General features: G+C 40.6%; 2 protein-coding genes across 3 annotated transcripts; one reads left to right on the top strand and one right to left on the bottom strand.

Moving 5' to 3' along the window:
* The first annotated feature begins 32178 nt into the window (after positions 1-32178).
* LOC147614245 (pentatricopeptide repeat-containing protein At3g53360, mitochondrial-like) lies at positions 32179-36753 on the top strand. Of its 2 annotated transcripts, none has more exons than XM_086780788.1 (2): positions 32179-34208; positions 34349-36175. In XM_086780788.1, the coding sequence occupies exons 1-2, from the start codon at positions 32355-32357 to the stop codon at positions 34475-34477; spliced, it is 1983 nt and encodes a 660-aa protein (XP_086636914.1). In that variant the 5' UTR covers positions 32179-32354; the 3' UTR covers positions 34478-36175. The 2 variants fall into 2 exon arrangements, with proteins under 2 accessions (XP_086636914.1, XP_086636913.1); XM_086780787.1 differs by adding an exon at positions 36299-36753 and having other exon boundaries at positions 32182-36151.
* A 1177-nt stretch (positions 36754-37930) lies between these two features.
* Positions 37931-67212, bottom strand: LOC147614244 (uncharacterized). Its single transcript, XM_086780495.1, has 6 exons — positions 67004-67212; positions 38736-38825; positions 38569-38653; positions 38355-38453; positions 37983-38273; positions 37931-37951 (listed from the first exon to the last, which is right to left on the bottom strand). The coding sequence occupies exons 1-6, from the start codon at positions 67210-67212 to the stop codon at positions 37931-37933; spliced, it is 795 nt and encodes a 264-aa protein (XP_086636621.1).
* Between the last annotated feature and the right edge of the window lie 4877 nt (positions 67213-72089).

Below are 72089 nucleotides of genomic sequence, written 5' to 3'. Positions count from 1 at the left end.
ACCCATGCAAAAAAAAAAAAAAGGTCAAGATGCAAAAAAAAAAAAGGTCAAGATCCAGGACGTTCAAGTCAAGATCCAGGACGTTCAAAAATGGAGTGTGACGACACGTGTCAAACCATAAACCATGCGGCACACAAAAGAGTAAAATAAATTAATGAAAAATGAAAAACATTTGGGTGTTCACACATAATGCTCAATTCTTGTCATCTTTGTGTGTCCCCTTTAATATTTCAAAAGCTCTCTTTAGGAAAAGCCATGTGCAAGAGGCTTGATAGTCGACTCAGATTGAACCTATTAATTGAGGCCCATGGTGATTGAAACACGTAGATTATGAGTACTATCGCATTTCAAAGGAAATGCTTGTATTAGCATATGATTAAGAGTCTTTCAATAGTTAAAAGGAGCTATTTCTACCTTGGTGCATTTAGTGGTGGTTGTCTTATATCGAGATTAAGAACCTTGAGTAAGCTTGAAGTCGAGTTGAGATTGTTAAGCTAGGATTTAATTCCTTGGATATCCATGTTAAAGCTTAAGAAAAATTTTAAACACTCAATCTGGAGGCAACAATTGTGGACGAACTCTTGGAGCCATTTATGGGATAATAAATAGCGAAGCATTTGCTAAATAATATCGACCTTAATAGCTCCATCCATGGGCACATATGATCCAAACCGGGATCCCGACACATACTTCGTAATCAAGCTCTTGCACATAAGAGACGATCTTATATGAGAGATTGTATAGCATCACTATGAGGCATTAAAAGTTAGGTTTGTGTGACTCATGGGCCAATACACACGTTCCCGTGCTACACAAAGAACTTACCTTGTATCGATTAAAAAAGGTTGCACATCACTACTTTGGAATCATTCTAGTTCAAATGACCAAAATCTTGAAAGTAGATATAATGTTTTTAACTTTAGAGACTATCTATAAGGGAGGGAATCTAAGGGAGGAAGTGAAGAACATATATTTTTTAAGGAAAAAGGGGAAAAGTGAAGAACCAAGGGTCATCTTTTTACGTGGGAAATTTTAGTGATTTATTATCCTAATTGGCTAACCGTTAAATTCATTAAGGTAATGGTGATTTCTAAGATCAAGAGTGTATAAGGGGTTGTCCAAAATCATTTATAAGTGGATGTGGGATTTACCGTTCACCTAGAGGTGCCTTTTGATTGGTAGAGAGTGTTGAGGTATATGGGTTAGGTGTTGATTTATCTATGATTTAAGTGTTGATGTCCACGAGTTAGGTGTTGATTTGTCCATGATTGAATTGTTAATGTCCATGAGTTATGTGTTGATTTGTCCACGAGTTAGGTGTTGATTTGTCCATGATTGAATTGTTAATGTCCATGAGTTATGTGTTGATTTGTCTAGAAGGAGACACTATTGTAAGGAGGGCTATCAAGATGGTGACAACCTCTTATAGGCTAATGATTGCCATCACCATTACTCTCTTTCTTTGCAAGATTAAACACATAGACTAAGCATGGACCATAGCATAAAATATTGTGTAGCTTGATGGCTCTCTTCTCAAACAAGTGTATTTTAATATATTCAAGAATAGCTTGCATGAGCCATGAACATACACTCCACTTTGGGACTTAACCATTCCCTTTCTTATAAAAATAGGAAAGCCATTCCCTTTTCCTTAAAAATAGGAAAGTTGCATGCTTCATGCATGCATTTAATTATTGACCTCATATATACTAGGCTAAGGTATTACAATGAATCAAATAAATTGACTACACTAAGAGAGTCCAAATAAATTAAAATAAAAGGGTGTCCAAGTAAATAGTCTAAATAATTGATGGCCACCCACAATGACAAAATAGGCACGGCCATCACACCAAAATTGGAGGAGAGTTAGCCCTGCCAACTGATCTACTTATAAAAACAATTATATGTATTATATGCACATAGTGTTCACCATAAAAAAATCTAAATAATCATTTAAAATATCCATAACATGTCCCGAGGTTGAGGAGGAGCTGCCCTCAGCTTGTGTTGCCACAAGTGGTGAATCAACACGAAGTAGAAGTGCGTTGCCTCAAGCGACGGTTGTCATATACTGATGATGTAAGCAATCAGGTTGCCTCAAGCAGCGAATCAACACAAAGTAGAAGTGTGCTGCCACCATCAGCGGGCGACGGTGATTGGCACATACTAATGATATAAGCAATCGTGTTGCCTCAAGTGACCATCTACACAAACTATTCAGGTGGTGTCTTAAGCGACGAATCTACACCATAGTGAGGATTGTGTGCTACCTCAAGGAGCAAATCTACACACCATATATCACCTCATGTAGTAAACAACTATGAATAAAATCAATGCAAATGATTATGATACGCAACAACAGTCAAGGTAGGGTATGTAGCTAGTGATAACTTAGGCATCCATTGCGATTCTTGTACTTGAATAAATATCGATGGTAAACATGTCCTCACCGAGTGGTGGTATGGTCATGGTCAATGATTGTTTTTGGAATTAAAATTTCGGAGTCTTCCTCAAGAAGGGGAGGGTCATCTATAATAGGTGAAATAGGGGTGTACCCTTAAAGGGACGTAATTATGTATGTGCCAATGGGAGGGTAGGCCTAATCTAAAGGCATTATCATTGATCTTTTGTACTATCTTGAAAGGCCCATAAAAGCGTGGAGCAATGTTGACTTTGGGGTGTTTTTCAACATTGTTTAGTTTGCTTTTTTCAACTCTTAATATGATAAAATCATTCTACTTTAATTGCATTGGTTGGTGTTTATTGTTGGCTTGCTTTGTGTATCTTTCTTGAGCTTGTTGAATAGTAGTAGTTACTTCATTGAGTATTTGTGCGTGGTTTCAAGCTAAGGCATCATCTGCTGGGACTTCACTACCAATTCTAGAGGCATGGGTAGGCAACTTCTTACCATAGGCAATCTCAAATGGAGCTTTGCCTGTGGCCGTATGAGGAGTGTTGTTGTAAGCAAATTGTAAAATATGCAAATTCTCATTTTAATTTGAAGGTCTAAATCTTAAAACATCCATGCTAGTGCTATTGGTAGCCTCTGTTTGGCTTGGTTTCAAGGTGAAGTATAGAACTAAAGTCCATTTTACAGCCAAGATTTTAAAATAATGCTACCCAAAAGTGATTACAAAAGCGAGAGTCTCTATTAGAAATGATAACTTTTGGAAAGCCATGGTGAGTGAAAAAAGTTTTTATAAATAATTTGGCAGACAAAGGAGCATTCAAGGTTTTCTTACATGTAACAAAGTATGCTTGTTTGCTAAATCTATCCATAATTTTCCAAATCATGTCATTATGTGATGAAGTAGTGGGAAAGCCTATGATGAAGTCCATTAAGATATCCTCCCAAACACAGACCATTTGGAATTGGCAAGGGCATCATTAAACCTTGTGCTTTACGATGCTGACACTTGATGCATTGACATACAATGCAAGTGGAAACAAAGTATGTGAAATCCTTTTGAAGTGTGAGCCAAAAGAAGTGCTTTTGACAAGTAGCTAGCATGGGTGCAATTCCACAATGTCCCATGTATGTAGATGCATGCATTTCTTACAAAGCTATTTGCCTAAATGGTGTAGTTATGAGTCAGTAGTGGAAGATACTTGCACTGATGCACATGAAATCTTGGAGCGAACTATTGATATGCTTTCAAAGGAAGCAGCTTAGGATTGAAGCATACTGACTGTATGTTTTCAGGAAGGGAACTGGAGGAAGATGGTGCTGTGAAGCAGGCATCTGAATGTATTTTAGAAGTGGCAAAGGATTCTAGGGATGTTGTGAATGTTGAATGCAAACGAGTTGATGTGTTTTGCTGATACTTTTCTAGATGATATTGATGCAACTTGTTTTGAAGTATGATGGGGGTATCATTAGGGAAAATTTGGACTCAAAACGGGGCCTTGTAAGAGATCCCTTGGGATGGTGATGTGGACAAAGCAAGCCAATAAATCCACATATAATATTGGAGGGTACGTGCGTCATTTTTGAGTTCTTTATTCCATTAATTGACATGTAGGGTGTTTTTTAATTCAAAACAATGCATCTTGAGTATAGTTTTTTATTCCCACTATGGTGCCTTATTTTATTGAAAAAAGACACCACTCTCTTTCTTCATTACACTTTTGAATGTAACGAAGCCAACTTTGCTAAACAAACTTGAACCGAACTTCGTCCCTGCAACCCATCATCTTGCATTGTCTCCCTCATTGTCTTCCCGATTGCACAACCACAACCACTCCAAATCCGAATTTTTTTGAGCGGGAGGTTTTTGATTTTCTCTTCTTCTCAAGGCGGCAAGTTTTGAAAAAGGATGGAAAAGTATTTGTTCTTCATGCGCCATACCTGCTTGTGCATGAATAAAAATCCCATTTCTTACCTTTTTCAAGTGAGGGTTGTGCTTACAAGTACTCTGTACATTTTGGTTCATCCAGGATACCAACAAGTTTGTTTGATGGACAAGGAGGTATTATTTAGTGATGTTGTCTTTTGGTTTTAATGAAGCAATCTTCTTCACGGGAGATAAGCGTAATATCTTTGGTTTTTTTTGGTTAAAGTGTGAGTTCATGATGCTTTTTGGTGTTGTTAAAGCACAGAACAATGCAATGGAACCTGTGCAGCAAAAGAGGAAAAAGGTGGACATCCACTTCCAAGTAGAACCCGATTATGCTCCCTGCTGTAAGAGAAATTGGTCTAGGCCAGCATGCGAAGCCCGCATTACTGAGCTTCGAAATGAAGGAAAGAAAAATATGGACCTATGGTTGGATGGTAGTATTTACCCACCAGATCCAACCTCCTCTCAATCTCCATCATTCTTTGGGTTGACAAGTTTCTTCAAGTTTGTGTGTGAGGGTGAAAATGGATTGCTTGGGTATTGCAAAAGACTGTTTGGCCAATGTCAAAGTATCTTTGAAAGACATTTGAGTGATAGAGATGCCAAGATAAAAATGCTTGAAGGTGCGAATTTTTACTTGGCATCGATCACAACAGCTTTGCAAGCTTCAAACGAGGACAAAGCAAAAGTTTGTGCTGGGTTACAAAAAGAGTTTGATCATTTGCAGCAGACTATTTGTAAGATGCAGGACACTATTAAGGAGAAGAATGAAATTTTGGCAGTTCGAGAAATCAACAATTTCACATTGGAGAGTGAGAATGCACACCTTCGAAAACAACTTGAAAAGTTCAACAGAAAATTGCAATATTTGAAAGACACGCCATTGGGTGCTCGATTACGCAAGAGACAGATCAAACCATTGGAAGAACTCAATGTTGGAGGTGGCCAATGGAAGCGTCGTGTAAAAGCTTGCAGGTATTGGGATCTATAATTTCTTTGAGCTTAAATTTCTTTGAGCACTCACTTTCATTTTCATCTTTAGTTCCTTTTTTGGAGATGGGGGATTGGGTGTGGGGGTGGTATAGTTAGATGAATGGTGGACTGAAATAGCTATCGTTGTTCCTTCAGGATGGTCACAGATGTTGTGGGTCCAAAAGAGCAAGGTTCTGATATATTTGGCAAAGTTCTGACAAAAGACACCGTGGAGTCAGCAATACAGCATCCTAAGTTTGCAAGACTTCGATCAGACATAGCAAAGCAATCCTTGCAGGAGGTGAGTGAAGCATTCACGCCTGCAGATGCACAAGGTATATGTGACATGGCTGGTATAAGCACAAAGTCTTACAGGATGTTGTTTAATAAAGTTAAAGAGGGTTTCAATTGTAAGCTTGGAAAAAAAACAGTAATTCCCATTCCAAAACCATTTCACGTAAACAAAGCTCGAAATATTCTCAACTTGGGAATGGTCGAACTTGTTGGAGAGCCTTGTCACGTGTCTAGCACATTGACAGTGACTAAAAAGAGCGGGGAACAGAAAATTATAGAGCTTACAGAGTTCAACAATTTCATCATAGATGTTCGAAAATTACAAATGGCTATGGTGAAATTTTATGACATCAGTGTACATGAGTGCAATGGAAGGCTGAAATTTGTTTTGAAACTTGATGAGAGTGAGGTGATCAAAGGACAGAAGCTGGAAAGGGTTAGCATTACTTTAATGAATAGAGCTTTGGATGCAAGTATCAGTAATGCTGATGAGAAGCACTTTAGTGTACAATCCGAAAATGAGATTTGGTGGCTGGCTGCATTTGAGGTGACGTGCTATCCATTTTTAAAAAAAGAATATTATGTTGCTATCCTCTTGTTATGATGTTGTAGGACAATCTAACAGTTGTTGTTAACAGGTTCCAACAGAGACCCATGAAATTCTGAAGTGGTACTTCAACCAGACTGAGCTTCCTTCCACTATCCAGCAGCAGTCGAATGGCGAAAAGCTTTATGTAGAAGGATATGGTGAATATGAGGTTGAATGGCACCTGGCTGCAGATCTTAAAATCTTGAAATGCATGTTTGGTATTTCCCAAGGAGCAATGGCCAAGTATCCTTGCCTGTATTGTATGACCGAACGAGGTGTCTCCAAAGGAGGAAAAGAGAGAGAATGGAAATGCCTAAATGCAATTAGTAATAGGCGTGAACCCCCAAATCGTGATGCTCCAGGAGTGGATCCTAATTGGGATCCAATTCTTCCTATCCCTTTGATCAGAGTTCATATTTGTGTTTTGCATGCGCTGGTTAGAATAATTGAGATTCGGCAGCCCTGCGAGAAATCAAAAAGTTTATGAAGCACCCGACAGCTGCTATTCCCAGATTGCCTTTCCAGAGGCTTGCCAGGAGAATTTGCGAGCAGAATGGAATTTTGTTTAGGTGGAAGGCATCGGCCTTGTTTTGCTTGCAAGAGGCCACAGAAGATTGGATGATCGAATTTTTTTTGGATAGTTACGTTCTTGCTGCCCACGCACACGGGGTGACAGTAATGAACAAAGATTTTTTCAGCCTAGTAGCCCTTCATTTCAGATACGATAAGTTACTTAGACCAGTTACGTTTACTGATGAACGAATGTTACAAATTTTGGATGTCCGTCCTGTACAAAAAGTGAGAATTGAAGAGGTGACCGAGGGAGGTCCAGATCATGAGCATCAGACTCGGGCAAATTTAACGAATGTTACAAATTTTGGATGTCCGTCCTGTACAAAAAGTGAGAATTGAAGAGGTGACCGAGGGAGGTCCAGATCATGAGCATCAGACTCGGGCAAATTTAATGACAACCGCTCAAAGGGAACATCAAGCTGCAATGCTTGCATTGCAAACAAAAAGGAAAAATGTTCGCGCACTCCACGCCATGAATCGGGAGGCGCTGCAATTTTTGTTGCCGGAGTTCTATGTACCCTTTAATATTAGAGGGCATAGATGTTATTTCCCGATTCATGCTAAAGAAATCAACATTTTGTTTGATCCCAAAACTGAAGTCAACGACAAAGTGCTCAGATGTGTTTTAAGGTATACTCTTTTCTCTGTCCTCCCACAATTTTTCATTCTTGGCTCTTAAAGTTGATGCCTCACTCTTGATATGTTTCCTTGTGAAGTTTTGTTATTTCGCTATTGCCCGAGGATGTACAGCCAACGAGTGTTCCAGATTGATTCACTGGTCTCAACACTGTTGCTAGTAGAGTCAGTTCCGTACCTCGATGTGCTGAACTGGTTTTGGGAGGTCCAGCTGGACGATGCCCGAGTATTTTTTTGGCATATCATGAAAAGTGAGTTTGTCTCTCTCTCTCTCTCTCTCTCTCTCTCTCTCTCTCTCTCTCTCTCTCTCTCTCTCTCTCTCTCTCTCTCTCGCATGATGTTTATAGGAATCACCGTACACGAGTTATATAGTGCTTCCTTTGGATTGAAACTAATAGAAATCTATTGTGCAGTTCCCATTGGAGTCTTCTACTAGTCGACGTGCAAGAAAATGTCATTTACCTTGCAAATTCGACATCTGGTGTCCATGGAAATGTTTTGCTATAAGTAAAAATCATTAAGATACATATTATTGTTTGAGTTAGAAGTCCGGATTGATCAGGATAATGATTGGTCTCTGTTTACAGTGGAGTCAGGAAACTAATGGCAGCTTACGAGAGCCTCAGCATGGACATCGACACCCTGGATCGATCGACCATCCGAAGGGTTAGTGTCCCCAAACAAGAAGATGGCTATAGCTGTGGGTGGAGGGTTGCACTTAATGCAATGTTGCTGCTACGAAGCATTTTTCAGCTCCCTTCAGAGGATGTAAGCATTTTCAGCTCCCATACGCATGCGTGCTCTTGTTTATCTTCTTATATATTGTCATGTTGATCTTATTTATGCCTTGATGAATTGTGATGGCAGTTTCCATCAATGTCTCGCTACATGGACCTAGACGTCCAAACGTTTAGGGAGGAAACGATTGCGAAATTGATCGAGGTCGCTGAAGTTATGCCTCCAGACGGGCCAGTGGACTTCATCCCGCCCAATCCACGAGGGGGGATAGGCCCCCCTGAGCCTCTTACATGGGCTCCATACTTGGGAGAAGAGCCATGGCTCCATCCTGAAGCCGATACCTATGGGTTCCAGTAATAAATAGTTTTTTCCTTCTTCCAACAAATGTACGTTTGTAAATATGCAGCTATACATGTATTGGAGAGAGAACATCAATTGTAAATACACTTTTCATTTGAAAATCAGAGGATCAAATTTGCTACTGTGTTCCTTCACTGCTTGCTTTCTTACTTTAAGCCTTTTTTGTGTACATAAAAATTCAATTGGGGAATTCTTGCCTTCATTACATTGTTTTAAACAATAAAGCATTACAAAAGCAATGTTCTGAATAGATAAGTTTATTGCATATGGAAAATACATTGTCACCGTATACATGGTCACATCATATATCTTCTAGTGCCTCCAATTCATGTGGGGCTGCAACATCTTTACAAATGATCTGATGCTCTCTTCTTTTACCGACCATCGAGCTTGAAGCAAAATTGATCTGGAGGATTCTGAATAGCTACTTCTAATTCCTTCCTAACATATTCGAGAGTCCAATTCTCTTCCACTTCTAATGTCAAAGATGGGTGACCCTGTCGAATCATAACTATATCTATCAAGCAAGAGTGGCTGCCATCTCTTGTATCTTGGTCCATGCTTTCCCAGTTGTTGTTGATCCATCGCCACCTTCTATAAGTAAATGACATGCACAGATGTTGCCTGGCAATATAGTATCTGATTCCAAAATATCATTAGGATAATTTTTCGAGTATAATCAAATAAGCGTTGTAACTGTTTCACAAAAATACATTATAATGTTTTAACACTCACCGAAATGCACTGTCGGAGGTGTTCAATCGACATTCGATCAAATCATCTCCCTTTGATGATTTCACTCTCCAACCTTTGTCAAACAAATGATCAAGCCAGGCTTCATCTACATCTTTGCACACAACACTTGTTCTAGTTTTTCTCAATTGTTTACAATCAGAAAATAAATGAACAAAGCATGCAATTGGAACAAACAAACTTAAGTGCACATTTCTTGCACCAATGCTAGGCTTCATAGCACATTTAATATCATTAAACATTTTGGTCCTGTATGACTCTATCACTTCTGTGTCAAGCAATGGTCACTCAGGACTATCAAGTGTGGGCAACGGAATACGTTCCAACTTTCCATGTCGACTCGATTGAGTGGGCAAGGTATAAAATGAGTCATAGAAATATGTTCTACTTCTTGCGAGATCACTTGGTGCACGACCTTCATATTGAAGTTCCCCCACCTCACCATGTACGACATTCAAGAATCCCGTCAAGCATTGTGCAGGCTCCCACTCCTAAAGATTGGATGGGTACAAATCTGTGCAAGGTAGAAAAATGTATATCAATCACCTTATTTGCAACATTGAAATACAAAACACAAGCACTTACAATGTGGTCTGTGTCTTCCAATGGTCCCACGTTGATCTCTTTTTACATGCTGGATCAACACTTCTTTGACAGTTTTCCCTCCTAGTGCCATCTTAAAGTCAAGGATCCTTCCTTTCTAATGTTTGGCCAAGTCTTCAGATGCCTTTCCCTTCACTCGGTAGTGGCCTTGTTTTCCTAGCTGCATAGTGACCCAAGAGTACTTCCTGTATACTTGGGGAATCCATTCTTCGTTCTCGTCTTTTATGTTATACAACACAACAGATGAGATACTGCTCCTTGCTCGTTTCAGTCCACTTTCGGGTGCCATGATAGATTAACAGACGTATGAGAAAGAAGAAGTAGCAGAAAGTGGATGACTGGGCTAACTGCTTTTGTGGATCAAGGAGGGAAGATGAAATGAGGGACGGTGTGTTCTTTTGGGCGCCAAAGATGTTTCGAGATTCAAAAGTGGAACCAAGTTGAGGGAATAACCAGGAGAATGTGTATGTATCTATTCCAAGCATTCAAGCTTCATTAGTTCTAGGGGTGGTGGAAAGAATTTTTTAGTGCTCCACGTCTAACACAGGAATGTGGAAAACATTCTTTTATTGTGTTAGTTTCTGACAAAAAAACGGTTTTAAATATTTTAAGACAAGGTGATGGTTTTTTTTAATATTTCATGAAGATAAGAGTTTCTCCACGTTTTGGGTGGGTTTGTACAGAGGTCCCACCACCGGCGAATCTCGTTCGTAGATTACATGTCACTCAATCTATGTGTCTATTATTATATTATTGTTGAAACAGCCCTCTTTTGAGTCTAGAATTTTCCTAATGTGTTGCAAATGTTGTTGAGCCTGTAGAAGTGGCCTATGTGAATGATTAGCAAAGTGGCTATGATGATTTGGGATGAGGGTAATTGCATACAGGATGCTAATTGTTGGAAGCAAACCCAACGAGTGGATGCAATAAAGAGTGAGCAGAATGATGGAATATGTGCTGGCATTGTTTTGTCGAGAAAAGGGAGCTGGAGGAAATCTTGTGACTTCATGTCGGGATTTTATCATTTGGTTCATGTGAATGCTTTTGGTGATGGTCTGATTGGGCAGCGTTGTAATGACAAGGATGTGTTTGGAGGAGAGATGAATGTTGTTCTTGTAGATACATATGGTTTTGGGAGGTGGGATGAATGCCAGATGATAAACCTAGAAGAGGTTTTGAGTCATGTGATGGTACCAGGATGTCCATGAGAGATGGAGGCACAACATTGATGCTATTTACAGAGTGCCTATAGGTTTTGGTTCCCGACGACGGATTGATCAATGCACCTACATGCTTTTGGAGGATGGTTTTTTGCCCTTTTAACCCAGGAGGAAAATGAAATGTTGGATCATGATTATGCTGTAAACAGAACTGTTTTGAGTGGTTTGTAGAGGAGAGGAGTTTGGAGCTCAAAGGATGTAATGAGGTGAATCCCAAGCCCACTCCAAATCTGATTAGAAGTGGACTATATGTGAGGTGAATCCCAAGCCCACTCCAAATCTGATGTATAGACTGATGCAATGTATATATGATGGCATTTGTTGAATCCAAGGTGCTAAGAGACGTGTGGCAGCCAAGGGTAAATGCGTAGGTGTGCAAATGGAAATAGAAATAGCATGGAAGACCTAAGGAGACGGGCAACACACCATCTTGGAAAGAAATGAGGCGGCGGCGAGGTTCAAGTAGAATTTTTTTTTGTTTTTTGTGGCACGACTCTCCGAGCAGAAGTGGTTCATGTTACCATAGGAGAGAGAAGAACCTAGACTACAGTTGAGTGGTCTCCTACAGTTCTCGATAGTAGTCGCGCAGGCTAGAGCTCCTGCTGTTATTATTGCAAAGGAGGGACAGCGCAGTGTGAGAGGAGCTGATTGAATTAGAGTAGAGGAAGGGTTGAAGACCAGAGAGTCGCCTAGGTGGTGTGACCCCTTGGATCTCCGTGCGGCTTCTATGTTAGAGACTTGGTTTAGTCTAGTCATCTTCAACTGTAGCAGCTGAAGTGGAAGCTGGAAAGTGTTATTTTTGAGGTCTACCTGAGGGAGATCCTTGAGTTTTTTTTGATGTTTTATCCTTATGGTTGTGCCCATGTCTCAGGGTTGTTAAGACATTGATGAGTTTTTGTCTATCTAAAGAAATTTGAGAGTTTTTTTGGTGTCAACTATGAATGGATGCAAGATCTTTGTTTTGATGTTTTAGATGTGGTGTATGGGTGGCTTTCATTGAGTTTATGGAGACTGAGCACGTGTGTTTGAGTCTGAGGACTAGTGAACTGTTGTTGGGTCAGTAATGACTCAGTCTGTGTCTCAGAAGAGAGAATACAGTCTCAGCCAACCTGTTATACTTTAGGTGTTAGTTAGCATGAATTTGTTAGCACTATAAATTGATATAAAGTTTTATATTTTAGATTCCATGTGCATCAGTGCAAGTATCTTCCACTACTGACTCTAGGGTGGAAGCATGTTAACCTGTTATACTTTAGGTGTTAGTTAGCATGAATTTTGTTAGCAAAAAAATGTTAGCACTATAAATTGATAAAAAAAGGTCTTTTATTTCCATTTAATAATTTGATATACCCATATGGCCATACGTAGAAGGTGGAAGAACTCCCTTTCATGATTTTGTACAGTTAGCTCGTGTGGGGCCCTTGGGACTTTCTAAGAGTAGGCAAACATGGGGTGCGGGACCCATGGGAAGAGGAAGCAGGAAGCAAGACCTGTATAGCAAACAGCCCTCAGTCGGCAACAATAGCGCAAAACACAAAATCTCAAGAAGTCGGTGTTTCGCCCCCTCCAGCAAAGAAATCTACCATGGCTACATCACGTAAGTCTCTCTCCCTCTCTCATTCTGTGCATGTTGCACAATGCAAGTTGCATGCATTGCATACACTCTTGTTGCTTATGCCATTTTCTAGACCAGAACATGAGCAGGTTTGTGTGTTTGCATCACCGGCTTGGCTTGCTGCACATCCTCTTTACTCTCCACCCTTGCCATTTCCTTGAAATCAGCCAGCCCACCCTATTGTGCCACCTGATGATAGAGCCAAGATGGAAAGTAGAGCTTCTTTGTCTATGATAATGAAGTCTCTTAGTTCCTCCCATCTCTGAATATTTCCAATAGTAACTATAATAGGGTGTGTGTGTGTATGTAAAAAAAAATAACTTTGTATGTTGCACCATGGATGTTGCATGCTTTGCATACAGGCTTGTTGTTGCATGTGCCATTTTCCCCCTTGTAATAGGTTGTCATATGTTTGTTGCAGGCTCTGTGAGAAGATGGAAGGCTCCATGTATTGATTACCCTAAATAGAAGAAGTTCTGTGTGACGAAGCAAGAGTTTCATGATGACGAATATGGTCTGATTATGGAGGGCATCGATCCCCGTACACTCAGGGATGAACAAATCTTTGAACATCAATGGTTGTCCATCTTCAAGAAGGCCAGAGACTACACCAAGCATCGAGTCAAATGTAATGAGATTCGAGAAGAGGCATTCCAGGAAATGATGGTGTTCCACCATAAGGTATATCAGCGACCCCCCACTAATCAAGAGATCACCCTATCTTGCACTAGGCTATATGGTTCATAAATGTCCACTAGGCAAGGGTGAGGGAAGGTCAACAATTACTGTAGCATGGGCCAGCTTTGCTGAGGACCATGTTAAGGACCTGGAAGACAAAGGTTTCTTGTAGCGCCAAATTGGAAAATGGAGGGCAATGAATCCGGGTTGGGAAACCTTTGCTAAACTAGAGCTTCAAGAGCAAAAGCCCTTTGCTAGAGGTACTATGCCTTCAAATGAAGGTGATGACATATCTCAAGATTCAAGACCATCCAGTGTCACGAGAGGTGCAAAATTGGAATGCCCTATTGACTCTGAGAATGTGAGTAAGGACTTGGGATTGGTTAGTTCACGCAATGATATGGTCATGCATGCAAAATCTGACCTACAAGATATTTCTGCTTGCTTGGAGGAGGCAACAAGGGTTGAGAAGAAGAGCAGCGAGGTCATGTTGGATGGATGCAAACTCTATTATCTGCCCAAGATCAATTTTTAGCCCTACCTAAATATACGAATGAGGTTGATGAAGCACACAAAGTTGGAAGCTACCATAGCTTCCTCGAAAGCTACACTTGAGCTTCTAGGTGTTTTGGTTGAAAAAGCCACTAGTCGGTCCTGACTTGCTAGACAAGATCATTGCATTGGAGGTATGCGTGCGGGCATTGTGTTTCACCTAAAGTATTATATTTTGATTTTTCTTATCTCTCTTTAGACCTAATTGGTGTGTTGCTAATCTTACTACAAAACTGAACAATATGGGTAAAGTCTAGGCGGACTTAGTCACGATGCTACACAGAGCATCTCCACACGGTTAGACACATTGACAGCCGCCTCGGCTAGTACTCCGACTCCTCATGATAGACGAGCTCCTGTGGCACGGGTGAGTGTAGCCTCGCGTGCAGGAGTACAGGCCGATGTGCCTGTGGGGCCGTCCGTAGAGACAGCTTCGTCGTTATTGAAAGACTTAAAGCCGCCTAGTTTTGGTGGCGAGGAGAAGGAGAGAAACAAGGACTCGGTCAACATGTTTCTAGTGAAGTGGTCAGACTTGCACGCACTGCAACAGCACCCTAGCAGCCCCCCATAGAGGCTAGCCTCTCATTAACCGGCAAAGCGTACAAGTGGTGGATGAGTTTGACAACTCGTCCTGCCACTTGGACGAAGTTTGAAACAATGTTTCGAAAAGAGTTTTTGCTTGTTAATGAGGTGGAGAGAAACTGGGAGTTATGGGACAAGTGCTTGATGGAGAACAAATCCCTGACTCAGTACATCTCAGACTATAGGGAGATAGTACTCAAGCTAAAGGGGATCGATGCATTCCAGACATTACGAGGCTTTAAAAGAGGCCTCAAAGATGATTACCTTGAGTATGTAGAGCCCTTACAGCCTAAAGACTTAGCAGAGGCAAATAAGTATGCGCAGATATTTGATGACATCAAACGCCGTAGTGCACGTGGTGGTTCGAGCAGGGCCGAGGGTAGTGAGAAGAGGAGGTCAGGCCTTAAAAGAAAAGGGTTCCGCAGTGATAAGCAGGGGGATAGGATGGACCAGGTAGGACAGAATGGTCATTGGTCTAAAAAACCACGACCATCCAGGAAGAAAAGAGACAGCGAAGTCCAAAAAAAGAGGAGTATATTAAAGTGCGAAAGGAAAATCGTTGCTTTAATTACAACGATGTAGGGCACACGAAGGCTGAGTGTCCAAAGTTTAAAGCCAGCATGTGCGGCAACGAGCCCAAAAAGAGATGGTAAATCCTCTAGGCAGCTGCATACAGTGCAGAGACTCCCTCTCAGTTTCGCAGAGTTCAGAGAGGTGACAGTGTGTCATCGTGATGAGCATCACGCTTGTTCGGTGACACCAGTGATGTGGCAGCCTACTGTAGGTCCGCATGACATGGTGTGCATGTATGGTACCATAGGTGGCCGTAGAGTCACAGTTTTTATCAATGATGGAGCTAGCCACAACTTCTTGAACTACTCGTTAGTCAAGAAGTTGGGGTTGATTGAGATTGAGAGCGATCATGAGTATACTATTGGCCTAGCCAACGGGTATGACAAAACGGTATGGAATACCGTAGTATTAGGGGTCCCATTATCTATGCAGGACTACGAGGCTCCGCTTGACTTTCAGGTCATGCACTTAGCCAGAGCAGACGTATATCTAGGCAGGGAGTGGCTGTATGGCTTGGGCCCTAACCTAGCTTGGAGTTACCTACATAATATGCTACGTTTTGAGCATGGAGGTAGAGTCATTACCCTGCAGGGCGACGGTACTGTTCCCGCCACACCACTTACTTCCTCCATGGAGCTGTGCACACCGGTCCGCAGAGGCCAGATAGCAGAGGTATATGCTTGTTACCCTCTTTTAAATTCTGTTTTTGTAGATGAAACTGTAGATGATGTTTGCGTAGACAAACAAGGAAAACAAAATAGCCTTGGACGAGACCCATTGTTTGAAAAACCTGTTTGGCATGCATGCGATTCAAACAAGAAAAAATCCAAGGCGAAAGAGACATTAAAGAAAAAGTACGTAGATACTTTAATGAATTTATTAGAGGAATTTCAGGATGTTTTTCCTGATGATTTGCCAAATGGCTTACCACCATCTAGAGTAGACCATGGCATGGAAGTTATGCCAGGATCAAAACCTATAAGCAAACCTGCTTATAGATTAAGCCACTCCGAGGCACAGGAGGTGGAAAAACAATTGACGGAATATTTGAACAAAGGCTTGATTCGACCTTGTTGAAGTCCATAGGCATCGCCTATTCTTCTGTAAAGAAGAAAGACGGATCTATGCGGATGTGCATAGACTATAGGGCTCTTAATCAGATAACGATTAAGAACAAGTATCCGATGCCACGCATGGATGAGTTGTTTGATCAACTCTATGGATCGAGATACTTTACAAAAGTAGACTTGAGATCAAGGAATCATCAGGTTAAAATTAAAGTAGAAGATGTTGCGAAGATAGCATTTAGGACCCGTTTCGAGCATTTTGAGTTTTTTGTTATGCCATTTGGACTAACCAATGCTCTAGCGACGTTTATGATGCTGATGGACAACATTTTACATCCATATCTGGGAAAATTCATAGTAGTTTTCCTAGATGATATTCTTGTGTACAGTAAGACAAAAAGAACACATAGAGCATTTGCGTCTAGTGTTCGAGTTGTTGCGAGAGCACAAACTATTTGCAAAGAAGAGCAAATGTGAATTTTTTGAAACAAAAATCCACTACCTTGGCCATATTATATCCGCGGATGGTACGCGGATGGAGCTAAAAAAAGTAGAGGCTATTCTTAAATGGCCAGCACCGAAGAATCTCGAGGAACTGCAGATTTTTCTTGGCATGTCGGGGTTCTATCGACAGTATGTGAAGGACTACGCGAAGATCGCAGTCTCGTTGACTGACCAGTTTACGATCAAAAACTAAAAACATTAGTTGCGAGAAAGCCCAACAGAAGAGCTTTGATAAGCTCAAGGTGACCGTATAGCAGCTGCACCTGTTTTGACTATTGTCGATCCAAATGAGCCGTTTGTCTTGGAAGCAAACGCTAGTAATGAGGCCATTGGGGCCGTACTTATGCAAAGGGGACGCCCAATTGCATTTGAGAGTAAAAAGTTAGATCGTGCACAGCGTAACTACTCGGCTTACGAGCGAGAGTTACTAGCGATAGTTCATGCACTGAAAAAGTGGAGACTATTTATATGGTGCTTCTTTTGAGGTCCGGACGGACCATGAAAGTCTGAAATGGCTTTCAAGTCAAAGTGAACTGAAGGGTAGAAAAGCTCAGTGGGCGGAGATTCTACAGGAGTTTGACCTTCAGATACTGGTGGCAGATGCACTTAGTCTCATGCCACAGATTGATGAACTTAGTTTCACAGTCTTCAAGAATGATTTCTTGGAGTCACAACGTGGTTTATGTGAGCACGATCCATCTTTTACACAGGTCTGGCGGCGTGCTGTACGCGTACGCACTTCTTCACAGACGTGACCACCTCCCTCGTTGGCACGGATTGCTAGTCCGGAGACTGGCTGAAGATGCAACGGGAAGGGAAGCGAGAGTTAGAGAATGCATGTTCTTCAAAAATTTTGGTAGACTTGATCGAGCCACCAAAGATACCACATGAACCTGAGAAGATTCTAGAGTATCGTGATAGACAAACCCGACATAAAGTGTACCAGGAGGTACTTGTTAAAGGGACAAACAGGGATGAGGAGGCAGCTACTTGGGAATGCCGTAGTGCAATTTCCAAGAGATTTTCCTAGTTTGTTTTCGAGGACGAAAACTCTTCTTAAGGGGGGGGTAATGTCACGTAGGCTGTAACGCCTGTGACCAATGGCAGACCGGATGGATAGACGGGGCTTTAGCATCAACGCCTCGGTTGGAGCGCCAAGGACGTGGCCATCTGGGGTTCAGTGGGAGAGGACGCCCATGCGAAGCCATGGGTGGCCAGGCTATATAGTGTGGATGGCAAGCCACACACTATATAGCCTAGGGTTCAGTGGGAGAGGACGCCCATGCGGAGCCATGGGTGGCCAGGCTAGTGTGGATGGCAAGCCACACACTATATAGCCTAGGGTTCAGTGGGAGAGGACGCCCATGCGGAGCCATGGGTGGCCAGGCTAGTGTGGATGGCAAGCCACACACTATATAGCCTAGGGGGGATGAGGGGCAATCCTCATTCTTCCTCTGTGGGCTGGGGTGGTGAGCCAGAGGCCATCCCCTCCTGTGGTAGCACCCGTATAGTGGTGATACGGTAATCTAACATAGAGGGTGCTAACCATACGGTGCTCGGGCTCTGGGTCGCCGACGATACCCATGCGTGCGTCGAGGAAGATATTGGAACAAGGCAGTAAGAGTTGTTTTCTGAATTCGGGCATGGATCTGGTTGATTGACCTTGCTAGTCCCCCTCAATAGATGAGTCCATGGCTCTTTTATATAGATCCGTTGGTTGATCTTGCTGATCTTCAACGGAGATTCTATTTTGATATGTGAATATTTTGCCGGTTACTATGAGCTAGGAACTATCGAAAAGGCCCCCTGAGTGGACAAGTGGTGAGTGTTCTGGTTGCCAATGATGCCATAGGTACACCAATGAAGGAATGATTGGAATTAAGGATTCAACTAGAGATTTTGAGGATTATGATTAGTGAATCTATGATTTTATTAAATGATTGTTTTAAAGACAACTGATTCTGTGAAAAAGGTAATCTCGTATTGGGTGTGTAAGTGGTGTGACTAATTTTTGAAGTTTGCATGAATACCCGGCTAGGGAGCTTGGGAACTCTTTTCCCTGGTACCCGGGACAAAACCTAACTAAATTCTTAATTGGATCCCATCATTATAGTGGTTGGGCAGTTGGCTGGGCAGTTGGCTAACCCACGGGACTGGATGGTGTTAGGCTGGACTTATGGATCCCTAAATTGAGACTCAATTCTATTATGGTACGATAGATAAAGTAAATCCCAGACAAAAATTATTCTATAGAAAAGAATCAGTGGTTGTGCCTCTCAATGAGGAAAAAAGCATTGGTCTCTATGATCCAAGTGCAATCTTTTCCCTGATCTAACTATGGGACTTACGGGCTCGATCAGATCAGTTCAGTTAGTTAAGGCTTTTGACTGTGTTAGAGAAAAATTATCCTAGAGGAATCACCCGTGCTTTCCGAGCAAGGGAAGTTTTTCCAGGTTCGATTTTGGAAGAATTGATGGATTAGTCTCTTGTCCAGATATCTGTGGGCAAGGCCTCGAGTGAGGGACCCTGCCTTACGCAAGAAGTGCTACTTCCACTGCTAGCACCCCTGATTTCATTGCGCGGTGGAGACAGGGACCTTACAGCTGGTATCAAAGTGAATTGGCTAATGTGGATCAACCGAGAAGCCAAAAATGTCAAAAATTTATGAAGTAGCAGTAAAAGGTTGTAATTGTGTGATAAAATTCATACAAATTGTTATTCAGACTGAAATTCATAAATTGGTAATTAGGTCTCAGTGGATCACCACAGCCGAGTTGGTAGCACTGATGGATAGAGCTGTATGGAGAGGCCCTTGGTTCCTATGATTATAGTTCCAAGGACCATGACTACCCGTATATACTAAGGGTATGTTTCAACTAGATCCAAAAAGTAAGCTAAACTGACCCAAAAATGGTCAAAAATTGACCAAACTGATCTGAAAAATTCTAGAATCAGTTTGCCTAGTTAGAGGCTCATTTTTTCCTATAAATAGAAGCCTCTCCCTTTGTAAAAGGTTAATAGTGTTTATTCACTGTTACTCTACTCCTACCTAGAGCCAATTACATTGAATTTACTTGATAATTCAATTATTTTTGACTAAATCCTCTCCAAAGAAATTGGTGGCCACTCTTGATCCAAACAAGAGTAGAACCCTCAATCCCTCAAGCCAAAGGAAAGCTTACAAAACTTCATGTAAGCTAAAATTTCTACTTTTTAATTTCAAATCTATGGTTTTCTGATTTCCTTATTTTTTTTGTAGTTGATTAAAGTGAATCCTGATGTTATGCCTTGATGAAAAGGCTACCCCCTTCTCTTCCTTAAGAATTCAGCCTTTCTCTATCCTAAAATGAGTAACAAATAAATTGATTAAACTTTTCTTATTGTTTACTCTCTAGAAAGTGAAAATTGAGTAGATTAGAGTACTTTACTTCAAATTGGGGTTAATTTTAAATTGAAAATAGAATGTTAAAAATTAAGAAATGCTCAGTCATACAAAGGAGGTTATGGTAAAATTTTCTTAAATTTTGTGGAAAATAAAGTTTATTTTTATGTTATTCTAAAAGAGTAATTCCCACCTTTTGTGCATTCTGAAAGAAATATTTTTATTTACTCCATGTACATATTCACCTATGAATATGCATGGATATAATTGATATTGATTATTAAAATTAATTTCTATGCATAGAAAGATGCATATTGAAAATCTTCTTATTATATAAAAGTGTTGTTTTCATTGAATTTAAATTCTATGCATAGAAAGATGCATATCGGAAATCTTTTTATTAAAAGTGTTATTTTCATTGAATTTCAATTCTATGCATAGAAAGATGCATATCGGAAATCTTTTTATTATAAAAGTGTTGTTTTCGTTGAATTTAAATTCTATGCATAGAAAGATGCATAATGGAAAAAATTTTATTATAAAAGTATTATTTTCATTAAAATTGATTTTATGCATAGAAAGATGCATAAAGGATTTATTTTTATTTCAAAAGTGTTATTCTCATTAAAATTGATTTTATACATAGAAAGATGCATAAAGGATTTATTTTTCTTTCAAAAGTGTTATTCTCATTAAAATTGATTTTATGCATAGAAAGATGCATAAAGGATTTATTTTTCTTTCAAAAGTTTTAATTTCATTAAAGTTGATTTTATGCATAGAAAGATGCAGAGGATGTATTTTTATTTCAAAAGTGTTATTTTCATTAAAATTGATTTTATGCCTAGAAAGATGCATAAAGGATTTAATTTTATTTTAAAAGTGTTATTTTCCTTAAAATTGAATTTATGCATAAATAGATGCATAAAAGGATTTTTATAAAAGTGTTATTTCCACTGAAGTTGATTTTTATGCATAAATAGATAAGAATAGAGGTGATGAGATGTGAGGTGAATAGATGTGATGAGATGCGATGTGAATCAGATAGATGTGAATGGATGGTTGGATGTGAATAGAGGTGATGAGATGTGAGGTGAATAGATGTGATAAGATGTGATGTGAATCAGATAGATGTGAATGGATGGATGGATGGATGGATGTGATGTGAATGGATGGATGGATGTGATGTGAATAGAGGTGATGAGATGTGATGTGAATAGAGGTGATGAGATGTGAGGTGAATAGATGTGATGTGAATCAGATAGATGTAAATGGATGGATGGATGTGATGTGAATAGAGGTGCTGAGATGTGAGGTGAATAGATGTGATGAGATGTGATGTGAATCAGATAGATGTGAATGCATGGATGGATGTGATGTGAGAATAGAGGTGATGAGATGTGATGAGATGTGATGTGAGAATAGAGGTGATGAGATGTGATGTGAATCAGATAGATGTGAATGGATGGATGGATGTGATGTGAATAGAGGTGATGAGGTGTGAGGTGAATAATGTGATGAGATGTGATGTGAATCAGATAGATGTGACTGGATGGATGGATGTGATGTGAACAGAGGTGAATCAGATAGATATGAATGGATGGATGTGATGTGAATAGAGGTGATGAGATGTGAGGTGAATAGATGTGATGTGAATCAGATAGATGTGAATAGATGGACGGATGTGATGTGAATAGAATTGATGAGATGTGAGGTGAATAGAAGTGATGAGATGTAATGTGAATCAGATAGATGTGAATGGATGGATGGATGTAATGTGAATAGAGGTGATGAGATGTGAGGTGAATAGATGTGATGAGATGTGATGTGATTTAGATAGATGTGAATGAATGATATGAAAGGATGATATGTAATGTGAATAGAGGTGATGAGATGTGAGGTGAATAGATGTGATGAGATGTGATGTGATTTAGATAGATGTGAATGAATGGATGAGATGTGATGTCATGTGAATCAGGATGTAAATGAATGATATGAAAGGATGATATGTGATGAAAATGAATGTAAATGTATAAGTGTATAAGGATAATATGAAAGGATGATATGTGATGAAAATGGATGTAAATGTATAAGTGTATAAGGATAATATGAAAGGATGATATGTGATGAAAATGGATTTAAATGTATAAGTGAAGAATGGATGTGAATGTATATGTAAAAGAATTGATGTGAATGAGTATGTGAAAGAATGGATATGAATGTATATGTAAAAGAATTGATGTGAATGAGTATGTGAAAGAATGGATATAGATGTGTATGTGAAAGAATGTGATGTGATGGAAAGAGATGTGATGTGTCATAAATATATATGGATGTAAATGTGATAGATATGAATGAATGTGAATGTGATGGATATGAATGAATGTGAATATGATGGATATGAATTAATGGGATGTGAATCGGGATAGATGTGAATGAATGAGATGTGAGGTAAAATGAATGAGATGTGATGTGAGTGAATGTGATGTGGTCTGAATGGATGAGATGTGAGTGAATGTGATGTGGTCTGAATGGATGAGATGTGAGTGAATGTGATGAGATGTGAGTGAATGTGATGTGAATGAATGTGATGTGATGAGATGTGGATATGGGTAGATGCAAGTAGATGAGATCTGATACGGATAAATGAGAAAAGATGTGATGAAATAGAAAATGATGTGATGAGAATGGGAATACACATGAAATAAATGAGAATTAATGTGAAACAATGTGGAAAGACGAGAGTTCGTTATAGAAACTGTATGAGTGAAGCGCTAGGTAACCTATGAAGGATCCTAGAGGGTGCTGACCATACGGTGCTCGGGCCACGCGTGCGTCAAGGAAGATATTAGAAAAAGGAGTAAGAGTTGTTTTCTGAATTCAGGCATGGATCTGGTTGATTGACCTTGCTCGTCCTCAACGGATGAGTCCATGGCTCTTTTATATGGATTCGTTGGTTGACCTTGCTGATCTTCAATAGAGATTTCATTTTGATATGGAATCAACGAATGGTTGATTCCATATCAACGAATGGTTGACCTTGCTGATCTTCAATAGAGATTTCATTTTGATATGGAATCAACGAATGGTTGACCTTGTTGGTCCTCAACGGATGAGTCCATGGCTCTTTTATATGGATCTGTTGGTTGACCTTGCTGATCTTCAATGGAGATTCCATTTTGATATGTGAATATATTGCCGGTTACTATGAGCTAGGAACTATCGAAAAGGCTCTCTTGAGTGAACAGGTGGTGAGCATTCTGGTTGCCAATGATGCCATAGGTACACCGATGAAGGAATGATTAGAATTAAGGATTCAACCAGAGATTTTGAGGATTATGATCAGTGACTCTATGATTTCATTAAATGATTGTTTTAAAGACAGTTGATTCTATGAAAAAGGCAATTTCATATTGGGTGTGTAAGTGGTGTGACTAATTTTAAGTTTGCATGAATACCCGGCTGGGGGGCCTGGGAAATCTTTTCCCTGGTACCCGAGACAAAACCTAACCAAATTCTTAATTGGATCCCATCACTACAGTGGTTGGGTGGTTGGATAACCCACGGGACTGGATGGGGTTAGGCTGGACTGATGGATCCCTAAATTGAGACTCAATTCTGTTATGGTACGATATATGAAGTAAATCTCGGATAAAAATTGTTCTATGGAAAAGAATCAACGGCTGTGCCTCTCAATGAGGAAAAAAGCGTTGATCTCTATGATCCAAGTACAATCTTTTCCCTGATCTGACTATGGGACTTACGGGTTCGGTCAGATTAGTTCAGTTAGTTAAGGCTTTTGACTGCGTTAGAGAAAAATTGTCCTGGAGGAATCGCACGTGCTTTCCGGGCAAGGGAAGTTTTTCCGGGTTCGGTTTTGGAAGAACCAATGGATTGGTCTCTTGTTCGGATATCCGTGGGGGCGAGGTCTTGAGTGAGGGACCCTGCGTCGCGGAAGAAGTGCTCTTTCTGCTGCTAGTAGCACCCCCTGAATTCGTTTTCGCGGTGGGGAGAGGGACCTTACAGTATAAATAAGAAATTTGAGAGGAAAGAGTACTTCATTCCTCGTGCATGTTCCTCTTATGCTTGTGTTAATGAGTGTGAGAGTAGAGAGGGGGAGTGAGTGTCCTTGTATGGAGAGAGGAAGCCTCTTGGTGACAACTTGAGGAAGGAGGCAAAGGAGTGGAGCTAGATACCACTAGTGTAGCTTGTATTCTTACAGATACGAGTTTGGAGCTGGCAAGTTCCTCATGACATGTTCAGGTAAGCATTATCCATTGCAGTAGGAAAGGGATAGTGTAGCCTATAATAGTTTGTGTCCAACTAAATGCATCTATGGATCATATGGTTGTCGACTTCTCAAAGTAGCTCTCCACACCTAGTGGTGGGTGGCTACTTAATATTCCAATAGCTTGGCAACTTTGGTGACCTTCCTCTTATTGGTGAGAGTAAGGAGAACCCTGTGAGAAGAGATCTATGAATCCCCATAATGAGAGTGGAGGATGTTGAGGGTTTGAAGGCAAGGAGAAGGTTAGGTGCAGAGGAAATAGTGGGAAATGAGAGCGGGTCCCACTATTTTTCAATTATTTCAGTTGGAAATGTACAATTGTAGTGGGTACATATGTTCTCAAACCATTCTTGGGAATGTGCATACGTAGAATGATGTATGTGTGATCAGAGCTCCGAACATGCATACTGAGGCGTGAATGTGCATACGTAGATGGAAACATATGTGCACAAAAGTGAACTTGTGTACACAAAAGTGAATGTGTGTGGACAGAAGTGAACATGCATACGCATATGGAAACGTATGTGCATATGCGTGCATAGATGGAAACGTGCGTATGCATCTTGAACAAGTTTTTTTAATATGGAATGCATGAGGTGATGGTATTCTGATCAGTAGCAATCAAGGTGATGGGCCATACCATGGGCCAAGTTTTCACTCACCATGGCTCCCCATCTTAAGACATACTGAGAAGGCTAATGATTAGAGAACCAAATGTGGGAGCTTGGGTTTCATCTAGCTTTTAACTTTTTGTTTCTTTTGCTTCTTTGCTCCTTCTCACTCCTTTCTTCAACTCTTTTTTCTGCTTTCTTTGTTGACATTTTTCCATGAGATTTGCTGATTTGGGCCCCTCTTCATCTAGCAAGGGTGAGGTACATGTTTTTGGCCCACTTGGCAAGGCTTGAGAGAGAGGCCGGTGGTGGTAAGAAATTTTGTGATGCAAGGCTCTCTACTGCATGAGAGGCAGCTGAGTGTGAGGTGGAAGGAGTATGTTTGGAGATGGTCCTAGCGCTCCATGAATTGGTCAAAATTTTCCTTGCCTTTGCAAGGTTTGTGTTGAGGGTTTCCGTGTTGCAAGGAACCTTGGGTTTCCATTACCATGGATGGTGTGACCTTAGGGATCCAAATGCTTCTATTACCTTTGTAATAGGCACCCACCATCTTTAGGGGAGCACATTTCTATGGAGGTCATCTTGGTCTCAACGGGGCTTCATCGACTATGTTGCTTTGATAGCCATAGAGTTGTTTCTACCTCACATAGTAGCCTTGAGCCTCCAACAACTCTCATGTGATGAACCATGTTTTTGATTTGGGGTTGAGGCTCAGTGTTTGAGTACATGGTTCAATCAATGGCATGCCTTTGTCTAGTAGCAGATGCTGGACCTTCTGCTTGGGTAGTACCTAAATTTTGAATTACCCATCATAGTACCCTTGTGCTTGGAGCATTAATTTTGGTACCCACCACATGTCGCCCTTATACTAGAAACATTGGGATTGCTGGAGACTAATGGGTGGCCATGATTCTATAAGGTTAGAACTGTTAATAGTACTGGTGTGTGTTGGGTTAGTTTTTGGATGGAGAGGCCACTTGTGTCTGGGGGTTCTTGATGTTGAAGGTAATGCTTAGGCAAGGATTTTATTGGAGCTTGGTCAATCACCCTTGTAGTTAAGTGTAGAATTTGCCTCTTTTTATGCAGCTTGACTAGGGTGTATCTTTGGATGTTCGATGGGTGTGAGCACTTCTTTTGATGGGAGAATGTTTCTCTGGTGTTAAAGTCTGATAAGGAATGGGATCTTCTTTTTTCATTAGGATAGCTACTTGGCCGGTGGTTAGTTGCAAGGTAACAATTTATGATTCCCACTCTATTTAGCATCGATTGTGACCCATCCTTGCTCGTCCGAGGACCACTTCGTTTTTATGGGAGAATGGTTCTCTGGTGTTCAAATTTGATAAGGAATGTGCTCCTCATCTATCATTAGGAAAGGTACTTAGCTGGTGGTTAGTTGCAAGGTACCAATTTAAGAGTCCCAGTCTATTTGGCATTGATTGTGCCCCATCCATCCTCATATGAGGAGCACTTCTTGATGCATGGTGCTTGTAGGCATGACATAGAACTTTCCTTCCAAGGGGTTATTCCCTATGTAAAATATAGCAATGAAATGATCCTATGCATGAGGTTTTGAATGTGTCTACTCCTTCAACTCACACATTTGTGGGTGTCAACAATGGTTGTTATAGCGCACACTAAGTTGCATGTGACATTACGTTATGGCTCGCATCCATGTTGACAAGTGCTAGATTGTGTTCTAGGGTAGTCTTTGTGGTAATGCCCAGCTAGATTCTAGCATGCTTCTCCCAATCCTCTTCTAGGTCAACGACTTGGGCCATGTTAATCAAATGTGGCGGTTGCACAATTTTTCTTGGTGGGCCTTAGCTTCTCATTTTAGTGCATCTTCTTTTATTTTCTCTTTAAGGCATTCTCAGTCAAGGGGCCATAGTAGCATCTTAGTTTGGTAACATTAAAGAATCCTTATATTTTGACACCACTAAGTGTTTCAATGCATGCTAATCCTTGCAGGGTGAGTTTGCAAACAAGGAGTGGTCCTAGCTCTTTATACTTGAGCTTGCATTTTTGGTTTTTTGTGTTGTACAGTTATCCTTGATATTTTCATCGAACCATTCCTTGCACCTCATCTTTTCAACTATCATTCTATAGATGGCATGCAACCAGGCTTCATCCAAGCGTTCAAGTTTAAATAATTGGTCAATTAGTACATTCCCCTTAACGGCGACTCTTAAACTTCTTGGTACTAAGAATTCTATGGTCATGACATCGTGTGTTTAGTATGTCAAGTTAAAAGGTGTCATGTGGATGGAAACTTTGCAGGCCATTTTTAAAGCCCAAAGAGTAGTAGCAGGTAACTTCTATTCCTAGTCATTACGTGAGGCTTCCGCAATCTTAGTGTCAGAATAGCACAGATAATCGTATTGTTGCTTTCCGCTTAGGGATAGTACTGATGAGGATTTATGATATGCGACCATGAACGCAATCAAAAAGAACTTGATTACATCATCGATGAAGTGGGTTCCCCTGTTGCTTTTACTAGTGTGAGAAGACACCCAGATCTAGTAATTATGTTTCGTAAAAGAAATTTGGCTATTGCCCTTGCATTAGCCTTTCGGGTTGCACAGTCGTCTACCCATTTGGTACAATAGTCTATGGCAGTGATGATAAATTGTGCTTAAGTACCTCGAGCCACAATGCCCCACCTCTAAAATGGTTGAAGAGACACTATGCAGGGGCATTTTATCATGGTTGTGAACACACGTAAATCATTGGCATTGATCGTCTCACAACCCTTTACAAAGTTGGTTGCATCACCAAACAAAGTGGGCCACCACAAGCCTACCAATATGTTAACCCAATCCTAGGGTTAACAAGAGCTACTACCATTATCTTACATCAAGGAGTCAAGGTAGATACACCAAAAGGTCATACATTCAAGATATGAAACAATGGTGTCCAAAGCTACAACTTGGACGTGCGCCCGTAATGGTTTGGCGGAATACTTATGGTGATTCCCGCTTCAATAGCATGTGGTAGTAAGTTAGGATGAAGTCCCAAGTGTACTTCATGGACATATTATGAGAGTAGTCATTGTAATAGCATTAGGCTGCTTATGAGCCTAAGGTGCCCGACCAGCCACAGTTTAAGTGAGTGTGAACACTTATGGCCATGTATATAAGTGAATATCTCTCATAATACAGGGTTACTCTCCCATTGTGCAATTGAGTCTTGCTCTTGCTAATCCTCTTGATAATATCTCTCTAATGCATGCTAGTGAGTGTGTGTGAGTGATGTGAGGTGAGAGGAGGGATGAATACACGTAGTGCAACGCAGTGGTGTGACAACGCTCACGAGAGGTGTGGTGGAATTGCTTCTCAAGGAGTTGTAGAGCTTAGAGACCTCAAGGGTTACAAGCTCGACCATTGGAAAGATCCTCTCACGACAGTTGCAGTTCACCAGGTAATCTCTTGCTGGATGTGTTTCAAGGGGGGTTAGGGTGAGCCATAACACAATAGAACTTTTTTGGTTGTGGGCTTGCCGAGGGATGCCAATGTATTCAAATTCTTAACGATATCAACTCATGATTCCGTCTTGGCCCAACTTGTACAATTGCCTTGAAAGGGGCTGCCTTTTTGGCAAGTTGTCATGGGGAAAGTCATTAGCCAAATAATGGGCTATCTCTTCAGCCCATTCCAGAACAATGCAGAGTTTGAAGACTAGCAGGGCATCATTTGGGAGTTCATCCTATCGACAGTTCTCCATTGGGGATGCGCAACAAGTGATTGGCATAAACACGTTGTGAGCCTTTCCGCACGATCACACTGTGAAATAAAACTCTAGAAGGATTAAGAGCATTAGGTTATCCTTCCCGTGGGCGCAAGGCTTATTGACCAAGTAGTGAAGTTCTTGATTATCTACAAAGAACATAAATTTGTTTACCAACAGATAGTGGTAGTACTTCTTTACGGCATAGACTATTGAGAGCCATTCTCGTTCCATGGTGGTGTAGTTTTGTTCAACATCATTCATTTGGCTAGCTAGCTAAGTTAATAGGGAAATCCATGGTTTTGCTCTCTTGGTTGTGGCAAAATGCAACCAATTGTGAAAGCCGAGGTATATACGTGCACATGGAAAATAATATTTCAGTTCGGAGATCTTAGGATTGGTGTGATTGTTAGGGCTTTCTTGAGAGTGTCATAGGCCTTTCGACACTCATATGTCCCCTCAAAGATAACAAGAAGCCTATATAATGTTCTTGTTATGTTGGCATACATGATTATAAATCGTATCTATAGTACATGACATGTCCCATGAAACGCTTGACGCCCTTGAATTTAGTAGGTGGTGGGAGCTCAAGAATTAGCTTCACCTTGTTGTTGTCTCAAGGGAGATACCGTGTTCAAAAATAAGAGTATTACTACATGCCTTACACGAGATTGGCATTTGAGTGGATTAATGGATATTCGCTATAATCTCCATTTTTCAAATACCTTTCTAAGGCACCAGAGATGTTCTTTCCCTTTGGAATTGATGCAAAGGTCATCCATAAAAACCTTAAGGAACTCCCTAAGGTATTCCTTATATGTTGTGCACATAAGCCTTTGGAAATTACCTGAGGCATTGGATAGGCCGAATTGCACAGCTTTGTATGCATAAGTGCCCCACTATGTGGCAAATACAATTTTATGTTGATCATTCAGGTCTATTTCTACTCAGTTATAGCCCGAGAACCCATCAAGGAAGTTGTAGGCCTCCTTGCCTGCTACTCATTCGAGCACATGCTCAATGAATGGTAATGGTGGGTAATTGTCCTTCACCGTGGCAATATTAATCTTTTTGATGTTATTGCAAACCTGGATCTTCTAATTTTTCTTAGGTACTATGACTATTGCGGGTAAGCCATTCCATGCGATCTATCTCCTAAATGAATCCAACTTCGATGAGTTTGTCAATCTTGCCCTTGACTATTCTTAAGTACTTTAGATTTATTTGGTAGTCCCTATGGCATGATGGACGTGCTCCTTCCACAATGGGAATTGTGTGCTTGACCAACCTCTAGGGGTACACCCTTCATGTCAATATATTTCCAAGCAAAGAAGTCTTGGAATTCTGAGAGTAGGTCAATGAGGTCTTTTTCTTCTTTAGGAGATAGGGAATCCTCGTAAGGTCGTGCTAGGTTGACATAAGATGTTCCAGGTTAGGGGTTCTCTTTGCCTTCTCAAAGTGTACAAAGTGGACATTGTATGTTTTGAAATGCTTAGGTACTTGTCCTTCTTGTGGAGCAAGAGAGCTTCATGAAATTCCAATTAGGTTAATGGTCATGGAGAGATTGAGCTCTTTCTGCCCACTCATGGGGCAAAAGTCTACATGGGAGTCTATGGCTTAGGTCATCCTTTTTTTTATAAATCTTTTTGGTTGCCAAGCTACCACCTCTTAGTCACAGATATCGCCTCCAAATTCTAGTGATACTCTCAATCATGGTAGTCAAAATTGACATCATATTACTTTAAGGTGCGTGCAATCATCCAAAACACGATGGTAACATAATCAGTCATGCAATTGACCATAATGCAAGTAATATTCATTCACAACGATTACTTTGTTATGGAACTTTGATCCTTGTGTTTAGTACTCAATACTAATACCTGCTCATTGATTCAGTGCCATAATCATTTTTTCACAGACCCAGTCTATTAAAATGATTCGAATTGGTTATTATTTTTACTTTTAGCCCTAATTATAACACTGCTACGTAAGCAAGCAAGTTTGGCTCAAGTGGACATAAATGTTACTTCATCCAAGCTTGTGACTTTTACGACTCCAATAGTCATCACTTCTCACAAATTTTTTTTTTCATGAGGTCTTATTCCATTCCTAGTCATGCACATGAATTTCACTTGGCCACACACACACACACACACACCATACTAACACACACACACCCGAGTACCACAAGGGGGTACCACCTTTTCCAAAAATTGGTGACTTTATAGGCAATGGACAAGCCACGGGACGAGAACCCCTCAAGTTGCTCACTCAGCCGGTTGGAGTGAACACCCTGTACAACTTTGGTAGAACTGGGCGTCGCAAGTTGAGTCACGATCTTTGATGTCCATGGCAACCATTATCCCTAATCTAGAGCGTGAGCTTGAAGGGCAAGCATGCACATTGTTGTCGCCACCCACCCACAAGATCATTGAAGAGAAAGATGGAAGCAAGTGCCATGAAGATCGAACGATAACGGCTGGCGGATGGCTACCTACATGCCCACCTACACGTGAACACACCCTTAGTATAAGATGTCCCCATGAGGATTTGAACCCAAGACCTCCCGTAGAAACTCCAGAGTCTTATCCACTAGGCTACCGCCTTGGGGAAAGTTCTCATAATTTTTAATCATGAGAACCCAACCATATAATTGTTAATTCACAAAAGTTTACAAAATATGCCATAAAGGTTATGTTGAAGTCATGTTCCTAGCAATATTTTGCCATTGATTCATAAGTTTAACCTCTAGTAGCCACTAGGTTCGTGGTCATTTGTATGCTTAACTAGGTGGGGTTTGGTCCTAGGTACATTGGCTTAGCTTGGGCACATAAGCAGTAGCTTGGATATGTGGGTGGAAATAGCTTTGGGGGCCATAGACGAGCCAGTGGGCGGGATAGTGTGAACTAGGTGGGGTTTGGTCCTATGTACATTGGCTTAGCTTGGGCACATAAGCAGTAGCTTGAATATGTGGGTGGAACTAGCTTTGGGGGCCAGTGGGTGGGATAGTGTCAACATGGGCCTAATTTGATCCAGTTGGCAAGCACTAGTTGGCCAAGGTTGGCATCCACACCCTATAAATAGAACCCCATGGTCTTGTATTCATCATTCACTCGTATGAGAGTCATCTGAGAGGCACACTGTGAAGCTCTTCCACCCACTGAAAGGCTTGGCCCAACACAAGTGGAGAGAGAGAAGATCATTGTAACCGCTTGTTCGTCAACAATATATTCTTGGTGTTGATCTTGTTGGAATCACTCCCTTTTCATCTACTGTGACAAGTTATCTATCCACCAACTCCAAACAAAATGCGAATCATCAAAGTCTCTTACTAGTCTCCTTGGCCCAACACAAGTGGAGAGAGAGAAGATCATTGTAACCGCTTGTTCGTCAACAATATATTCTTGGTGTTGATCTTGTTGGAATCACTCCCTTTTCATCTACTGTGACAAGTTATCTATCCACCAACTCCAAACAAAATGCGAATCATCAAAGTCTCTTACTAGTCTTCCTTAGGTCGCCATTGTGTTTTGCTTAGGGCACATCATGGTCAGGCCTGAGTGCCACTTCTTCCTCCTTTCGTTTACAAAGAGCAGATTACATATCTATTGGGGACGGAAGAATGAACGACATCCCGGCAAGGAACGAGGGACAATTTGTGTTTTATGTATGTGAACCGCAGGATATATGTCCGCCCTTTGTGAATGGATGCTTGGGGAAACGCCCAGCGAATCCACTTTCCTGTCCTCGCGAGCCATGTTTTGGCTCCGGTGATGTTCAGGATAATGGGGGCGGGGTACACAGAAAGGAGGCGGCACTTGGGTCACTGCTTCGACGTATGCCAAGTTCATGCAGGAGGGCAATGGGTACATGACGATCTGCTGAATGCGCACTCGCTAAACGAAAGCTCATTGAAGGCGGGTGACTTTCAGCAGGATTGCTCGCTCTGCCAGAGGCTCACCGATGAGAAACAGAAGAACCCATCCCTTGTAAGCCATACTCATAACGCCCACACTCACATCGTTGATCAATTGGACGACCCCTCCTTTCAAGCAGATTGTGCCTCCTATGGCACCCTCTTGCGTGCATGTACCCATGCAAAAGCCCTCTCTGATGGCCACCGCGTCCATGATCATATCATCAAAACTGGGCTCGAACAAAATGTGTACCTAATTAACCTCATCATTGATATGTACGGCCATGGTGCTGGGTCCATGCCCATGGCACATGCCCTCTTTGCCAAAATGTCCCATCCAGATCTCTTCTCATGGAACTTCATGATTAGAGCATATGCCCATAATGGGCTCTACAAGGAGGCCCTTGAACTCTTCCAGCAAATGCTATGGCAAGGTATGATGCTGCCGGATCAGTATATCTATGTCAGTATCCTCTCTGTATGTGCCAGCATCAAGGCCATAGCCCAAGGCAAGCAGCTGCATATCCAGATTTCATCAAGTGGGTTTGAGTTCGAGATAATTGTTGCTACCGCCCTCATCAACATGTATGGCAAGTGTGGAAGCTTGGTTGATGCATGGAAGGTGTTCAACAAAATGCCACGGCGAGATGTCATCTCATGGAATACCATGATTGCAGCATGTGTCCTGCATGGCCATGGTAAGGATGCTATTCAACTCTTAAAGCAGCTTCACGAGGAAGGCGAAGTGCCAAACAAGGCCACATTCACCATAATTCTTGATGCTTGTGTTATCCTTGGAGCCTTATTGGAAGGCAAGCATATTCATGCTTGTATTGCAGGCAAAGAATTGGAATCGGATCTTGTTGTGAGGACAGCCCTTTCCAACATGTATTCCAGGTGTACTGGCATGGAAGGTGCCCAAAGTATGCCTGACACCACAACCGAGTCAAATGGCCTGTTGCAAAGCACAACATATGCCCAGCAAGAGCTTATAGAGTTTGAACAAATGCAACTCAAAGAGATACTACGAGACAAATATGGGTTTGTTAGCATGATTTCTTCATGTGCCAGCCAAGCAGCCTTTGCCGAAGGAGAGAAGATGCACTCCTTTGTTGCTGGAACTAGAATGGAGATTGATGTTGTTGTGGGAACAGCTCTTATCAGCATGTATGGCAAGGGTGGGAAACCGGAGGTAGCAAGAACATTGTTTGATAAAATGCCTATCCATGATGTGGTCTCTTGGACTGCCATGATTGCCGCATATACTCAGAATGCTGAAGGCAAGGATGCTCTTGAGCTTTTTAAGCAAATGAAGCGGAAAGGCATAGAGCCAAACAAGGTCACCTTTGCCACAATTTTCGATGCATGTACTAGTGAAGATTCCCTAGCTGAAGGTAGGCATGTACACCGAGACATTTTAGGCAGTAAATTGGAGTTGGATGTCTATGTAGGAACTGCTCTTGTCAATATGTACGGAAGATTTGGATGTCTTGAGGATGCAAGGATGATATTTGATAAAATGCCTACCCATGATGTGATTGCGTGGAATGCTATCATTGCAGCGTCAGCACACAACGAGGAAGGTGCGAGAGCGCTGCAGCTTTTCAGGCAAATGCAGGAGCAAGGTGTGATGCCAAACAAGGTAACATTTATTAGCACTTTTGATGCATGCACAATCCACTTAGCTCTTCCTGAAGGAAAACGGATACATGCCCAAGTATTGGTAAATAAGCTTGAATCTGATATTGTTTTAGGGACTGCACTCATCAACATGTATGGCAGGTTTGGATACCTGGAAAATGCAAGGAGGATCTTCAATGCAATTCTGAAGAGAGATATAGTTTCGTGGACTGCAATTATGGCAGCATATGCTCACTACGGGCAGATCAAGGAAGCCTTCAAACTGTTTGACGAAATGCAATTTGAGGGATTGGTGCCAGACAAGGTTAGCTGTATCAGCATTCTGTCTGCATGTGTTAGTAAAACAGGCATAGACGATGGGAGGCAGATGCACACACGTGTGGTTGCTTGTGGAATCGATTTAGATGTTAGTGTAACAAATGGACTCATTACCATGTATGGCAAATGTGGTAGCATGGAGGATGCAATGAAGACATTTGAGAATATGTCAGGGCGAGATAGACACACCTATGTAAGCATTCTCTCTGCATGTGCAAATCAGCCAGATTTAGCTGAAGGTAGAAAAATCCACAGGCGTGTTGTGGAAACTGGATTTGAGTTGGAGGTTCCGGTGGGGAACGCCCTCATTAACATGTACAGTAAATGTGGCAGCCTACAGGAGGCCGGGATGGTGTTTGAAATGATGCCCGACTGGGACATAGTTTCGTGGACCATCATGATTGCATCACATGCTCAGCATGGATATGGTGAGTATGCCCTACAACTCTTTGACCAAATGCAGAAGGAAGGACTGTTTCCAAACATGGTCACATTTGTCAACATACTCAATGCATTTAGTCACGCTGGCATGGTCGATGAAGGATTCCGGTGCTTTGGCTATATTAGTCAGAATCATAGCACAATGACACCAATTGAAGATCACTACAACTGTATAATAGACTTGCTTGGGAGGGCAGGAAGATTGAGTGAAGCAGAGGACTTGATCAAAAAGATGCCATTCCCCCCAAGTGTTGTTTCGTGGACAAGCTTGCTCAATGCCTGCAGACACCATGTAGATGTGGAGCGAGGTGAACGTGCCGCTGAGCATGTTTTTCGAATGGAACCCGATAATCCAGCACCATACATAACAATGTATAACCTTTATACCTCTGTCCTCAGGGTAGATGATGCGGCAATGGTTATATACAGGCTGAAGGAAAAGGGTCTGCTAAATAGTGAGGTTGCTGCATGTGTGAGATGAAAGAGTTTTGAGTGTAGATTGGCATAAAACTCACATTGTGGAATGATGGCACCGGTAAGGGGCAGCACCAGTCCAAGTAAGAGCCTTTATGTAGGCCTAGATTGGAGGCTGAAACAGGTTGGTGAAGAGCTAAAGCAGCATTGAGTTGGTTGACCTGGTCCTGCATCAAACACGCTGATCCAGATCCAGAATTTGTCAACCATTCAGCATAATGCAGATGCCGAAAGAGGCTGCAAGGTTGGCGAAGGTCAGCAAGCTGACCTAGATCGAAAATACAACCACCAGTTAGAACTATGGAGATCAGCTGATGGAGACTGCAAGTTTGACCAATGTTAGCAACAGCCAACCACATTTCCAGTTGGCTATCATAGAAAAAGATATTGACAGAGTCAAAAGAAACAGTGCATGCTCCTTATCGAATGCTTCCTATCAAGGGTGATGCAAAATAGAAACCCTCATGGAAGACTGACAGAGGATTTTCACAATATACTTGAAGGGAGTTGATTTGGTAGCTTATAGTTGAGGTTGGTTCTTTATGCAAGTGCTAACCTTGCAGTGGGGTGTGGAGTGAATCCCATGCAAGCATGTGAGATGTTACGAAGCAGAACGAGCTACCGAAATTGATCTTGACGAAGCTCAAAACAGTTTCCAGACGGCTCATTGATCAAACTTGGGTGAGCCCATGCATTTTCTGAGAAAATACAGTAAGAGCCTCTTCTTTTCCAAAACTGCTCCCTTGATCCAGTTTGGCTTAGAGTAAGATGTTTCTTGTCAACTATCTGTCTGTCTACTTTCTCTTTCTTGAAACTTCACTTTGTTATCTTGTTTACATTACTTTGCTGTGGTTACAGATTCACAAGGTATCCATGGTGAATAAAAACTATGGTCGTTCTTGTGGAAGACGTTCTGTGGATGATAATGCTATGAAGGCAGAATTATACCACACATCCTTACCCCGTCGACCTGCTTCTTCTATTTCTTCGGTAGACAATTCAAGTACAGTCAAAACGGAAGGAACTTGGGAAAGGTTTACTGTTTCGAAAGGAGCATGGGTGCTCATGCAACCTAGAAAAAGAAAGAGACCCCAGACAAAAAATATTTTCTTGGCATCATGGAAGGGAAGAGTACGAGATTTTAAAATCACCAGAGGAAAGATATCGGTGAAAGAAGTTTTGATTCAGCATGTGTACATGCATAAAGAACTTGTCTTGCGAGACTATCCAAATGATCTTCCGCAACACAGGCCTAATTGTATATTTTTCTATTGTGGTTTGGTTCTTTATGAGGTGCATGGATTTTTAAGACAAAGCTTTCTTTCTTTGCTTATTGATATTCTTGTGATATTTTATTTTAGATTTATACCCTTCATCGTATGAGACATGGCAAAACATCGATTGTATTCTGGGATTTATAGATGTTTTGCATGGATCGATAGGAGAACAACAATACGAAGGTCGATGTGCAACAGAGCTAGCTCAATCCGGTATATTTTTTACTGATCATTTTTATCAGTTGTTTGCTGGACAATGCAAACACACATGGTGTGTTAAGAAAACAAGACCTTCCAGCATGGAATTCAGTGGATTGGCCTCTCCCACATTTTAGTGTTACAGAGGCATACAGAGCCAAGCTTTTCAAAGAAGTACAGAAAGCTCTTAGGTCCAATATTGCCACAAGGATAATAAAAATTTCTTTGTGCATGCCTCTCACAGTTTTTGTAGACTTGTTTAATACCTTTCCAGTGAAGGTTTCAAAAACAATGTTCACAGTTAAAGCAACAAGTCTGGCATGCATGCCACAATTTTTGGATAAAGGTTGGGATAAGAAGACATGTAGTTCAGTGTTTTGTGAGGTTGTCCAACCTTCTATGCAACTGAAGTACATGGTTGCATCACAAAATTTTATTTTTTCTTTTTATTATAAGCGCAGTCGAATGCTAGGTACAAAACTAGTCCCTATGGATCAAGATGAAGATTCTTTTGGTGCAGAAAATAAACTTCTTGTTATTGATGTTGTTGAGAATGGTGATGTGCTAGTCAATATCACATTAAGACAATGCTGCTCCCTAGCTCAATTGCGCAATGACATTCTATTTGAGACAGAAGGTTCTATTTCAAAGGACTTTTTATTTATCTACAACAATAAGAAGGTATACCATGTGACTTATCCTAGTCTCATTAAGCACTGCTATTAGTTTACTTTACCCTATTGTTTCATATTGCTTTTTTGCAGGTGCTCAAAAGAAGAGAGAGATCAATAAAATGCAAAGACATTGAAAATTTTAAAATTGAGATAACACAGACTCCATAAACAAAGGTATTATATTCAGAAATGTAAAATTCTGTACAGAAGTGTTTAATTACATATGTAGAACATATTCTTGACAACAATTTTCTATTTATCTACAGGTTGATCTAGAGGCTGCTCTACATGGTCCAACCTCACCGTATCATCTTTATTTGGAGAATCTACTTTCTGTTGCTCTATCTTGTCGTGTACAGTCTCTTGGTGCTGCTCCATTGTCTCCTCTACTACCCTTGGAGCATCTGTTTGCTGTTGCTCCATCATTTCCTCAATAACATCAGCAGCAACAGGTCCTTGTTCTTGTGGCTTCTCCTCATCAGCACTAGGTCCTTGTTCTTGTGGCACCACATCTGCATCATCTGTATCATCAAGGTGTATGACACCTTCTCGGACTTTAGAGCTCTCACCTAACTCGACAGTAGCTGGTACAATAGGTTTGGGGAAGGCATACTTCAAAAACTTCCAAATTATATCAGCTCTGAAACTATACACGTAGCTCGAGTTGAAGCTATCTTCTCTCATCTGCAATGAGATATGATGATTTAGAACACTTTGTACCAATATCAAATTTTTTGAAGCTAAATGAAAATTATTTTTTCTTACAAGCTCTGGCTGTCCTATCTCAAAATAGCTTGAAAGTATATATTTGGCACTAATCAGCACTCTCCAGCCACAGCTACTTGAATCATCTTGTTGTGGTGTCTGGATAGTTGGAAAGATATGTTAGAAACTGTTAATGTCTGAACAAAATAAAATTATTCAATAAGTTCAAAGGCATAGCATGAAATAGACATCAGTAGAGGGAGCAACTTTCTACCTCTAAATCTATTGGCTCTATTGAATCCAAAAGATTGACATTAGGAGGACACTGATCCAATGCATCTAGAAGTCTTCTAATACAACTGCAATACATATAATTTAGTTAGTTTGCATTAAATCCAAATAATGAAGTTTAAAGTTAAAAATAGCACACAAACCACTTACAATTTAACCTCTCTGTGTGTGTTTCTAAGAGAGTTGAATAAAAAGCATTGCTTCTGCTGGATGTCAATAGAAGCAAAGCTCCAGTGGTCACTGCATAAGGAAAAAAGCATTAAAAAATCAAAGGCTACAAGAGTACTCAATCTTGAAGGAAAATCCCAAAAGAAGCAGCCACACACATACTTGTTATGGTATGGAAGTAGCAAAATATCAACATGATCAAAATCACAGTGTCTGAACCAATTGGAAATATCCATGGGAGTTTCCTTTGGATCTCTTAACTTGAAGGAAATTGCAGGATCAATAATATAAACTGTATGCTGTACAGCATGGTTCAGCCAGCTTCTCATCATGCTACATTGGACAAAACAATAATTAAGGTAAGGTGTAAGGGAGGAGGTACAATAAGGATTGTTTTGCAAACAAATGTAAAATAAAAGACACTTACTAGAGCATTGCAAGAATGATAGTATCTGAGCAATACTCATTCTTATGAGCCAATGCTGCCAAGCATGCTCTTGTCAAGTCAAAATTATTCTCTGAAAAATCATCTTCAATATGGACAACTATGTTAGGGCCCAGCTCCTGCAACCTTCTCTGTATCTGTAGCTCCATCTGTACAGTCTCCACATTTATAGCAGACTTGGATTTCTCTATTTGCTGCTTCAGTGACTCCTCATAAGCAGCTTTCCCTCTGGTGCTCATTGAGTGGGTCACTTCAACAACCTTCACCTTGTCTGCCTTCAATTTCCTTGTAGGTGGAATTAATAATATGTCTCTCATTTTAATGTCCTGCCATTCCACAGGATGGACCAGCTTGTCATACCTCCACCTCACTCTGGACAATGTGTTGAAGTCCTTGGCCATCAGAGTTACCCTGTGAGCATGGGTTGCTATAAGCATTGCATCTTCAAAGTACTTCTCCAGGTAATCCTCTGCCATTTCCTGTAAGGAAAGAATGGCAGTCCTGTTCCACCTGAAACCAAGGTGCCAGCTATCACAGATTTCTCTCACTAGCCTCTGAAAAGGTGCCTTGGGGATTGCAAAGCCTATAGCTTTTTGCTGTTTCCTGATCTCCTTTAGCACACCAGCAGAATGCTTTAACCTCTTGGACTTTTGCTGTAGCATGCTCATTGGCTTCCCCTTCCTGCCATGTGCAACTCTTCCTTTTGTAGGCACAGTAGATTCCTTGACATCAGCCCCAGCTGCTGCTGCTGCAAGCCCTGGCCCCTTGCCAGACCTCCTTGCAGTTGCCTTGGTTCTTGCCATCACTCTGAAAAGGTCCATACAAAGCAATAGTAAAAGATAAGAAACATGGAGAACATAGAATGATTAAAGAAGGTGATGACAACTTGGATGAAGCAAAATTGAACAATTTGCAACAAAAGGCGATTATGAATATTTGAAATTTGTAACAGCTCAGAATCGCGTTTTTCTGCAAATGCTTGAAACAACATGCTTTTGCATTCATATGATGAATTCTCTATCTTTCCAACTACAAACAATATGTATTGTGTTTATAGAAGAGCTATGCAGGCCTGAAATGGGTGGATAAAGAAGCATTTTAAAATCTGCAACAAAATGCGATTTGCACTATTTTGAGATTTCTAAAATCCCCTCCTCGCGTTTTGCTGCAAATTCTAGAGACAACATACTTCAGCATGCCTTTAGTCATTTCAGTGTGTATGCAGCTTGGTGCAACATAGATTGAGCCTATGGACATCAAGAAGTGATCAAACTTCATTCAACAGGGCCAAATAAAAAGTCTTCCTGCTTCTACATGCAGTGGAGAAAATCTAAAAAATGCATATAATATTTATCATAATATGTAACCTACATCACATCAATCAATTCCTTACCCTAATATACTATTAAACAAGAAGGAGAGGAAAAAGATTTTCTTACTAACCTGGAAGGTATCTGCAAGTGTTCTGTGCTGATGATGAGTATCCTGTGCTGGGTGTGAACCTCTGCTGCTGCTGGTCTGGATGCTGATGGTGTGGAGTAGGGAGTTAGAGATGCAAGAGAACTGAGTTAGGAGAGTAGATTATTACAAAATACAAATAATGGAGTTATTAATACCACACGTGTGAGATATAGTCGTTTTTTAACACGTGTGGGTCCCACCAAATCTTTTGGGATTTGAAATTTGTGGGTCACTTTTTGCCTTGGAACTTGTATGATTTCATAATTAGATCCATTAACACTTTTCCCTCCCCGTATTCCATCCCTGCCACAGCACCCTCCCATCATCCTCTTCTCTCCCACTTTGACCACTTTCTACCCAACACACTCCATCCACTCTGCAACCTGTCTGAAGACTACTACCATTACCAGATCTCCAGGTTACCAGTGCTATGGCTCAGTTTTGGAAAAGAGCAGGACAATCTCCAGGGCTATTCCATCAGTATGGAAGAGGAAAAGAAAGGTCAGAGATCTATACCATTTCCAATGTTTTCTGACATATATTTCTTCCATCTGTAGAATTATTAAATCTCAGTGCCTAGAATCTGGCAGATCACCCTAGGATTTGATTAGAGATGGATATGAGTAGGATTTGGAATTTTGCAACAAAATGCGATTAGAAAGGTTTATGTTTTCCAAATGCTCCAAATCGCGTTTTGCTGCAAATTCTGATATTTGTTCTGGTTCTTATTTTTTCTCCTTCTTTTAATCTCTTTTGCACTGGGGATTTCCTCCTTGCATCATTTACTGTCCTCAACATTGTGAGATATCCCTAACATTTGATTGGAAATGGATGTCAGTAGAAATTCAGAATTTGCAACAAAATGCGAGGAGAGCACTTTACATTTTTCAAATGGGTCTGCATCGCGTTTTGTTGCAAAGTCTTGTGTCTCTTTTGGTTTTTACTGTTTGCTCATTGTTTTGCTTTCTATGTCCATGGAGATGTCTTTCTTGATGATGAGAAATGTTTCTGCTTTGGAACAGTTGATCCTCAGGCCCCTCCTTTCAAGAGGAAGTTGGACTTCTCTGCTGCTATACTCAGACCACAGCAATCACCAGGTGATTCATGTGTGCTGATGAAGAGTTTTGTTTGGTGATATCCTATACTTTATCTGATTGCATATGTGAGCATATAGAATTCATGTTATATAAATTTTGCTTCAGGCAAAAGCAAGAGACTAGAGCAGAAAGGTGAGTCTTCCCTTTCAAAACAAAGGGAACCAGAAGAGGACAAATCTCCAGATTTGCTCCTATTTGACTTTCTTCACAAGTGCAAGGCTCAAAGGAACTTCCACATATACAACAGTATTTTCAACAGGGAGTTCACTATGAGCTCTCTTTTGGACCATCACAGAGATTTCCTTTCAGACCATTGGGATACCTTCAAACAACTGACAGAGGCAAGAAGGATTGTGGAAGGTGAAAAGGTTTTTGTGCATTTAAATCATATTGTCTCCATTGAGAAGCTGAGGTATCATGTGAATAGAAGGTTTGACAGCCTGCCTGAGAAATATAAATTCAGTTGTAACTTGCACACCAGAAAGTGTAGAGTGCTTGAGGAAAACATGGCATTCCTCATGTACATTGTCTTTCAACAGCAATCTCTAGAAGAGCAAGGGCAGGAGACTGAAGAAGAAGATATATCTGTGGGGGCAGAGGTAAAAGAGAATATTCCTATGGCAACAGATATAGCAGAGCAGGAAGAAGATATCAACCTCGAGGATGAGGGGCTGCAAGTGGCTGCTCTTGACCTTGTTCAACTAAGGACTGAGACTCTTAGGGCAGCACAGCCAGTTGAAGACTTTGATGTTCAGAGCAGCAACTATGCAGTGCCCATGCTTCCAGGTGTCTTGATTGGTGGTAAAGATTATGTTTTCCTCCATGATATAGAGTGTATGTTCAATTTGAGGGAGGACTATGCCATTTCCCTTATTGCCCAGGCTTCAAGGCTTGACAAGGAGGTTGGCATAGAGGATGACCATTCACTGCTAGCTTTGGAAACAACCTTTGATCCTGCAGAGGCCCTTACTATTTGTTTCAAAGAGGCTGAAAGTTTCCAAGAGCCAGATGAAGCAGCCTTCCAGCTCACCCAGGAAGCTATGAATCTCTCATCACTTCATAAGGAAAAACTTAAAGAAGAGGCTGGACTGGAGGGGAGAGGAATAAATCTTTGGAAAGATGAACTTCTTGTTGCTGATGAAAATGAGAGGGTATGATATTATTATCAAATCAAATACTTTATGTTGTGTTTAAATGTTTTGTAGTTATGTATCATTGTCTCACTATAATCTTTTGATACATGGCAGCTACAAATTGAGGATGACACATTCCTCCAGAGATCAAGTGGAAGCAGGCCAGCTGGGTTTGGCAAAATGTCAAGCCTAGCTCATTATATTCATGATCTAGGTAGTGCTAAGATCTTGATTTACCATAGGCAGTTATGCAACAATGGAGAAGCCATTGTTTACTTCTTTAAATGTTTGTCTAGGGTATTAGGTGGACATGATCTTCCATGGCAAAAGGAAAAGATCATTTTAATAGAGAGGTTGTCCGCCATAGATATATTTGGGGATTATGTGAATAAGCAGGCCTCTAGGGCCTCTTACTTTTTGTCTTACACTTCTTATGCATTAGCATGTGGTGTTAAGGAGCCCAAATGTCTAGAGGGCTATGGAAAACACAAGCTCATAAGGTTCCGAGAGCCACCCATGATTGCATCAGGCCACACAATCCAAGAAGAAGAACACGTGGAGATAGCTGAAGACAAGGATACCCCTCTCACACAAGCAACAGAGGCAAGCATTGATAAACAGAAAGTCGACATCAAGCCAATAAGGAAGAAAAAGAGTCCAATCAAGTTCAAAAAGAGAGTTCCGACTCGCAAGCCTTGGGAGTAATAGGATTTAGTCATCAAATATAGCACAAACATTATGTTGAAGTTGAACTGATTTGTACAAAGTCTTTGATCCTCATCAGTTCCTTGTCCGTACGGACGATCAGTACCCTTTTGCATTTGTCCCATCATTGTACGACACTTCAGTACACTCTTCCCACACTCAAAATCTTCTAAAAGTGTTTGACACTTAGTATTTTATTGGTAAGGATCAACAGTATGTCTACCATAATTAAGTAGTATTGATTGAATTTTTTGTGTGTTAATATATGGATGTATTGATGCTTGTTAATATAGATCACATGTTTCACAAAAGACTTACTTTTGATAGAGTCTCAAAACATATAGGCATTACACCAAGAGTCACTTGTTCCACAGAATAAAAATCTATTGATTGAGTTTGAAAACATGTGGACATAATACCAATAAGTTACAAACTGCTATTCATGTTTACTTGTCCATTTATGGTTTCTAAATATCTTCGAATCCCTCCACTGTCTATGTCTCTCTGCTGCCATTGAATTGTCCAAAGTTTGTCTTCGTCTTTGCTTTTGGGCTAGAATAAAAGCAAGCTTGACTTTGGAGCTAGCAACTTTTCTTTGAGCATGCAGCCTTTGTAGAATGCCTCGGTAAAACCATTGGAAGACTTCCTTCAGACTATTTGCCTTTTGACTCCCTCCATAGTGTTGTGTGTGTCTGAAAAATGCATTACGTGCCATGTAGTGAGACTTCTCCATGCCTTGGGTAGACCAAATTGCTGGGCATCCATACTTTTTGACAAAATAGGGAAGGTGGTTGTAGATAATATGCTGTTTTCACAAAGACATAAGAATGCATAGTAAGTTATAAAAGAAAAGAGGATCACACTTAAGTAAAAGAAGAAGACATCACTTTACCATGTAGTGAGTTATATTGCAGGCTGTCCATGCGTCTTTCATTGACTTCCCAAAATGTTTTATTGCCTCTTCAAAGTTCTTGTAATCACTCTTTGTCCATGTTACATTGTCACAGAACATGAAGAGTTGATCAAGAGACCTCCACACCTCTGCCTTCACATTTCGTGCTTCCCCATCTGCCTCATGATCTTTCACGGCATTATGGACTTGCTTCCACAATCCATAACTAATCCTTGAAACTGTTTTACCTTGCCTTACTTGCTTACTATTGTGTTTGGGTCGAGACAAGAATCTTCTTGCCTTAACACCACCAATAGAGGGCTTGATTGGTACCTCCTTGCCATTGCTAGACTTTTTAAAATCCTTTGTGATATGAACATCACCTCCATGCAGACCTATATCGGATAACACTTTTTCCAATGCATGAAGAGCATCCTTTCTATTTCTTTCGGGACGGAGTTTCCAAGCAAATCCAATATACAAAAATACCAATTTCTCAATAATTCGACATAGAGCATGCAATGTGCATATGTGAACATTACATAGTGGAATGTCAAGAATGGCCTTGAAGTCAGGGTCAACTTTATCTCTATTAGGTGCTCTCTTCCACCATTTAGAATCCATTACTTGCGCTGATTCTTTGCAGTAAAGACAAGGAGACTTTGAGTTACCTCCTTTACTAACGTTATACATGCACTTAAGTGTTTTAAGATCCCCCGCGATGTGCCACTCTACTTGAAAATCACCTTTTCCTGCAACATGGAGATTCTCTCCTTGCACCTGTCTTTTAATTATTCTTGGTATTTCCGTGTGGTGAAACACCCAATCTAGTGTTTCATGGTCTTCTGTCTTTACCTGTGATTATACAAAACAAAAGTCTTACTATAAAAGATTTGAAAACATTGACTAAAATCAAGTACGAAATAAAAAATGATCATACCTGGAATGAGCCCAACCACCATATGTGTTTCTCCGACTGCACACTAAAATACTTCGAACTCGCTTCATTCAATGATGTATCAAGTGCTCCATTCATCAATGTGATAGTAATCCTTTCCATTTTCTTTTCCTTTACAACCTCACACTCATCCAGTTTGATAACAAATTTCAAAATGCCTTTGCACTCTTCAAATGTTATTCCATAAAACTCGACCATTCTTCTTTGAAGTTGTTGTAGATCTACAAATATATTGTTCCAAGGGTCATACACAGTGGTTCCTTTAGCACCATGAAATATATCTTCAATATGGATATATGGTCCAATAAACTCATCTATACTTTCATTCAAATGACCTCTTATCTTCCACACTGTTGCTGGATTTGGCAGTAAAACTCGTTTAATCCTTTGATCTCTCAAAGTTGAGGATATCGCATGGAAAATCGAACTATATCCCTTCCTGCTAACTCCACTAACATCAAGAGCCTCTTGGTTTGTAGTACCATCAACTTGATTATTGGATATAAAGTCCTCTACAACATTGCGTTTGATTGTTTTGTATTTTTTTTCTTCAATCAAACTTTTTGCTACACCACAAGAAAGCAATCCTTTCATTTGTTTAACTGGAAGAAGGTTGGGATCCATATTTTCTTTTGCAGGCTCCAATAATTTCCTATAGTAACAATATAGTAACAACACAATATGCCTATATTATTCAACACTTCCAATCCTGTTTTGCAATAATGGACAAAATACATATAGTCATTTGAGAGCATTTTTGAGTTTAAAAAATAAGAAATTGCAAACTAACCTTGCTTCGTGAATTCTTCGCTTGCATCCACCAGTCCCAGCCTTCAAATTTGCAATGTTTTTAATCTTCCTACTTCGTTGTCTGTCTCCAAGCATGGTTCTCTTCCTTCTTGATCTTGTTAACTCTTTTTTACTCTTTGAATGCTCCTCAATTTCATTCTGCAACTGCTGCTCCAATTTTGCACGAATAGCTATCTCTTGAATCCTGGCTCCCTTTTCTTGTAGGTACATTGTTTTATATGTTTCTGCAAATGCAGACTGTGCTGAAATATAACCAAGAAGTCCATTTTGTCCATCGCCCCGCAAACCTCAATAGTGTGGTTGGATTGACAAATGGAGGTGTAGAGTTTTGTACTGGACATTTTGGATATATACTTCCATCACACCATAAGTCAATATGTTGGAGCCCTTCTCTTCTCATATTTTCCCGTTGTTGAGCATTTAGCACCGTATCCTTTCGTCTTTTTTGTGCTGGAGCATATTGTTCTTCTAAGTCGATGTGAAGATGATATAATCGCTTCTTCTGAGATTGTACTTCACTAGTATCGGCCATTTTTGTGCTTCTGAGGTTGCAAAGTTGGCTTCTCAATCTCATAGTCTTTTTGTAACATGAATTGTGGAAGTGTGGCGGTATCCATACAATCATTAAGTTCAGTGATGGATTCTTTATGAGAGGCCTGCACACGTCGTCAAAAGAGATGCGAAATCTTCGAGAAACAAAAAAAATTAAGGAGATATTTAATGCAAAATCGTGTTAGTTAGACAAAAGATTATCTTATTCTTTTCTGAACTGACAGTTCAGTGGTCCTTACTGACAGTTCTGAGCCACGTTTCCATATTTTATTATTTTTGAGATCTTTTAGGAGAGAAATAAATCGAAAAATAGTGAATTTCTTACAGGGCCCCAAAATGAGCTCCGTTTTTCCCTAATGTGGCCTTAACTCGTTTGATGCTTAATTAAACCATTGGCATTCACAAGCTTCTAGTGTCGCTCATCTAGAGTAATCTTCCTTTTGATCTCTCTTTTGGATGCATAGTACTAGTGTATTTTGATTCTAGTTCAATTTCTAGTGGCTTTGGTTGTAAGGTTTCTCCCCAGCCTCTCAAGATGTCCAGTTTTTTTTCTTGTAATCAGAATAATAAAAGATCTTGTTTTAACCTGTTTTGGTCTAGAGAGAAAATTATTTTAGAGAGAGGTAACTTAGTTTTTAGATATTTTTGGATGGAAAAATATCTTTTCTTATTAAACTAAATTCTTCCAAAACAGGAGTTTAAAAAGAATTTTCTAAGGTACATTAGAAATAAATTATAATCTGCTCAAAAGGCCTTAGTTTAAGGGTCTAGATTTTTAAAAAATTTTAGATTAAGGTTCTAAGGCACCAATTAGATTGATCCAAATGTAGGGAGGAGAAATTGAAGAAATAAAAAAAAAACCTCTCTAAAAAATGAGTAAATACTCAAATAAGATGAAGAGTGGACTAAGGATCAAGAAAAGTAGTTAAAATTTTGACTTTTGACATCTCAAAATGGAGATTTCTCCTCATGAAGGAGGCGTCTTTTTCTTATCATTGCTTTTCATTTTTAAATCAATAAAATGAGATATTTCATCTCTCCTCTCTTCTAATTCAAGTCTAGTTTCAAAAAGTAAGCTAAATTGGCTCAAAAATGATAAAAAATTGACCAAACTGATCTGAAAAATTCTAGAATCAGTTTGCTTGGTTTGAGGCTCACTTTTTTCTATAAATAGAAGCCTCTCTTTTTGTAAAAGCTTAATAGTATTTTATGCACTCTTACTCTACTCCTCCCCATAGCCAAAAGCATTGAATTCTTTGATAATTTACTTGTTTTTGACTAATTCCTTTGTAAAGAATTGGTGGCCACTCTTGATCTAAGCAAGAGTAGAATCCTGAATCCCTCAAGTCAAAGGAAAGCTCACAAAACTCCATGTAAGTTAGAATTTTTTTTTAAAAAAATTTTTATTCTATGGTTTTCTGATTTCTTGTTTTTTTTTAAATGTGAAATTGGATGTTATGCCTTGATAGAAAGGCTTTCCTCTTCTCTTCATTAAGAATTTCAGTCTTTCTTTACCTTAAAATGAGAAACAAACAAAATAAGTTAAACTTTTCCTATTAATTGCTCTTTAGAAGTGAAAAATTGATTAGATTAGAGTGCTTTATTTCATCTTGGGGTAAATTCTAAGTAGATTTAGAATATAAAAATTGAGAAATGGTCAGCCATAAAAAGGAGGTTATAGTAAAATTTTCTTAAATTTTGTGGAAATAAAATTTATCTTTATGTTATTCAAAAACAGTAATCCTCTCCGTTTGTGTATTCTAAAAGTGTTATTTTCATTCTATACATAGAAAGATGCATATTGAAAATATTTTTATTATAAAAGCGTTATTTTCATTAGAATTAATTTCTATGCATAGAAAGATGCATGTTGAAAATATTTTTATTATAAAAGCGTTATTTTCATTAGAATTAATTTCTATGTATAGAATATTAATTTTTATGCATAAAAATGATGCATAAAAATATTTTTTTAATTATAAAAGTGTTACTTTCATCAAAATTGATTTTTATGCATAAAATGATACATAAAAGATTTTTTAATTATAAAAGTGTTATTTTCATTAGATTCAATTTCTATGCATAGAAAGATACATATTGGATATTTATAATAAAAGTGTTATTTTCATTAGATTCAATTTCTATGCATAGAAAGATGCATATTGGATATTTTTTTAATTATAAAAGTATTATTTTCATTAGATTCAATTTCTATGCATAAAAAGATGCATATTGAAAATTTTTTTTATTATAAAAGTGTTATTTTCATTAGATTCAATTTCTATGCATAGAAAGATGCATATTGGATATTTTTTTATTATAAAAGTGTTATTTTCATTAGATTCAAATTCTATGCATAAAAAGATGCATATTGAAAATCTTTTTATTTCAAAAGAGTTATTCTTATTAAATTGATTTTATGCATAAATAGATGTATAAAGAGTTTTTATATCAAAATTAGATTCTCTTTAATTTTATGTTTAATTTTCATGAATATTTGATATATAAATAAGTAAATACTGTGTGAGAAAAAATTCTATCGTTTCATATTCACTCGATTTGTAAAGAGAAAATTCAAGAAATCTATCGAAGTCGAAATATTCAGATAAATGATTAATTTATTCCTCATCAGAATTTATGATTAATATAGAAATCAATTAAGTGAATATTCAATGAATGAAGGAATGAATAGTTTTGATGTGAATAGAGGTGATGAGACGTGAGGTAAATAGATGTGAATGAAGGGATGAATAGATGTGATGTGAATAGAGGTGATGAGATGTGAGGTAAATAGATGTGAAGAGATGTGTAATGAGAATCAGATAGATGTGAATGAAGAGATGAATAGATGTGATTTGAATAGAGGTGATGAGATGTGAGGTAAATAGATGTGATGAGATGTGTGATGTGAATCAGATAGATGTGAATAAAGGGATGGATAGATGTGAATGAAGGGATGGATAGGTGTGATGAGAATAGAGGTGATGAGATGTGAGGTGAATAGATGTGATGAGATGTGTGATGTGAATAGAGGTGAAGAGATGTGAGGTGAATAGATGTCTAAATAGATGTGAAGAGATGTGTAATGAGAATCAGATAGATGTGAATGAAGAGATGAATAGATGTGATTTGAATAGAGGTGATGAGATGTGAGGTAAATAGATGTGATGAGATGTGTGATGTGAATCAGATAGATGTGAATGAAGAGATGAATAGATGTGATTTGAATAGAGGTGATGAGATGTGAGGTAAATAGATGTGATGAGATGTGTGATGTGAATCAGATAGATGTGAATGAAGGGATGGATAGATGTGATGAGAATAGAGGTGATGAGAATAGAGGTGATGAGATGTGAGGTGAATAGATGTGATGAGATGTGTGATGTGAATAGAGGTGAAGAGATGTGAGGTGAATAGATGTCATGAGATGTGATGTCATGTGAATCAAGATGTAAATGAAATGATGGGATGTGAGTGAATGTATGTAAAAGAATATGATGTGGATGTGTATGCGAAAGAATGTGATGTGGATGTGTATGCGAAAGAATGTGATGTGATGTGACATGAATATATGTGGATGTGAATTCCAGTGCGGTGGATGAGGGACCAAGAAAGCGATCTATGAGTGAAGCACTAGGTGATCTGCGAAGGATCCTAGAGGGTGCTGACCATATGGTGTTCGGGCTCTGGGTCACCGAAGATACCCACACGTACGTCGTGGAAGATATTAGAACAAGGAGTAAGAGTTGTTTTTTGAATTTGGGCATGGATTTGGTTGATTGACCTTGCTGGTCCTCAACGGATAAGTCCATGGTTCTTTTATATAGATCTGTTGGTTGATCTTCAACGAAGATTCCATTTTGATATGTAAATATTACCGAGTACTATGAGCTAGGAACCATCAAAAAGATCCCTGAGTGGACAAGTGGTGAGCGTTCTAGTTGCCAATGATGCCATAGGTACTCTGAGGAAGGAATGATTGGAAATTAGAATTCAACCGAAAATTTTTAGAGGATTATGATCAGTGACTATGATTTCATTAAATGATTGTTTTAAAGACAAACTGAATCTATGAAAAAGACAATTTCATATTGGGTGTGTAAGTGGTGTGACTAGTTTTGAGTTTGCATGAATATCCGGCTAGGGGGCCTGGGAACTCTTTTTCCCCGGTACTACCCGGGACAAAAACTAACCAAATTTTGAATTGGATCCCATCACTACAGTGGTTGGGCGGTTGGCTAACCCATGGGACTGGATGGGGTTAGGCTAGACTGATGGATCCCTAAATTGAGACTCAATTTTGTTATGGTACGCTAGATGAAGTAAATCCTGGACAAAAATTGTTCTATGGAAAAGAATCAACGGCTGTGTCTCTCAATGAGGAAAAAAATATTGGTCTCTATGATCCAAGTGCAATCTTTCCCTGATCTGACTATGGGACTTACGGGTTCGGTCATATCAGTTCAGTTAGTTAAGACTTTTTGACTACGTTAGAGAAAAATTATCTTGGAGAAATCGCCTGTGCTTTTCGGGCAATGGAAAGTTTTTTCAGGTTCGGATTTGGAAGAACCGATGGATTACTCTCTTGTCCAGATATCTGTGGGTGATGCCTCAAGTAAGGGACCCTGGCCCGCGCAAGAAGTCTACTTCTGTTGGCTAGCGGCCCTGAATTCATTGCGCAGTGGACAGGAACTTTACAGCAGCTGGTATCACAGCGAATTGGCTAATGTGGATCAACCAAGAAACTAAAAATGTCAAAAATTTATGAAGTAGTAGTAAAAGGTTATAATTGTGATAAAATTCATACAAATTGTTATACAGACTGAAATTCATAAATTGGTAATTGGGTCTTCAAATAGAAGTATCGCAATTATATGGAATCCCTGACTTGCTTTTGAGGCCTAGAAATGATGGTATTTACCTTATAATTCCAAGGATCGTGACTACCCATATATACCGAGGGTATAATTGCAACTCTTTACTGGCAGTATATACGAGTAAATCTAAGACCTTGAAATTATAAGCAAAAATGCTATCCAGATGATGAATTCGAATGTGGTTGATATGATTTTAAAATTCTGGTTGAGAAACTGATGAGTTGATTTGGATTCTAATTGAAAAATGATGATTCATGAATTTTGGTTGAAATGAAATAAGTTGAACAAAACTCAATGAGGATGAATGGGACAAGTCCCTGTGATGATGTTCATAACTGGAATGACGATAATGACTTAAGCAAATCACTATGAGATTAGTGGATTGTGCTGGCAAATCGCTACTGTTAACACTTGACCCAGTGGATCAAGTTAAGGGATGACAAATAAAAAAATATGTATAATTAAAATTCCCATGCAAGATTATTCAGATGGAAATTTCGGTCTAATGGACCATTATTGTGTTAAAGATATGAATGAGATGTTCTGAATGAATTGTTATCCGATAATGAGTTCTATATGAATATCTTTATCCCATGATTCTCTGAGGAACTGACCAATTTAAATAACCCCAGAATCAATTAAATCTAAAATCAAATTTGAATCATAAATAAAGGGACTTAACAAGAATTTTCGTATTGATAGGAGCATGGATCGAGGTCGTCGTGGTAGAAATGATAACTCCCAAATCAACGAGGAAGAGCTTAACTTGGATATTCGTAAAACTCTTCATAGATCGCAGCCTGGACCTTTCAAGGGTGAAGGAGAAAACTTGGGTGAGACTGTGGAAAAGTGGATCGAAGCAATGGAAGAGTACTTCGATGTCACCAGGTACAATGAGAAGAGCAAAATGGCTCTTCCAAGACTGAAGATAGTAAAAATAGCCAGAGTGGCATGGAGAAACCACTGCGAGACAAACCGTTTGGATCAGAATACCTAGACATGGAATGATCTCAAAAATTACCTAAGAACGAGGTTCTGTCCTCCCGGCTTTTTGGAAACAAAGATGAACGAATTCTTAGAGTTAACCCAGGAGGGGAGCAGAACTATTGAATTATATCACCAAGTAAGCAGGGATGTTGTTTTTTATGAGATGAGCAGCTGGTATGCTGCTGAAAAAGAAACTGTTGGGATTGATGTGAGTGGAAATGTGGTTGCACAGAATGCAAGTCAGCAATCGTAGTCTTTGAGTGGACCAGGAGAGTCCTCATCTAGTGGTTTAGTTGACAAACCATGGAGTGGCAAGCTGCATCATAATACTAGTACTGCAAATGTGATTAGTACATTACATAAAGGCAAAGAGAAAGTGATTGAGCCCCTTAGTATGACATTTCTGCAGGGCATTCTCATGTGTTGAGATGGAGAGTCTAGTGGCTCAGAGATGAGCCTTGATGAGGATCTTGGGATACCAGCTATGAGAACACCTAGTGTAAAGAAGGCTATGGAAGCCATGAATGCAAAGCTGCGAAGATCTGGGAGAGTAAAGAATCGTGTGCAGAGGTTTACCTCTATGATGGTTATGTGGCACATCACTAAGCATACATGGCAAAAGTTATACAGGTTGTAGAGCCCACATGCATTGATGAGACTGTTGGAAATGTGTTGGGAAGAAAGCTATGAATGAGGAGATGGATGCACTATATGGAAATGAGACTTGGGATTTAGTGCAATTGCCTGAAGGCAAGAAAGCCATTGGATGCAAGTGGGTGTACGAAGTAAAACATAACAGTGATGGAAGCATAAGCAGGTACAAGGCTAGATTTGTAGCCAAAGGATATGCGCAGACATATGGCATTGATTATGAGGAAACTTTCAATCCAGTTGCCAAGATGGCAACAGTGAGAGTTGTGATAACAGTGGCTACGTCAAAGCAATGGTCTTTACATTAGATGGATGTAAAGAATGCATTCTTGCATGGGGATTTGCAGGAAGAGGTGTATATGTTGCAGCCACCTGGTTATGAGGATGTGAGTCACCCCGAGCATGTTTGCAGGTTGAAGAAAGCCTTGTATGGCTTAAAACAAGCACCAAGAGCATGGTCTGACAAGATTTCTGAATATCTTGTCACTGTTGGATTTCATGTAGCCAATGCAGATTTCTCGCTGTATGTGAGACACAGTGATAGAGGGGTTGTGCTTGTTGTCATCTATGTAGATGACTTGATCATTACGGGGGACCATGATGTAGAGATCTTTGATGTAAAGATCGTGCTTAGACAGAAGTTTGAGATGAAGGATCTGGGGGAGCTCAGATATTTCTTAGGCATTGAGGTGATTAGGTCACCACATGGTATTGGATTACTGCAGGGACAGTATGGCTTGGACATATTGTCCAAGTATGGTATGACAGGATGTAAGCCTATCTCAGTGCCATTGGATCAAAATGGCAAGTTGAGTGCACATTTGTCATTTTCTGTGACAACATTAGCAGTATATACAGTTGGCCAGGAACCCAATTTTTCATGCTCGCACGAAGCATATAGAGATCCACTACCATTTTGTCAGAGAGAAGGTTTTGGCAGGAGACGTTGACCTTGTTTATGTCAGCACACAAGATCAGGTCGCTGACATCTTCACCAAAGCATTGGGTACAAAGAAGCTCCGCAGATTCAGGGCTTCACTTGGTGTACATGAGACGGAGTTGAGCTCGAGGGGGACTGTTGAGATATCGAGCTCATCTAGTGAGGCGGTGGACACTGAGCTGTGTGGTGATAGCCATTCTAGCATAGTTATAGCACCAGCTCATTTAGTTGGGTTCACACTATAGAGAACCCTAGTATGTATTTGGTTGAGTATCTTTTCATATTGTGTGTACTCTTATCTTTGTATATGGTGTGTTGAGTGTTGTGTGAAGAAGAAGAAGATTTTCAGCCTCTCACCTTGTGTGTTCTCGTTTAGGGTTTTGTGAGTGTGTGTGTGCTTATAAGAGCTCAAGCTCTCTTCTCCCCTCTGCATCTTTTCAATGGGAAGTTTTTCCGGGTTTAGATTTGGAAGAACCGATGGATTAGTCTCTTGTCCGGATATCCGTGGGTGAGGCCCCGAGTGAGGGACCCTGTCCCTCGCAAGAAGTGCTACTTCCACTGCTAGCAGCAGCCCTGAATTCGTTGCGCAGTAGGGACAGGGACTTTACATTGGTACTAGATTTCAATATAGCTACGAAGCTTAAGACAATCATTCATGGATGAGACAAATAAAAGATTAAAGGGTCTCTTGCTAAAGAAAAACAATCCTCAAAATAACCATTGCCTGTAATTGAAAATTTGTAATTAAAGGTCGATAACAAAAGACTCAAATCATAACACTAGTTTGCATTAAAAGTTTTTCGTACCTATATTCATGTAGTCTTAACACATTCACTGCAATGTCCTCTTCTGATTGGCATGCAATGTCCTCTTCTGATTGGCAAAGGATTCATATTACAGTTACAATTCAAATAACACTTGCTTTCTCTTTTTCTTTCTCTTTCAAACCAAAATGGTTACACACATTTGCACAAGGTCATAATGCATGAATTCATTGCCATGTGATGCCCACCTTTGTTTATATTAAAATGGATCTTCAATGCATTAGGACAACACTATTGGATATGAAAGAAGATGCTCTACACAGACTCACAGACAAAACACTCATGTGAGCTCAAAGACCGATAGAGACGATGGCAATAGTTGGATGTCTCGAATGAGATAATGAGTGAGTGGAGTACAACTCTAGTAGCCCTAGGATTAGTGCTGATGTGGTGGCTAACACACTAAGGGTGTGTTCTCACGAGAAAAAACCCCTACTAGCACGTAATAAAAAGTACTCGTGATCAGCTCAGTTCACATGTGAACTTCTCGAAGGCAAAAGGCTAACAAATCCCCTTGAAGTGAATGGTGTGGACAGATATAGGGTGTAGCAAACTATCGTGGTGGTAAAGGTAATAAGTTCATAGCTTGTCGGAAAGCTTCAAACTTCTCCCTAGAAAGGGGCTTGGTAAATCCATCTGCCACATTGGCCTATGTCAGCACGTAGGTCAAGGCTATCTCTCCAGCATAGAGCCGTTCCCTGACATAGTAATAATGCACCTTAATGTGCTCCGTCCATGCATGTAAAACTGGATTCTATGCAACTGCTAATGCACTCTAACTATCAATGTAAAGGGTGGTAGTAGACTACCATTTGATACCAAGATCAGCCAAAGACAACGGAGCCAAACACACTCCACAGTGGCTATGAATGCTGCATTGTATTCACCTTCACAATTGGACGTGCCTACTGCCTGCTTCTTGCTAAGCCATGAGATGCATGAGTTGCCAAGAAGGAAACAAATATCCACTGGTTGACACTCTCATGTCGAAACATCCTGCCTAGTCATAGTCAGTAGGCAGACAAGCATAAAGAAGATGCATTGTTGTAAAACAATGCATAGTGCTGAGTTCCTTGAAGGTAGCGGAAGACATGCTTCACTGCTTGTTGCTGATGTTGAGGGTTGGGATAATCCATAAACCTGCTCAATTATGACACTGCATACTGAACATGCATACTAAACATCTAGACGGGTATTACACATATATATAAGCATTCAACAGCTTGTTGATAGAGGTGGCTACATCAAAGGGCTCAAAAGAGTCCTCAATTGTTGATAGAGGTGGCTACATGAAAGGGCTCAAAAGAGTCCTCAATTGGTAGTTGGAGACCAGGTTCCACAAGAGTAGAAACATGTTTGCTATATGTCATTTGAAAGCATTCCAAGAGCTGTTGAATATATCTTCCTTGAGAAAACATGATGCCCCCCTAAGTTTGGAACAAACTCAATACCCAAATAATAATGCAGAAGACCCATGTTTGAAATGTCAAATGTATTCTGCAGGTCAACAATGAAAGCTGCAATGTGCCCCTCGTCAAGGCCTGTCATCAGCAGATCGTCCACATAAAGATTGAGGATAAGGAGATGATCCCTTTGTTTGCGGACATAAAGAGTGCTTTCAGTTGGGCTATTCTAAAACAGGCAAGAGAGCAAGTATGCATATATCTTCTGATACCAAGCACGAGGATCCTATTTAAGGCCATATAGTACTTTGCGCAATCTGTATACCATATGCTTTGCACCTTGCTAAATAAAGCCAAGAGGTTGTGTGACATAAACCTCTTCCTGGAGATCACCATTCAAAAATGCAGTTTTGACATCCAACTAATGCGCAGGTTCCAACCTTTATGCGCGGCCAATGCAACTAGAGTCTGAATGGTCGTCATATGTGATATAGGTGCAATCATAGTCAATTCCTTCCCTGTGGTGGTGGACATAGCCCTTGGTGACTAATTGAGCCTTATACCTATCAACAGAGCCATCAAGCTTTTGTTTCAGGTTAAACACCCACTTGGTGCCTATAGCACGGTTGCCAGTAGAAGCAGATCACATAACTCCCATGTATCGTTTTTGGCAATGGAATCCGATTCCAAATGCATGGCTGAAACCCAATTGTCATCCTCCAAGGCATCAAAGTGAGAAAGTGGTGTGCTAGAGCGACAAGGGTTGTCCCTACAAAATGAGATGCATTTCTAGAGGCAGCTCATGTCCTACTTGGCAAAGGTTCAAGTAGCTTTCTCTCACGCAAAGTAGCTCGGAGCCAATGTGGAATCTATTGAGAATCACAAATAGTTGCATCCTCTTCAATTAATGCATCACCCAATGCATCCGGATTAAAGGGTTGTTGATCCAGAGTAATAGGGATATTGTTGAATTGTTGAATCTACTAATGGGCTACAATAGCAGGTGGCTGAGTCGAAGCCAAGGCGGGCTCAGAGGAGTTAGCACCAACACCAAACAAAGGCAACAATGTATCAAACACATCCGGGGCATCACAATGGATGGCTGTAAGCCGACGGGAGAGCATGGGTTGAGATGCCATCAAAGACATCTCTGGATGAAATCATCTTCTGACTAGACAGAACATACAGCCGATATTATTTTCTCTCATTGATATACCCCACAAAGATACATTTCAAAGCTTTTGCTTCAAGCTTATATCTGTGCAACATGAAAATTAGAGCTCCCATGGTGAATAGCATCATCATGGAAGGAGCGGAAAGAAGACCCCCAGGAATAGGAAGGTATGGGAGCAGAGGTCGCAGAAATTACTTAGGAAGAAGAAGCCAAGGACATGCTGGTGGATCTACCACCTTCACATGCTACTATTGCCAACAGCCTAGGCACACCAAGGCGGAATGTGCCATGAAGAAAAAACATGATGAGGAAAGACACGCGGAATTTATGCAACTTAAAGAAAATCCTCTAAGCGCTAACATGATGCAGCCAAATGACATGCTGACAAAGGTTTAAGATATCTTGGCAGTCACAAGGGCTAAAGCTAATGAATATGGTATATTGATAACTCCGGTGGATAATCTTGACTCACCCAAAGCCTGTAAGAAGGCCACTATGGACTGGGATCAGCAAGAGAAGGTGAGGATTAAATCCACAAAGGAAATAGAAAGAAGGCTTGAGGTAAGTAGAAGGATAATAGCTCAAGCAAAGTCATGTCGTAGATCTACCAGAGGCAAGCAGAAATCTGCACAAGATGCAAGCAGAGCTCAACAATGAAAGAAGCTTGGCCCAGAAAGCAAGAAGGATGTTGATTGGTTGCAAACCAATGTAGTATCAATGTTGCTAGACATATAGGTCCTATTGAGGCAAGTGCTAGATTTGTGTCCAAGATTCAAGGCTAAAATCTTGATGGCAAGCATTGAAGGATTGAGTAAAGAATTGAAAAACTTTGAAGAAGAAGAAACTCGAGAATGCAAGCTAAGGAACCCCTAGTTTCCAAAGATGATGAAGTGGCCAAAGTCACAATGCAACTCAACAATGTACTCATCAATGTTGCAGTATCGGATGTTCAATCTAGAGTAAATGTCATTACATAGGAAACTGCAATAGGATTGGGTCTCAAATGGGAACCCATTCCATTCAACATAAGAATGGTAGATAATAGAATGATGGTTCCTAAGGGAATTGTTCAAAATGTCCTTATAAAAGTCAAGCAAGTAGACTTCAGGTCAACCTAGTGGTCATAATCAGTAAAAACCACACCAGGTCCTACCAGGTGTTATTAGGAAGGCGGCAAAGTGAAGCAGGACTAGGAAAAAAACAAAATCTCCATCAGAAATGGAAAGCGGAAAGTCCATGTCGACCTTTCTGGAGTAAGGGGATCAACAAAACCTACCCAAAGGCCAATTCATGTGGAAACATTCAATATGTCAGAAGGCTTTGATGATGAAGAGGACAAAATACTCCGTGAACATCCCAACTTGGTGCCCTTGTACATGTTACATGTAGATGAAGTAATGGGCCACTATGCAGAAACAAAGGATGGGAAAGAGAAAGTAACAACCAAAGAAGTAAAGGAAAAAGAATCAAATTCCACAAAACCAAAGGGCTCAAGGAGAACCAAAATAAGAAAGACCATGCAGGAGAAAGCCTCGGAAGAGGTTCAATGGGCCCGGAATCTAGATCAAGAGGTAGAAATGCAAGAAATCAGTGGTGATCGAGTACAAAAGCAAAAAGAAAACCATAAGGGAAATGACACAAAAGTAAGCCCAGACAAACTACAAGAGGTAAATGTGGGAAATGAAAAAGAAGAAAAGCTAATGAAGATTAGTCTAGAATTGGAAGAAGAATTCAAGAAAGAGCTAGTATCCTTGAGTACCAAGATGTTTTTGCTTGGTCATATGAGGACATGTAGGAAATTGACCCCAAATTCTTTTAGTACAACATCAATTTAAGGGAAGGAGCCATATGAGTCAGACAACAAAGTACATAGAATGAACCCTAACTACGCCAAGCAGGTCAAAGAAGAAATTGACAGGCTACTAAGAGTAGGATTCATTTTGCCAGTGAAGAAAGCTTCTTGGATATCCCCAATTGTGTTAGTGCCCAAAAAGAACATGAAGATCAAGATCTGTGTGGATTACCGTAAGCTAAATGCCACAACTACCTCGGACCCCTTCCCACTTTCGCTCCTAGACCCCTTGCTAGATGAGGTGGTTGGGAAGAAAATGCACTCATTTTTGGATGGATTCATTGGGTACAACCCTGTAAAAATGGTGCTAGAAGATAGGGAGAAAACAGATTTCATCACTGAGTGGGGTGTCTTCATGGGGCGACTGTCATGATGTTTGGCCTAAAGAATGCACCAGCTACTTTTCAAAGAATGGTGCAAGAGATTTTCTATGATTACCTGACAAACTTCATGAAAGCCTTTGTGGATGATTTCAGTGTATCTGGGGATAAGGAAAAGCACATTTATCATATGAGGCTATGCTTACAAAGACGCAACGATAAAAGGCTCAAGCTAAATCTAGCCAAGTGTACATTTATAGTAAAATCAAGAACTCTGTTGGGGCACATAGTGGCCATAGATCTTGCCAAAGCAGAGGCCATATCCCAGTATGTCCACTCTAGTGAACATCAAGCAACTTGAGAGGTTCCTTGGTAAGGTCAAGTGTGGCATGCTAGATTATTAAAATATTTGGCACATGTGGCCAACCCACTGTATGCACTTACCCAGGATACCTTATCAATCACAAGAAGTCCTCAACCTATTGCCCGTAGTGCAATAATGGCCAGGCGGAATCCACCAACAAGGTTCTGACCAAAATTCTCAAAAAGATCATAAATGCCAACAAAAATTATTGGGACCAAAAGCTAGATGCCACCTTATGGGCATTCCGCATGTCATACAAAGTCTCAATGCGGCAAACACCATTCAAGCTGGTATACGGGCTGGAGGTTGTAATGCCCATGGAATTTGTGGTGCCTAGTCTAAGAGTTGCCGTCCAAGAGAAGCCACCAATGGAGGAATCCCAAGAGCATAGAATACAAGAGCTCTTAGCTTTAGAGGAGGAAAAGTAACTCAATTCTCTATAGGCGGAGATATTGCAGCAGAGAAGGAAGCCTGGATTGACAGGCATCTCAAGCACAAAATTTTCAAACAAGGAGATCTAGTATTGGTCTACAACTCTAGGTTAGGATCTCACCCTAGAAAATTTAAGATCCGGTGGATAGGCCCATTCATGGTTTAAAAAACCCGGTAAGTCAAAACGTCAAAGTCTTGGATGGCATACTTTGTCCCAAAATAGTGAACGGCTTCAGGATGAGAAAACACATGGGCCAACCGGTGGTAGTCACACAGAAGAAGAACAAGTAGAGGACCAAGTGTCTGCTGTGGCATGATCTCACTAGTGGAAATTAACGCGAAAAACCCAGAAAGCAACAAAGTCGCGGAAGGAGTCCGCAAGGTTGTCCAGTCCGCAAAAGATCACAATTTTACAAACCAAACAAGGCCAGGTCAGCAAAGAAGCGAACAACCAAGTGTACGCCAACCAGATCCATGTCAGCAATGCAACTGGCCACAATATCAACATAAGTGACTGCATGGAGGACAACTATCACAATATCCTTAAAACTCCACATGCAACAGTAATGCGAGGAGGCAGCAAGCAAAGTTTAATGCCTTTAAGCCAAGACTACGGGAATGATACGAATCAATGGTCAAGTCACATCAAAAATCGAGAAGCCAAAAATGACAACACCCTACGAAAGGAGGGAAAGAGAAAAAAGCATCGTAAAAAAGAGCACAAGGAGTCAAAACATGCACATTCTCAAAACTTGCTTGCTCCCAGATTTCTCACTAATTCATAGCGCTCTCTCTGAAGATAGAACCATGCCAAAGATAAACAAGACACAAAGGCCAACCAAAAGGCTAGAGAGAAGCCTCTGCATGCCGATGTTGGTCCCCAACATCAAGAAGAAGGAACACCAAGAGTGGGTGAAGAAGTGTGGCTTTGCAAAGCTGCTAGATTGCCGGTGGGAAGACCTGGAGGACCCCAAGGATGGGGCTAAGTTGATTATCAGTTTCTTGAACGAACACTATGCATGTGGAGGGGAAGGACCCATAAAGATTTCGGAGCTCGCAGTGCACCACGTGCTAGGGTTGCCAATGGATGGTGCAATGGACACAAACATAAAACCCAGGACAGAGGAAGAAATCCTGAAGACAAGCAACATGCACTAGGTGAAGGATGTGGCAGATGAGACCCGCCGAAGAGAGCAATTTGTCTTCTTCTTGCAAAATGTAATGTTCATGGGAAAGTTGGAGGACATGCCAAACAAGAATTACAGGCTGCTCAAAGTAGTAGAAGCAGGAGAGAAGATAAATTGGGCGACCCTCTACAAGGAAAATCTAGCAAAACAAGTAGCCACATGGGCCAAAGAAAAACAATCAATGGTGATGCATGCACACTTTAATGACAATTGCACAGGCTTCCAGGTCCATATATCTCAAGTCCAGAGAACTCAATGTGGGATGATCACACCATGAAGCCAAAGGATCCTCGAAGACCACCAAAATGACTTTCAGTTTGTTCGAAGATGATGTCGATGATGATGAAGAAGAATGGCAGAAAATAGCCTAGAAGGCTAGGAAAAAGAGAAAGCAAAGAGTGGATGAAGACCTATTGCCAGACATGGAAGAAGTAAAGAAATAGAAAGAAAAAGAGGAAAGGAAAAGGAAACTAAAGGAAAGACAGAAGCAAGAAGCTGTGCAAAAGCAGAAAAGAAAAAGAAGCTGGAAGAAGAGAAAAGGGAAAAGGAGGAAGAAGAGAAGAGACGAAAAGAGGAGGAAGAGAAAAAGAAAAAAGAAGGAGAACAACAGAAAAAGAATGCAAGAAGGTTTGAGCCACAGCCCAAAGCTTCCCATAGAACTAGAGGTGAAACTCCCCACTCGATAGATGAGCATGAGAAAAGGGCTAATGAACTAGAGGTGAAACTCCCCACTCGATAGATGAGCATGAGAAAAGGGCTAATGAACTGTGGCCTAGAATATTCTTTCTCATGCCATCATTGTAGTGGAGGATTATGAGTCAAAGGCTCGAAACACTATTCACATAATGTGTACCCTGTGAACCATCAGCAATACGGCTTGCTCACAAAAGCTACAAAAAAAGCCAAGGATTTGGAGAACAAAGCACAAATCATGGCTCAGCATAATGTGGAGATGCAAAACAAATTTTCCACGGCAGAGAAGGCCTTGATCTAGCAAAAGGAGCTGAGTGAAGGGAAGATCAGAACCCTCACCAGCGAGAAAAATATGCTCCAGGCTCTAGTGGAGAGACTCAGGGTGGTGGAGTTAGTAGAAGCCCAAAATCCTGACAAAGTCTGGGGTGACACCATCCACTGGATGAAAGAAGAATTGCGGGAGAGCACTATAGCGTCGGCAGTCACCGAGATGGAGGTCTGTCTTGAAGAACCAGGAGAAAGAAGAGATATTGTGCCTTCCGTTGGATGCCAAAACAATAATTATAAAGACAACAAGGCCAGACTCAGCAAGGTATGGGACCAAGCCTTAGAATCTCTGATTGCAATACAAGAATAGATGGCTTGTCAAGCTCAAAAGGTCATCCATGACATGCATGAATCTGATGATGCTGACAAGGAGCAACAACAACATCAACAACATTAGCCACCACAATAGCAATAGCAAACACAACAATAACAACAACAGGAATAGCAACAGCAGCAACAACAACAACCTACAGGCCAAGGATCTCCTAGTCTAAGTACTTCCAAAAAGGAGAAGCAAACGAAAAGCAAGGAGAAGAGCCTGGTGCGAGACTTCAAGGCTACCACATAGTTTCTCATTATTTTCCCTCTTATAGCAGAATGGCAAGATAGCAGTCTGGGGTAATGGACCAGTCAAGAAATGCTATGGGAGACATGTAGCCACCTGCCAAAGCTTCTACATTTGAACACCAACTATAGTGTGGTCATGGGGACACTCAGAATGCCGCTTGGCCTTATAACTTCTCACACACATGCTCTACTCGCACTCCACCACATAACACACTCACTCTCTCTCTCTCTTTCAAGTACACAACATGTTTCTCAAGATAGCATTATAGCATTCCTTTCCAACACATTGTAGAAATTACATAGAGATGAAGAAGAGAGAAACATTGTTCTTGTATTACTTCCAGAACCTGTACAAGTTCACAACTGAGAAACTACTCAACACAAGATTGAAAATACACTCTTCTACAATCTTCAATTGGCGCTTACACTCCTCTCTCTCTCTCTCTCTCTCTCTCTCTCTCTCTCTCTCTCTCTCTCTCTCTCTCTCTCTCTCTCTCTCTCTCTCTCTCTCCCTCCCTCACCTCATCAATTGCATCCATTAGGCCCCATCATCAGTTCAACCCCTAAGCCTAGAGTTTCTCCCCTAACTCAACCACCTCATCAATTGTATTCATTAGGCCCCATCATCAAATCATTCCATGTAGGGCCGGAATGAGGCCCCACCACCACCAACTACTCTAGAAGAAGCTAGTGAAGATGATGGGAAGGACCCAGGGGTATCCTTGCTTAACCATGAACAATAAGTCTTATACCTACCTGTTGTATGTGGTCTCGCATTCCAAGGCAACTTTCATAATAATCTTGATACATGCTTTGACATTTCCAAAATCCATACGGTGAATCAACATATCTATCATCTATTTTCCTAGTGGAAGCACGACACTAGAGGAGGTTGGCACTTTATTGATCCCAGGGACTACCTAGTCACGGTCACATAGGAGTCCCACTCGAGTGGTGCATGTCCTATCTCCTTTGTGATCATGAAAATGTGGTTGCACCTAGAGGCTCATGCCAATCAAAAGCAAGTGGTCTTAGTGCATGTTCTTGCGCATGTAAGGAATAGGACATGTCTATAACTTCCCACATATTGAGGATCCACACCTCTCACCACCATAGAGATGCAGCTCCAAATGAAGAACTTTAATGATCTCTATTACACTAAGCTTCTTGACCTTGTATAATGGTGGCAACATGTCAGTTCTTCCAGCTCATCTTCCTCGTCCTTGAGGAGGTGTGCAAGAAGCAATGGCCAAGCAAAGAGCGGCTTGTCTTAGACCTCAATAAAGGTCCCAAGTTTCACAGTAGATAATTCTAGGCCCAAAGAGTGGCTTGTCTTGGATGTCAATAAAGGTCCCAAGCTCCATGAGTAGATAATTCTAGGCCCCATCTACTAAATTCCAATTTGTTATTGTTGATGGGCCCAAAGTGATTACAAAATCCTCATTAAGGGATGCACAAACATAGTCGAGTTCACACTATGAATTGACCTTTGTATGTTATAGTAGGAGAGTACTTTCTCTTAGAGGATTAACACACTCCAAGTGATCAAAACCGAGCAAGAAGCATCTTTGAGAGCGAGTGAATTTTTTTAAGCAAATGAGTTTGCCAATGAACATCCATTTTTTGTATCAAACACAAGAAGCCAGCGGAGCTCAACTTTCTCATCAAGCAAGCATCCAAAAATATTATCTTTTTTTGGGCTCTCTCTCTCGCTATACTTCGGTGGTGGTTACAGCCCACCATCTTCACACGTGCAGTACCAAGGTGGTGCTCACGACGTGGAAAGGTGGTCAGATTGATCAGACTGATTGCTCTACCACACTGAGCTACTGGGTGCAACACCTAGCATGCCCGATGCTAGGAGCTTCTGCGCCCCGGGAACCCACTTCCTTGACAAATTTTTCCTTAAAATTCACAAACATTTCTAGGGGATGCAGTGTGGGATGTATACATTGTCAGACTATGTGGCATGCATTGTCAGAGTATGTGGCATGCTTCTGCAACCGCTTTAATTTTGTTGCTTGCTTTGCTAAACACCCAAGACCCTTGCTGTCGGTCTGCGGAGTTTGTAGGTCGCAGTGGGGTCTTGCCTATAATTTTCTTTTCTGCCATTGCCTCCACTTGACTTGTGCAGCCTCTTTGTATTCCGATGGATGTTTTGGAGGTGGGCTTTGTGTCTTTTCTCCATCTGGGTCCCCAATGCTCCACTTCTAAACATTGCCACTGCTTGGTGGTTCGGTGGGAGCATCTTCCTCCCCTCCGGAGAGAATAGGAATTGAGAGCATGGATGTTCCAAACGAAGGGGTTTCCTGATTAATATAGACCTTATTCTATCTGTATTTTGAAAGTACTGTGGTAACTCTTTTATTACTCTTGAGAACATCACATGCGAGGCTTCAAAAAATGGGTTATCTATGCTAGCCCATGGAGGCTGAAGCGGTTGACTAAGCTATCTTTTTCAAGCGCTAATTTTCTTTGTTTAGGGCTTGGTTGGTGTCTTGTAGTTTCTGAACTTCAATTAGTAGCTCCCCTCACTCCTTTCTTAGCACGCTGACCGGCAGCATCTTTGTGGTTTCTATGCCAACCTCCACATCAGCTTTTACCTTGGCGATTTCTACTTGTATCCTTGTGACTTCTTTATTTGCTTCCCTCAACTCCAGTTTCTATTACAATCTTGTTTTCATCTTTTCTACCATTGGTTGTGCCTCCTCTATCTGCCTTTGGATGGTTGTCTTATATGCCTCCCAGTGTCTGGGCCTTTCTCTTCTAAGCTGATCCTCGTCATCCAGACAGTGTTGCATTTCCAATTCAAGAGCGTTCAGTTCTCTAATTATATCCATTTCAAATTTTGTGCTCTTCTCTAATTTTTCCTTATACTCTTCTGCATGTGATTTAGCCTCGTCTCTACTTTTATATGCTTCTCTCAGAATTTTTGCATACTCCTTGGAGGGTGTTAGATCCTCCGATTCTTACTGTAATTCTTTACTTCTCTCTACTAACTTTTTGGCTTCCTTCTCCCAGTGAGTGGCTTACACATGACTCTACTCCTCATTTTCCACTTTCTTCTCTTTTTTTTGGAAGTACTTGGCCTAGGAGATCCCTGGCTTGCAAGTTGCTGCCTGCTGCTATGTTTGTTGTTGCTGTTTGTGGCTGTTGTTGCTGTTGTTGTTGGAGCTCCTTGTCAGCATCATCATCTTCATCTAGCTTGTGGATGAACTTTTAAGCTTTGCAAGCCATCTATTCTTGTATTGCAATCAGGGCTTCTAAAGCTTGGTCCTATACCTTGCTGAGTCTCGCCTTTGTTGTCTTTATTATTGTTGTTTTGGCATCCAATGGTGGAAGGCACAATATCTCCATTCCTCCTAGTTCTTCAAAGCTTGGGCCTCCGTCTGGGTGACTGCCCAATGTTGTAGTGCTCTCCAACACTTCTTCTTTCAACCCTTGGATGGTGTCACTTCAGACTTTGGCAGGCTTTTGGGCTTCTACTAATTTTGTCTTGAGTCTCGCCACCTGAGCTTGGAGCATATTTTTCTCACTGGTGAGGGTTCTCATATTCCCGTCACTTAGCTCTTTTTTTGGACCAAGGCCTTCTCCACCACCATTGCAAGTTTGTTCTGTATTTCCAAATTATGTGCTTAGCCATGACTTGTGCTTTGTTCTCCAAATCCTTGGCTTTATTTGTAGCTTTTGTGAGTAGGCAGTGTTGCTGATGGTTCAGGGCACACATCTTGTGAATTGTGTTCTGGGCCTTTGACTCATAATCCTCCACTGCAGTGATGGCCTGAGATAGAATGTTCTGGGCCGCCATAGTCATCAGCCCTTTGTTCATGCTCAGATGTTGAGTGGGGAGTTGCACCTCTAGTTCTTCAGGCAGCTTTGGGCTGTGGCTTGGACCTTCCTACATTTTTTGTGTTAGAGTAGCCACCCAAGGTCGAAGTTCTCGTGGTATACAAAGTTCCGCCCCTGCAGCCATCTTGCCCTTCTATGCTTCTTCTTGTCCCTTTTTTTGTTGTTCTCCTTCTCTTTTCTTTTTCTTTGTCTGCTTCCTCCTCTCTTTCCTTTTTCTCCTCTTCCAACTTCTTTTCTTTTCTGCTTCTACAGTAGCCTTCTACGTCTATCTCTCCTCTAGTTGATTTTTCCTTTCCTCTTCTGCTTTTAATGCTACAGTGTGCTTCTCTTAAGACTACTTGCTCTGCTGCTCATGATCTGGGACACACTTGAGCAGGATCTGGTCTATGCCTCTTTTGTACAGCTGTCTGAAAATCATGGTGAAATTTTTACTCAAGGCAATCCTCTTCTTTCTGTCAGCAATGTACTTTTCTGGGAATATTCCATCCTCTAGAAATTGCACCATATCATAATACCAATTCTCCTCCACTCCTTCAACTACTACCGTGTGAAGAGGGTTGTATCCACCGAGAGTCAATCATCCACCGAGAGTTAATCGTCCACTCCATTAGGGCCAATTCTCTATAATCCAATCTAGGCGGTCACATGGAAAACAAATTTGTTTCCCAAGCGGTAGTGTTGGAATTTATTCACAGCATAAGAGCTTCCTGGTCTGTTGTGCTATAGTTCCTTTTTTCCCTTGTGAGGGATTTGCTTGCATATATTGAATAGGTTTCATGTACCCCTCTTGCTTCTCCTGCATTAGTGCACCAGTGCTCTGTTTGAGGCATCTACATTCCAATCTAGGGTTGTCTCACCCACTGGTGCAATTGACACCATCCTCTTCAGCCCTTGGAACTCCGGGTTCCATTCATGCTTTGCATCTTTCTTGGTAAATTCATAGAGTGGGTTGGCCACATGTGCTAAGTATTTTAAGAATCTAGCATGTCACTTGACCTTACCAAGGAGCTTCTCAATTTGCTTGATGTTCCCTGGAGTGGACATACTGGATATGGCCTCTGCTTTAGCAGGATCTATGGTCAATCCTTGGGCTGACACTATGTGTCCCAACAGAGTTCCTGATTTTACTACAAAGGCACACTTGGCTGGATTTAGCTTGAGCCTTGTATATCTGCATCTATGTAGACATGGCCTAAAATGATGATAGATGTGCTTTGCCTTATCCCCAGATACACTTAAATCATCCACAAAAGCTTTCATGAAGTCTATTTGGTAATCATAGAAAATCTCTTGCACCATTCTTTGAAAAGTAGTTGGTGCATTCTTCAGGCCAAACATCATGGTAGTCGCCATGAAGACACCTCATTCAATGATGAAGGATATTTTCTCCCGATCTTCTAGCACCATTTTTACTTGGTTGTATCTATCTACAAATGAGTACATTTCCTTCCCCACCACCTCATCTCTTTGTCCAAATTATTCTTAAACCCTGCAAGTCCGTCTTGCTTGTGTGGTGTTGTGGAAGTTTTCGCACTATCTTCTTGGTTGGAACGATGTGAGGCACTCCCAACTGTAAGCTTCCTCAAGGGTTTCTTGGAAGGCATTATGTTTCTCCATTCTTAGGCATGTAGAAGGTATGCTTGAATCCATTCTTGTTAGTTGGGTAATATGGTGAAAGGTTCTCCATGCTGTCCTTCCTAGAAAATTCTCTCCATGTTATGATTTCTTTTACAGGCTCAACTATGCTCAATTGGACTTTCCTTTTTAGAGTTTCCTTTGTTTGAAGGTGCAAAATGCTACTCAATGGAGATTTTTTTGCTTCACCATGGTAAGGTAGTGGTTTCCCAGTAGGATTGCTAGGTGTTTCTAGTTGTTTTCCCTCTTAGCGGAATGGTAAAATAGCATTCTGAGGTAACGAACCAGTTAAGCAATGCCATGGGAGACATGTAGCCACCCGCTAGAGCTTCTGGGTGGTTCGAACACCAACTCTAGTGTGGTCATAGGGACACTCAAAACGCCACTTGGATTTAGAACTTCTCACACACATGCTAAGCTCTCACTCCACCACATAACACACTCACTCACTCTCTCTCTCTCTCTTTCAATTACACAACATGTTTCTTAAGATAACATTACAACATTCCTATCAAACACATTGTAGAAATCACATAGAGATGAAGAAGAGAGAAACATTGTTCTTGTATTACTTCCAAAACCTGTACAAGTTCACAAAACTGAGCAATTTCTCAACATGAGATTAAAAACACACTCTTCTACAATCTTCAGTTGATGATCACACTCCTCTCTCTCTCACTTGCTTGCCTTGTGGCATCATTTTAAGCTCTGTCTTCTTGTTCTTAGCAATGGATACTCCGGTTATAGCCCGCCATCTACACACGTGCAGTACCGAGGTGGTGCTCATGACGTGGAAGGTGGTTAGACTGATTAGAATGATTGCTGTGTCGTCTTGCTACTACTGAGTTGTTGGTGGGCACCGCCACTAAATTGCTGGGTGGAACACACATGGAAAGCAACTCAATTGGAGAAGAAGGCCAAAAAGCTAGCAGAGAGAAATAAAGAATTATAGTAGGAATTTCAGGATGCAACAACCTCCCAGGAGCATGCAAAAATTCTGAGAGAAGCCTATAGAAATAGAGACGAGGCCAAATTACAGGCAGAAGAGTATAAGGAAAAATTAGAGAAGAGAATAAAATTTGAAATGGATATAATCAGAAAAATGAACGCTCTTGAATTGGAAATGCAACACTGGAGGATCAACTCAGAAGAGAAAGGCCCAGAGACTGGGAAGAATACAAGACAGCCATCCAGAGGTAGATAGACGAGGCACATCAAATGGCTGAAAAGATACAACTAACCCAGAAAGAAAGATTGCAATGGAAACTGGAGCTAAGGGAAGCAAAAGAAGAAGTCGCAAGGCTACAAGAAAGCTGAAATCGCCAAGGTGAAAGCTGATGCGGAGCTTGCCACAAAAAGCACAAAGATGTTGCCGATCGGCAAACCAAGAAAGGAGCAAGGGGAGCTACTAATTGAGGTCCAAAAACTACAAGACGCAAGCATGCCCTGAACAAAGAAAATGAGTGCCTAAAAGATAGCTTAGTCAACAACTCACCCGCTCCACGGGATAGCACAAATAATCCATTTTTTGAAGCCTCACATGTGATGTTGTCAAAGCTACTGAAGGCTAACAAGGAGTTACCGTAGTACTTTCAAAATGAAAATAGAATAATTTCCATATTAACCAGGAAACCCCTTCCTCCAGAACATCCATGCTCTCAATTCCTATTCTCTCAGACTCTAGAGGGGAGGAAGATGCTCCCATTGAGGATGCAACCACCAAGCAGTGCCAATGTCTGGAAGTGGAGCACTAGAGACCCAGACGCAAAAAAGATGCAAAGCCCACCTCTAGAACCTCCGACAAAATACGAAGAGGCTACCCAGGTCGAGTGGAGGCCCAAGTGGAGGCCCATTCCAATGGAAGAAAAGAAAATTATGGGCAAGATCGCACTCCAACTTATGGTGAGAGTTTTCGACCTGCAAACTTTGTAGACCAATAGGAAGGGTCTTAGGTGCTCAGAGGAGCAGGCAACAAAACTAAGAGGTTACAGAAGCACACCACATACTCTAATAATGTATACATCCCGCATTGCACTCCCCCAAAAATGTTTGTGAAGTTTAAGGAAAAATTTGTCGAGGAAGTGGGTGTTGGAGCAAAAGCTCCAACACCAGGCATGCTAGGTGTTGCACCCAATAGCTCAGTGGTGGTATCATGGAGTTCTCAGTCTACTCAGTCTGATCAATTTGACCACCTTCCACGTCCTCGATACTACATGTATTAAGATGGCGGGCTATAACCATCGAAGTAGCCATTGCCAAGATCACAAAGATCGAGCTTAAAAGGATGGCACAAGGCAATCAATGCGAGAGAGAGGAGAGGGCACCAGCTGAAGATTGTAGAAGAGCATGTTTTTAGTCTCATATCAAGCATTTGCTCAGTTGTGAACTTGTACTGGTTCTGGAAGTAATACAAGAGCAATGTTTCTTTTCCCTTCATCTCAGTGTAATATCTGCCACGTGTTGGATAGGAATGTTGTATCTCTATCTTAAGAAACATGTTATGTACTTGAAAGAGAGAGAGAGAGAGTGAGATCTGTATGTGGTGGTATGAGAGTAGAGCATGTGTGTGTGAAGCTCCAAAGTCGAGAGGTGTCCTGAGAGTCCCCATGACCACACTAGAGTTGGTGTTTGAATCCAAAAGCTCTGGTGGGAGGCTACATGTCTCCCACAGCATTGCCTGACTAGTCCATTACCCAGACTGCTGTCTTGCCATTCCGCTGAGAGGGAAATTAGCAAGAAACAAGCAATGATCAGAAAACTCAATGTTCAAGCCGAGCTTTGGTAAGTGCTAAGACAGAAGTGAGATTTTTTGGATTCTAAGTATATAGAAGATGGCAAAGAGTATAAGGATCCCCAAAGCATGAAGTCAATTGTTAATGCCTTTGATGACATAGGATGCATTGTTAGCACATAAAATTGTTCCACCTAACAGAACATCCCTTAATGTAGAAAACAATTGCTTGCATGAAGTAATGTGCTTATTGGCATTGAAATCAAAGTACCAGTCAGCATCTAATAAGGACAAACAAGAGGTAGGCTGATCACTGCATGTTACTTCTAGTTCATAGCCACCATGTGTAAAATTTACTTCCTCTACATTGTCACTTGTAGCTACAGGATGTCCTTGCTACTACTGCTTCTTCTTCTTCTCACTCTCCTTCTGCTTTTCATAGTCCTCTAAAACTTGACCAGGTTCCTGAC

The sequence above is a fragment of the Cibotium barometz genome, chromosome 42 (genome assembly GCF_041138505.1).
Source record: "Cibotium barometz isolate CiBa-2024 chromosome 42, ASM4113850v1, whole genome shotgun sequence".
NCBI lineage: Eukaryota > Viridiplantae > Streptophyta > Polypodiopsida > Cyatheales > Cibotiaceae > Cibotium > Cibotium barometz.
The sequence above is the reverse complement of the archived record's forward strand: the minus strand, read 5'-3'. Positions and strand labels throughout refer to the sequence as shown.

Bases quoted from the DNA above. Each gene is read 5' to 3' on its own strand.
- LOC147614245 (XM_086780787.1), top strand. From the start codon at position 32,355: ATGGATGCTTGGGGAAACGCCCAGCGAATCCACTTTCCTGTCCTCGCG.
- LOC147614244 (XM_086780495.1), bottom strand. From the start codon at position 67,212: ATGGCGGCCCAGAACATTCTATCTCAGGCCATCACTGCAGTGGAGGAT. The intron at 38,654-38,735 runs GTAAGTGGTTTG...TATGTATTGCAG, and splicing joins ACACACAGAGAGGTTAAATT to TTGTATTAGAAGACTTCTAG. The intron at 38,454-38,568 runs GTAGAAAGTTGC...CCAACTATCCAG, and splicing joins TAGAGCCAATAGATTTAGAG to ACACCACAACAAGATGATTC.